Below are 72,089 nucleotides of genomic sequence, written 5' to 3' on the forward strand. Positions count from 1 at the left end.
GCATGTAAGGGTGCCTGAAATGTATAATATTGTAAAACTCTAAGCAAAATGTATCTCTTCTGAGAAGACTCCTGCTTTTTTGTGTCCTTTCTGCTGTGACCTGAAATTCAGTCCTGTCTAGTTACCTTTGAGGTTTGCAAATATGGAATTAGTCTGTGAAGTAGACCTGTGAGACACTGTCCTATTTCTTAACGGAGGAATAAATAAAACTCATACAGTAATTGGTGTGAAGATACTACCCAGCCTACAAATTCAAATGAGTCACAGTACCTAATAAAAAGGTTAAGTTTCTTTTTCTAACTTTCTTGTAACAAAAAATGACTTGTGATGAAATATCTTGCTAATTTTATTGTCAGGCTTAAGAACTTCAAGATGAGATTTAAAAAAAGTATATCAGTGTCACTTGAGATCAGATCTGAATTCACATTAGTTCTGTAACCTGTAGGCACTAAGAACATCATAAACATATATCCAGTGGGACAATATAAGTGTGCAAAAAAGGAAGAAAACTGCTAGTACTCTAAAGATCCCAATTTTTACCTTAAACCATTAATTTTATTATTATTAATGGTAGATTTAAATACAGATGTTATCTTATCTATATTCTTGATCTCAGTCACTATGTATAACAACACATGTCACTGTTCATTTAAATGGTTCGAGGTGTTTCACTTCTTTGATAAAGTTGCAAAGATAAAAATTGAAAGTTCCTTCCTCTTAAAGTGTGTGAACCATGGAGCCTTAGCCAGATTGGGTGCTGTGCAGCCTCTGAGACACAGCAAGACAAGGGACATGGGCATGGGTATCAGAGAGAAGGGAGCAGAATCATTCTTCAAGAAATGCAAGAACTGACAGTCCTGAGCTAGTTTATATTTTATTATTTATTTTAATATATTTCATATATATGTTTAATTACTTATTTTCATATATTTTAGTATTTATCACAGTGTTTAAAACACTTTCATATGTTTTCTTATTTGTTTCTTTTCTAAATGAAAATAAAAAAGCTAGACTTGCTGTAACCACTTTTAAGAAAGTTTTTTACTGCCTTGTCACCCTTCTCAGAGCCACTTCTATTGCACAAACATATGTCTGATGAAAACTTGGTACACAATTACAATGTAAGCAAGGCAGTGCAGCTGATTTCTAATAGCACTATAATACTTCATTTTTTAATACAACCTTTTTTCCTAACAGCCTCACATTGAGCAGAAGTGAGATTTCTGCAGTTTTCCCAGATCCATTTTTAAAAGCGACAGATTTCTAAGGCATAGAAAGCCTCAGTTTCTAAGGCCCTTTGTTTTTTCTCCTGTAGTGGGACATACTTAGAATTCATTCATACTAAATCTCATTGTTATCATGTGTAGATCTCTAAAATTCCCCTGTTTGTCTCTGGTTCCAGACTAATCCAAGCCACGTTCATCTCCCTGCAGGTGTCTCTGCTTCTCTAATCACCTCCTTTTTAAGATTTTTTAATAAATATACAAAAAAGTCCCTTACTGAAGAATATACTAACATACTTCTGGCAAATTTTTGCCTTGATGAAAATCAAACATTAACCCAAGTTTTTGTTTTCTGCCTTCTAGGCAATTTTGCTCTCTGATTTTTGGTATGTTACAGGTATTCAGAGAGATTGCAGTACATTAGAAGGCTAGAAAACTTTTCTGGTATTCTGGACTTTATTGTAAGAGATTTCAAGAAAAATTTTCCCAATAGGTCTGTGAGCAGGCTATATTTTGCCACAGGTATTTAGATGTGGCACTATCGGTGAGCCTCAGTGAGGCCTGGTTTGTCTGGCTTCTCAGGGAGCAGACACCAGCTCCATAATCAGCCACCTTCCACCAGAATGCAGATAAGGACCACTGATGTAGGTCACACACAAAAGGCACTTAATCACCGCTCTTCCTTGGAAATGCAGTTTAGCTCTCAGCAGTGACATTATGGGCACTTAAAACCACCTCTGAAAAGAAATGTCAAACACTTTAATTAGTATTTTCTTCAGCCAGGCTATCACCTCCTTAGTCAGACCTCTGCTCTTTTCCAGCTTTCCTCAGATATTGCATGTCTCTTTTAAGGAAGTTAAGTTGTAATTCGATTAGAACACAGCAACTTTAACCCAAACTTAACAGCAAAGGCCCTTTTCTGTAACTAAAAATTGTGAAAGGTGGGAATGAATATTCAATTAGTGGCTCCTTTGGCAGCTAAGAACCATGAAAGGCCCCTAACAATGTCAAGTAGTAAGCACCAAAAGTTGCTTTAAACACAGACATCTTGCCAAATGATTTTAACTTCAGATTATAATTTCACAGAACAGTTGCTGTGAGAAGGAATAATACGAGTTTAGTCTAGTCAGAACTTTAACTGGTGTACAATTTATAGCCATAGCCCTTCCTACAGAGTGAGCCAAGAAAAAGGGAAACTCAGAAGTGAGGAGTGCTTTATGCAGTCTTTTCTGAGTGCTTTGTACATCTAAGAATAAGTTGTCTGATCTCACCAGCAACCAGACACTGAAATTGAACAGCCTGAATAGAATCACATGCCATTGAAGAATTCCTGTTGTCACGTATAACAGTGAAATGAAACGACAGTTTTCCTGGTGCTTTTTAAAGTAAAGGAACCTGTTCCTTTATTGTCTGTTGGAAGGATCCTGTAGTCATACAGAATATATTTACATTGTCATGTATTCTGCAGCCAATTCTGCATTTCTACTTAGTCCCTCACCCTCCACCCTGCCATCAACACCCTCTACATGCTTGGCCACATTTGGATTTTGCACCAGTGCTTATCAGCTGTCTTCTTGAGTGTGGAAACTTGCATGCAGTGGAGAAATGAATAACACTCCAGTTCTGCACCTACGTGTATAAGTATGTGTAGTATAACCTGTATAAAGGTTGGTAATATGGATATAACACTGCCAGACCCAGCTCTATTTTACTTCCCTGGAATCTTTCAAAGCTGTCTAGCAAACCAGGCACTTTATTCAACAGTTATCTCATGCTAAGTCCTGGTAGTCTACTGTGAAAGGCCATGGCTGGTGATCTGTGAAACAGCCTTTGCATTCTCTGGTTAAATCCACATCCATCATATCAGTTATTTTAGAAGCTCATATATAGCTGCCTATATAGCCAATCTGAGATAGCTCATGTTGTTTTGAACATTTGCAAAGAACATCCAAATTATTATTTAGTATTTGGGAAATTTTCTGTGCATTTACTGTATAGAAAACATAAAGAGTCATTCTAGCAGTGGACTTGCATTGATTCAAATGAAAAGAAAAAAATAAAAAAAAGGTAGATGTTTTATTGCAGGCTTAATATCAGAAATTACCTTTGTCATACTTCAGCGTGCTGCTAGAATCTCTCAAAATTTCATGCTAAGGGTAAGCAAGGCCCCTTAGAGCCCAGACTACACGGTCACTGATCTCCTAGATCGTGCACATTGGCTGTCTCCCTATCGGCTTTGGAGTCACCACTGAGACTTTCTGTCCAGATGCCATCTACAGCATCACCAAATGTCTATAGACTACCAAATGTCTTGCTGGAAGCAGTAAAGAGGAAAACAGAGTGGTCAAAGGTGGTAATATATGTCTTCTAAACACATAAGCCTCTTTAAAACTTACTTTGATTGGTGGATGATCTCTGGCAGGATTCAAGGGTCACGAGAACACAATGCCAAGGTGTAAACAGCATACACCAGAACCACATCTTATCTTGTCCCTCCTTTCAATATAGTTCACCAACCCATCTTCACCAGCTGCCAAACTTCCAACCAGAACACAGAAATGTGCACTTAGTTTAATAAACAGCATTTGTCCAGCCTGGATTTTTTTTTGTACAACACAATTTCAAAGCTTAGGTCACTACTGGAACCATCATAATATTGTAGTACATGACATAATCTTGCTGCACAATAATTTCCATGTGACTTAGAAATCCATAACCTTCCACGGTTGATTCATAATCCTCACTGTTCTGCTATAGTGCTGTTAGCAGGTGGTTCAGCAGTAGCTTCTGCATGTGCTCTGAATTCACATGTGGTATGGACTTTTATGTACAATAGTTTAGGGAGGACTGCATTCATCGTGCTTATGTGGTCCAATCCTGGAAAAAAAAAAAGAAAAGCCTGCTCTTCTTCCTCACAGGAGGAATCCCCTCTGCTGATTCTTATCTTCCTATCCTCAGCCTTCTTAAGCCATAAGTTCACAAAGGCTCATGGCAGCACTGTAGCCACCTATTTTGAGAAAATTCACTTAGCTTTTCTCAGGACATTCTAACAAGTTCTTTGGGTCATAAATCATGCTTGTAATTTGACAGTGGTCACTCTAACTATAGATAAAACAGGAAAAAATGTACTCCCAGCCAGGCACAGAATGATGAGACAAAACATGATTGCTTCTTCATGCAAGGCAGGCTTCAGATACTCACCAAGACACAGAATAATAACATGATGCAGTCTTGCATTTGATCTCTGGCAATAAACTTCTTTGCTTCTCAGACAAACCAGTTCTTTTCTTCTCCTAGGTGCCTTGGTACAGCTCCAGCTCTTGCTCTTGCTTTTCCCTTCACAGCTCCCAGCAGCATGTTCCTTCTTTCAAAATCAACATTATATTTCTGCCAACAAAGATACTGGATGCTATAATTTACCATTACCTTTCCCTATAAGAAGGAAAAATTACCTTGGGAGGACAACTCTGGGACCCAGAGGAGAACTGGAAGAGTGAGGCTTGAGTATATAATTTTTCCTCTGTTATAGGGAGTGAGTTGAAATAATTGGATAATTTGGTTTAGGAGTGTTATTATCATTGAAACTAGATTAATAATTAACTGACCAGAACATCAAGACTAACAGTAAATTCTTGGCTTCATATGTAAGGTGTATCTCTATAGACCACCTGAATCGGATGCGATATTTTCTCTGGACCCCACTCTTGTACACTGACTGTTGGAATATGGATATAACAACTGGTGAAGAATACAGGTAGCCTAGTCTGTGATTTGCAGTGATGCAACTAGATCCTTGCCATCTGCAGATTACCCCAAGTATATCTACACTGTTTAAGACACAGTATATTCTGAAACATCTTCATCATACCCTTGGCAAGATCCTTTTAGGACATCCCACGCTTCATTTATATCCATTGAACTACTTCATTACCTAACACCAAAACCCTCATTAAATTGTTACATTCTTTACTCAGACTGAACTTACTGTAGCAGCAATTGAGACAAAGTGAGTGCTGCAAGTCTGAAAGCAAAGAAGGCAGACTAGACACACTCTGTATCATCAGAAGCGCATATATTGTTTTTGCATTCAGCTTTGAAAACACTGATTTGCAGTAATCCAGCTAAACGCATTCTCCTAGCCCCCAAATAAAGGACAATAAACAATTGCTTTCAAAGGAATTCAAGTTTCAAAACTGAGAAGAGAAAGAGACTGCATCATCTACTAATGATTGTTACAGATTTTACTTCACTCAGACAATTGTCTGATGGATGTCATTATACAGCTCTTACAATTCTAAAGGGATTGCAACAGAGGGCTATTTCTTAGAATAGCAGTTTATTGTGGAGAAAAGGTCCTGAAAATGGAGACAAAAGGGAGCCTTTTAATCAGAGCACTAATGTGGGCTGTCTGTGATGAAGCTCTTATCATTCTGCCACAAGCAGTGTACGGCACTCAAAGACAGATTCTGTGCAGTGGTAATAGAGGCTTTTAAATCATTATTTGCACTTTAAACATAGGGAGATATTTGATTGATTCACAAAACATTACTCAGAAAGGAAAATAACTGGGAAGATGAATTATGACCTTTTTTCCGCCCCCCCCCCCCCCCCCCCCCCAACATAGCAGCCAGTAGCACAGTAGCCTGTGGTTAATTCTTACTAAAAGTAAATCCAGTAGTTCAGACCCAGTTAATTTAAGTTCTGTCTGCAAGAAGCCTTCTAATCGGTGACAATTTCATTATTCCAACGATGTGGATATATCTCTATAATGGAAAATAATAGCATAAAAAGAAAGTGACTGATCTGGTAGGTGGGCAAATCACATAATAGGCTTTGAATGTCAGGATGAAAAAAAATGCAGATAAGCAGGGGTCATTTCAAGGTAAGCATAACAGTCAAGTGATACTCAAAGGTATCAAATGAAAGATACTCAAAGATACAAATGAAAGATACTCAAAAATGAAAATTACTCAAAGGAAGAAATACTTGGCAGCTCTGCCTGGTTCATAGGGCTAGAACGTTTTAACTGAGACATTCTGAATTAGATTCATTAAGAAAGAAACTAGGGTAACTTTAATGTAGAATGAAATAACTTGCAGCTAGTAAAACAAGATGACATAAAATTGCATTTTGCCATATCAAGTACTTTTCAGATGGAGAAAAATCTTCAAGGTTTCACACTATGGAAGCCCTAGCAGCTGGAGTTCACATAACTTCACTGAAATTTCAATGACCTTCACTGAAAGTTGTGTTACAGAGAATAAGTTTTTAAGCTGCTGCTTCAATTTTTTTAGATTCCAAGCTAGTGTGCTGCACACAGAAATTGGATGATGTTGTTTAGTTAGTTTGTTTTAATTTCAGTTGAATAGAACAGAAATGCAATGTTTGTGATTACTTGAAGAATTCTGCTTTTATTTTTCTGATAGGTCTTTAAATATTTTTTGTACAGCTTTGAATAATATGGAATAATACAGAATACAGCTGAATTCCACCGGTGATATTGGTAATTCTGTGCAAAACTGAAACAGAGTCCAATATTTTGCATGTACTAATATGCCAGTCAGTGTGATAAATTAGTAGGGGTTTGTTCATTGTCCTTGAGAATTTAAAGAATCTACTGAGGAGATAAGGTTTCACAACTCACGGCATTGTAACATGGGGACAAAGCAAGACATCCTGTTTTGCCCCCACCTGAACACAAGCACAACGCATGATCACCGGAGGAAGAACAACGACCCCCAACAACAGACTGCGCAATCTCAGGACAGGTCTCAACAAGTCGACAGGTCTCGACAGGTCTCGACAAGTCTTCACAAGCCGGAACTTCAATGCTATAAAACAGCGACACTGGAAAGGGGAAGTTGCGTGCTGTTGCGGAGCGGAGACTCCCCAGCCGCCCAGCGCTGTTTTGCTTGTGTCTGCTTACTTGATTAATAAAATAATTTCAATAGACCAGTAAATTGTGTGGTCTAATTTATAACAATTTGGTGCCGTGACTCGGATGAAGGCAATCTGATTGAAAGACCTTCGGAGGGGGCGCCCCGCTGATTTCAGCGGACTTCGGTAGGACTACTTTCATTCAAACCCTTCACCGACGAACCCAAAATTAGACACAAGCAAATAAAACCGGTAAACCCCAGGCAACCTTTGTGCACGAAGCCCGAACGAAGACCCACGGGGTGGGTAAGTATAGGCCAGTGTTCCGTTCGGTTGGGGTTGGGTATCCCGGAGCACGACATTTGAGACGTCCAAGTGCGGACGAAGCGAGTGCGGACCCCTCGGTAGTGCGGTTCCCACCTCCCGCGAGGGACTGGGCCACGAAAAGGGGGAAGCGTTGTGTGTGTGTGTGTGAAGGTGCTCCGGAAGATGGGACAGAAGAAAAGTAAGCCTTCTGGCCCCATGAGGGAGGGATCCAATGCTGTAGGGATACCCTCTGTTCCTTCTGATAGTCCGTTAGGACAAATGATTAAGAATTGGGATGATTCCCCTTCTAGGCGGGGAAAGAGTAAAGTTAAAATGATTTATTATTGTATAGAAGTGTGGGGCAACAAGCCCATCAAAGGGGACAGCGTTTTCTGGCCCCTGTTCGGCTCCTTTGAGGATTGGGTATGCCAAGCCCTCAATATTTATGTTAACTCTAAGGAGCCCTTTAGTTTGGAAGAAAGTGAATTTGCGCACCTCTGGATAAATTCAGATACGAGGACGCATCTATATCCTCTAAAAGAAAAAGGAGGGCGGGATAAAAAGAGAAAGGACTTAGAAGTCCCAACACCACCTCCGCCCTATATTCCACTGCCCGCACCAACGGCTCCCGTCCTTAATGGACTCCCCGAATTAGCTAATCCAGGAGAATCGGAATCGGATCATGAAACACAGGGGCCGGTAACCAGAAGCAGGGCAAGAAATCAGAAATCTGCTTTAAGGGAGGGATTATATCCTCTACGAGAAATAGCGATGGGGGGACCCCAGCCAGGAATGGAATATGTGGCCATCCCCATTAACTCCGGGGATGTCCGAGATTTTAAGAAAAGGACAGGAGGACGGTAAGCAAGCTTTAATGGCAACTGGCATAGTGTTTGCAGCTGCTGAGGAATAATTCTAACTGGAATAATAACTGTACATTGTATATTGTATATATAAAAGCCCGGGCATTTTTGTTAAAGTATTCTTTTATTCATATGTTAATATGTAAATATGTAAATATAAGAACTGCCATTGAGGTGTATGTCTAAGGGAACAAAATTTGCCCAGGCATATTATCGGCTCATCAGGTTTAAATGTCCTCAGTGTAATTGTCAACAGGCAGTTAATTTACAGTGGTTTGATTTTATTTGTGTATCTATATATTGTGGATTTTGGAGGGATTGGGATTGACTAGTAAAGAGCTTCTAGGAAAACAGTGGAATATTAACCACTGTAGATTACAATAGGAAATGTTCAAAGCAAAGAAACCTCGAGGAAAAGCCCCCTAGGGTGTATACTAACACATTGAAGGGATATAGTGGGGTGAGAGTGTACAGAAAGTAAAAGAACTCTTATCAAATATTGTAATCAATGGTGGCCACTTTATAAACTAGAGGATGGAGCGGAGTGGCCCCTAAATGGAACTATTAATTATAACACCATATTACAGTTAATGTTGTTTTTTGTGGAAAGAAGGAAAATGGGATGAAATATGGTATATTGATTGATATGTTGTTTCAGTATCTTGGAGGGAAAAGGTATGGAATTAAGTTGGACTCTGACTGAGCCTTTGGTGTTGGTATTAGAAAAGTACGGGCTTGAGAAAGATAAAGGAAGTGTTAAAAGGGTTGCTGAAGGTGTTAAAGGTGTGGCATGTAGTATTTAACAGAGCTGTTTGAAATTGAATGAGCAGGGAAAGGTGATGTAGGCATTATCTAAGTAACAGTCTAGAAGTTTTAGTATATTTGCATATTTGCTGTGATGTTTGTTCAGTTTCCCAAGCATCGGGGAGGGGGGGGAACAGCCTGCTCCACCAGGGGCCTCTCCAGCAGCCGCAGGGGGGCTTCAGCTCCAGCGCCTGGAGCGCCTCCTCCCCCTCCTTCTGCACTGACTTTGGTGTCTGCGGGGGGGTTTCTCGCTCTCCCAACTGCTGTTGAGCAGCAGGGTTTTGTTCGTTTGTTTGTCTGTTTGTTTTCGTGGATGTGCTCTCACAGAGGCACGGACTGTGTTGCTATGGCTTGGCTCTGGGCAGCAGTGGGCCCCTTTGGGGCCAGATGAAATTGTCCCTTACCTACCACGGGGAGGTTTCTGGGTTTTTCTCACGGGGGCTGCCACTGCAGTTTCCCACTCCCACCCCCCCCACCCCCCCCGAACCTTGCCAGCAAACCCAATACACTGGGGCAGCTAAGTCATTACTGACTTGTAAAGCTTCAGGGATTAAATTAACTAATGAAACCCTAAATGTGATAGGGGTAGAAGGTACTGGGATAACAGTGCCACTTTTGGGGAATACTAAGCTGAGACCAGGGGATAAAATGATCACTGGGCAATTATTGTATGTATCCAAGGCGGAAACTAACTTGTTGGGAAGGGATTTGATGATTAAATTGGGCATTCAACTAGTAAATTGTTAGACTGGAATAACAGTGTTATTAATGGAGTGCTCTCAGGCCCTGAGAGCAAACGTATATTCACCTCTGACTGGAAAGACTCTGAAATGGGGGTGGAAGCAACAATATAGGTGGACAATTTTACCTCAGGGGTTTACAGGGCCACCTATCTATTTGGGTAAATTCTAAAAAAGGTTTTGGAGCAATTACAACCTCCCAAGGAGGTATTAATGTTACAAATATGTGAATCATTTTAAGGAGAATCGATACTCCCCAATGGGAGAGAAATGCTGAATAAAGTGATAATGAGGCAAATATTAACTGTTTTACATCAGAAGAGTCATTGGGAGGTGCAAGCAATGTGTGATGTTGTTCTAAGAAAGCATGTCTGTGTAGAAATATATACTTTAGGGAAGCACACATGCAGAGGATGTACTATATGTCAAAAGGTAAATAAAAAAGGTCTTCTGTAACCTATCTAGAGGGGGACGGGAGCCAGGGCTTTGACCTTTCCAAAGTATACAGGTAGACTTTACTGAGTTACTTGTTTGTCCTAATTGACCATGTGACTGAATGAGTGTAAAGTTTTACTGCAAGGATTAAAGCAGGCCTTAGAGATTGAGTGGGATTTTCACAGCCCCTGGCACCCCTCCTCTTCTGGAAAGGTAGAGCGAATGAATGGTGAAATTAAGAAACAACTAACAAAACTTATGCTGGAAATTAAGGCTTCTTGGGTAAAATGCTTACCCCTTGCACTGTTAAACATATGGATGCAGCCCAGAACTGATGTAGGAATTTCTCCTTTTGAAATGCTATATGGTATGCCCTATGACTTGGAATTGCCACTTGATCACCCTCAATTCTAATGAAGACTTTGAAAGAGACTCTTTTTAACACCACGATGGGGAAGGCCCCTATGTTGTTTTGCTTACTACAGAAACAGCCCTTTGGACTGCGGAGAAAGGATGGACACATGCCAGCCGTGTTAAAGGACCCATCTGTGACGAGAAGTGGGAGATCGCTCCAGGAAACAAAGACCTGGAGCTCACATTGCGACAAACTCGATAGGTACCGTGGGTTAAGGTAGAGGCTCTCCCCTGAAGAACACTACTGCTGCCGAGAAGAACTAAAACCTCGTAGTTGGCTGCAACCCAACTGACGAGTGAGGCAGAGGAGTGAATAAGTGGGGAAAGAAATGGGCCTCAGCCATTCCTATCGGTATTTGGGGGTTCTCGCACTGATTTCATCCTGCATAGCGACTCAACACCACTCCCACCAACCTTTTAAATGGACTTTAAGTTGATTCGAAGATCAACAGGTTATTGCAACCCAGATAACATCGGGGGGGGGCCAAGCTTTACTTCTACACTATGTCAGCTGATCTCGAGGCCCCGATGCTGGGAATATATGGGATTTTATTTCTGCCCAAGTTCTAACCCGGGAAGGGGGTACTGTAAATGCCTGAACGTGTATTACTGTGCATACCGGGGGTGTGAAACCATTGCTACAGACTGGACACTTGGGTTTGGTCGGGATAAATTCTTATAAGTGGGATATGGGCTGCAAAGTTGTAACCGACAATTGGATCCCCGTTACAGGTGGTGAGGCCATGGTATAGGGTATACAGGAACCTTCCACGGAAATAAAGAAATTTGCAAGGTTCTATATATAAATATAACAAACTCGGACGATACTAGCTGGGTACTAGGAAAAATGTCAGATTTTACGAACACGGAACAGATAGGGGAGGACTCATCCTAATAAAGAAGGGAAAACCCGAGACTTCCAAGGTAGTCGGGCCTAATAAAGAGTTACTAGGGGAAGGTTTGGTTGTCCAGACTGTAAATATACCTGGGACTGCCCAACCTACTACAGTGTTTTCTAATAAGTTGACAGAGTTATCCTTTCCCACACTGCTTCCAAGCATTGTGAAAAAAAGAAAGGGGTTGTACCCAAGGAGATAACCGAAGGGTACTGGCTATGTGTAAGTGTTAAGCCCCCATATTCAAATTCTTCCAAGTGCAATTGGAGTCAGGAAATCGGGATAACTTTGACTCAAGTTACGGGAAAAGGTAGATGTATCGGCACAGTTCCAAGAGATAAAAAAGATCTATGCCATGCCACTGAAAAAAATGGACCAAACACACAAATGGTTAATTCCTGCAAATAATACTAGGTGGGTATGTTCATTGTTGGGAGTCACTCCTTGCCTATCTTTAAAATTGTTTAGCATATCTCATGATTTTTGTGTACAGGTGGTCATTATACCAAGGATTCTATACCACACTGAAGAGTATATGTATACCTATCACACAGTGGCTGAATACCATCTGGTAAAGAGGGAGCCTATTACAGCTGTCACCTTAGCCACTTTAATGGCCCTTGGGGCTGCAGGTGCAGGAACTGGAATTGCTTCCCTGATAAAACAAAGCCAGGAATTTACTTCTCTACGCATTGCCGTAGATGAGGATCTGGCCCGTATAGAGCAATCAATAACAGCTCTGGAAAAATCGGTTAGGTCATTATCCGAAGTGGTACTCCAAAACCGTAGAGGGTTGGATTTGATTTTCTTACAACAAGGAGGACTGTGTGCAGCCCTACGTGAAGAATGTTGTGTATATGCAGATCATACTGGGGTGGTAAGAGATACAATGACTAAATTGCGGGAAGGATTAGAAAAACGCAAAAGGGAAAATGAGGCTCATCAGAATTGGTATGAATCCTGGTTTAATTACTCACCTTGGCTTACTACCCTGCTATCAACCATAGCAGGGCCCCCCTTGTTGTTATTAATATTAGCACTGACTTTTGGACCATGTATATTCAATCGAGTAATCGCGATTGTGAAAAGCCGATTAGAGGCAGCTCATCTTATGCTCGTGCGTGCTGAGTATGAATTTCTTGAGCAGGAGAAGGAAGACACAGAAACTTTAATGCTCAGCAAGCAAATATTGCAAAAATTCAATGAACAAAATACGTTTGAAAAAGAAAAAGGAGGGATTGTGATAAATTAGTAGGGGTTTGTTCATTGTCCTTGAGAATTTAAAGAATCTACTGAGGAGATAAGGTTTCACAACTCACGGCATTGTAACATGGGGACAAAGCAAGACATCCTGTTTTGCCCCCACCTGAACACAAGCACAACGCATGATCACCGGAGGAAGAACAACGACCCCCAACAACAGACTGCGCAATCTCAGGACAGGTCTCAACAAGTCGACAGGTCTCGACAGGTCTCGACAAGTCTTGACAAGCCGGAACTTCAATGCTATAAAACAGCGACACTGGAAAGGGGAAGTTGCGTGCTGTTGCGGAGCGGAGACTCCCCAGCCGCCCAGCGCTGTTTTGCTTGTGTCTGCTTACTTGATTAATAAAATAATTTCAATAGACCAGTAAATTGTGTGGTCTAATTTATAACAGTCAGGACTGTTCTTTCATATGTGTGGAAGTGCACAGGGGTAAAAAAAGTACCATCTAATGCAACATTGTGTAAATAAAGTTAATTATCCACACAAAACATCCCAAGGAACATAGACATAGAGAGTAAAAAGAAAGCAATTTGATAAGCTTTTTTATCTTGCACTAAAAAATTATTACTCCATAATTTAATTTATTCTAAAAATAAAGAAATATGAAAACATTCAGTTACATAACTGCAAGCTTTCTGATTACTTTCAGACAGACTGTATCACTGTGATTTTTGTCTTTGCCAAAAATATTGAAAAAAATATATATAAGAGAAAATTTTGGAATCTAAGTGAAATATTGAAATGAAATATGAAATATTTTCAAAATGGTTATATTTCTGTAAAGAACAATAAAAATCATTGTTTTATATGAAATTGCAAAATAATCAGTTTCTAATGCTGGTATCTTAAAATTTTATTTTACTTTTTTTTTTTTTTTTTTTTTTTTCCAAATAGTCAATACACAAACACATCAAAGTTATTGGAAGTATTCAGAAAAACAAAGCTTGTTGTATACCATTAATTTCCTCTGTATTCACTGTCAGAACAATGAAAAGGAAACCATTTGAAAACATTTGCCACAATATATGAAATATTCAGATGTTTATACAGAATGTTTCCATTTTTCCTAAACTTGTGTTTTATATTCAATAATCAGAGAAAATCATTTTTTGTTATAATGTGAACAGAAGCAATCTCTGTGTGTGTCTAGATTCTCCTTTTTTTTTTTTTGGGGGGGGATTTTCAAGGAGGTAGAAGAGCCTGGGAAATGTTGCCTTTTAACCATGAGGAATAACGAAATCTTTATTTGGTGCATAAGGTAAAGACTGAACACAGGTTGAACGCTCTTACTAATGGTTGCTCATCATTCTGAAAGATGAGTACCCATCTTCCAAGTGCCCTACTTGGAAGTTGCCCTGTACTTCTGTCTTCAGTTCCTACCCCAGATGATTTCTGCATCTTGTCTGACAAACATCCAAAACACACCATTTCCCTTTCACTTCTGTAGCTCATTATTTGGCCCGTTTGCTTACTTTCCATATTCACCTATATTGGCTGTCTTTTCTAAGCACTGCACTCTGCCAGGACTGTGATCAGATTTACCAGCACCCAGCAGCTCTCCTGTCCCATCTCTCCCCACTACCCTGCCACCAACAGGAGGTAAATCTCACTTTGTTTCCCAGCCCTTCTTGTCTTCATACCTTGTTCCCTCTATCACTTGAAATCTCCCCCCCCCTTCATCTTCAGCTTTTTTTTTTTTTTCCCCTATATTCTCAATAGGTGGATTCCTAGTCCCTTAAGTCATTCTTTCTTTTTTTCTTTTATTTATTTATTTATAATTTTTATTATTACCTTCTCACTCTAATTCTACTCTTTTAGTACCTAAGTGTCTAGGCAGTTTCTAGTAATTAAGCTGTTTTTCTTTTAATTCACTGCACTCTCCCCGTTTAGTAAAACCTTTCCTTGGCACCTTTGCTGTTCTCTCCATAAATATTTTGTATCAAATAACACCAAGCTTTTTCTAGTCATGCTTACATTTCTCTGGTCTTTATGAATGACTGAAAAAAAAAAAATTAAATTCCCTTCACACACATTCTTATCCATCTTATAAACCTTAACCTGGCTCCAAAAATGTTTTGAGATATCGGAGCCTTCAGTAAACAGCTCATGTAGTTATCTGACTGATTTACTGATTTTCTGGACTACTACATGGGAAGAGCAGGTCTTTTACTTCCAGTGCATAACTCAACATGTCTCCATACAGGTGCATTATATTTGTTGAAGTTATGTAATAATAATAAAATCAACTTTGTTCTGAGACAATACATGAAAAATTACTGTTAGTGATATATTTTTTTTTCTTTGTATGAAGAATTAGTGGTGTGTAAATGCAAGGAGATATAATGAACTATTTTATCATTTTTAGACTTTGATTAAATAAAGAGGGAAAAAAGGTAATTATGTGAAAAGATACATTTGAGATGGTGGTGGTGAGGATAAAACTAGGAAGTAATGGGATAGCATTAATTCAATTAACAATTAACTCAAACCAAAACAATCCTTAAGAAATATATATTTTTTTACTCTTTGCAAGCAGGTATTGAAAGCTTGTATTCAACAAGTAGTGTTTGTTTTGTACTGGGACAGGATATTACTTAATTAACACAGCAATGTGTGATTGATATGAACTGCAGACATCCCCACTTTCCAAAATAAATATAATAATCATTAATTGGCAAATGTACACTACATAATAGTAACTACTTCACAAATATAGAATAAGGGTAGCATTTTCAAACATAAATTCATTTTCATAAATGCAGATTTAGTAATTTTAAAGTATAAGCAAGGTTTTCCAAAAGCTTCAGCTTTTTATGTGGACTTTCGTCTCCTTAGCTATCTCACCTGAGATAAGTTGTTTAAACCTAGACTGGACAAAGTCACTGTAAACACAGTGATGAAAACTAGCAGGATAAATGTGTATGTTTCTCAACATGTGTAGGAATGTATATATGCCTCTATTCAGATATGTATGACCTTTTATAAGTATTTCCATTCACACACATATATATATATGTCATATTTATAATTCCTATGCTATATCTAAAACTCTTCAAATAGATGAAGTCCCATATTTATTTATTTGTGTGGGATGTCATCATATAATACAATTTAATACAACCCTTCTGGTAGACAGAAAATTATCAAAACTATATGACTTCTGTTTTTTTTAGACATAGTCAGAATCCTTATTACAGAATGTTTCAGAAGAGCTAAATAAAAAATAAAGATAGGAAAATAGCCTGGGATGCATTAAAGAAAAAAAAAAATAATTAAAAGATCTGCAAAGAAGGGAGAATATTTATTATCCTAAATTGTGTTGCTCTTTGTAATGTGTTCCCATTATTTTCATCATCTAGGTCTTAAAATGTATTTTTTTTTTTTTTTTTTTTAAATTGTCATTTATACTGTCTGCAACAGAAGTTTGTTTGTTAGATGCTTACCACATTTTAAATTTCATCCACATGCTCTTGCATATATGTGTCAGATGATTCTGCCATTGGGACTTGTTTAGCTCCATTAAAAAAAAAATAAAAATCAATCAATCAATTAGCTGAGCCATATAATTCAGGGTAACTTTTCTGTCATATCCTCTGACTTGGTGGATCTGGTTTTCAAATGCCTTCTAGCTTGTTGTATGACATCTTGAATGGACTTTTATTCTCTTGTCTCTCAATAAGTATCAACTCAATTTATACCTAATGAGTATGCATACTGGAATTTATACTTTTACCACATCTGGCAGTGCGCTGGACAGCTATCCCATCAATTTTCTTGAGAAACAGACAAATTAAAAAACTTTGGATTGGGGAAACCTCAAGTTGTCATGTGGTTTGAAAGCCTTTACTGTAGTTTTATCATTAGTGTTTCTTCTTTGAAAGAAACTTAAAATAGTTGTTATCTTAAACAATCTTTTCTTCCTCCACACTACTACTTCCTAACATTCTGATGCTCAACCATCTGGATGTGCCATGTTCATCTGTCTTATGTGGTCTAAGCTTATATTTACTGGCATTACTTAAGTCTGCATCACACTTTTCTGGATCTTCTAACATTCAGCTTACAATATTATCTTAAACCATTTGCCTGTATTGCTATCATAGTCAAATCCCCCTGCCTGGTCTTGCTTCTTCACTAACTCCATTTTAACTAAGGAGTTGGCAGAAGCCTTTCTTCATCTTCAATTTTTATTGTACTGCCTAGATGTACCTTCATTCATCCTAACTTTTCAGAAACAATAGTTTACAGATTTGATTGTGTAATGACAAGCTTTCATTGCCTTTATTTACAGTGATTATTGTGATTATTACAAACAGCAACCCATGTTCTATGTCTGTTCCCTAGCACTGAACTTAGAAAAAAATCCAAAATGAGACTAACAGAAGCAAATCAAATACAAATTTTGTGTGTTCCTACTCTTCTCTAGCTCCTGAAGGTCCTTTTCTATTTTCTGACTTTGTCTCTTTGTGTTTCTATTTTTATCCTGTATGGACAGAATGCAGTACCAACAAATTATCATGAAGTACACACATGCTTGGTGAGACACTCTGGTGAGGCTGCACCCTAAGTACTGTGTTGAGTTTTGGGCTTCTCACTACAAGAAGGACATTGAGGTGCTGGAATATGTCCAAAGAAGGGCAACAAATCTGGTGGAGGGTCTAGAGAACAAGTCTTTTGAGGAGCAGCTGAGGAAACTGAGATTGTTTAGCCTAGAGAAAAGGAGGCTCGGAGTGACCTTATTGCTCTCTACAACTACACCAAAGGAGGTTGTAGTGGGGCGGGTGTCAGTCACATCTCCCAAACAACAAGCAATAGGACATTGCTTGTCCTGTTAAGGAAAAGCTCCTATTAAGTGGTTGAGTCACCATCCCTGGAGGCCTTCAAAAGATGTTCAGATGTGGTTCTTAGGGACATGGTTTAGTAGTGGACTTGGCAGTGCTAGGTTAAAGGGTGGACTTAGAGGTCTTAGATGGTCTTAGTGGTCTTTTCCAAGCTAAATGATTCTATGATTCTGTGATGTTCCTTGGGCTTTTTTGAGGGGGATGGGAGGAAAAAACAGAGAAGGACAGATAGCATTAAGATTTTTTTTAGGGAATTTAATATTTTGAATTGATATCCTGAGATAGTCAGTCAGTATGGCAGGGCTGTTAAAAACTTGAAAGCACATATCGTCCTCTATATATTCTTCCAGCTATGATGACATCATAAATTTTGTTATCTGTTTATTGTGGCTTATATTTAGTGACTCTATATCTAACATTCAGTGAAGCTAATGATTGTATTTTATGTAGTGATATTCCCTGCTGAAATGCTCTCCTAATAAAAGGCATGCTGGGTAATAGTTTAACTTTTCTTTGTAGATAATAAAAAGGGCATTTCAGGACAACAACAAAATATTTTCCTATTAACTCTTTTGTCTTTGTTGTACATCTACTTTTCAATCCTGTGGAATGAAATGAAATAAAAAAGAAATTATTATTTTGAAGTTGGGCTTCAGCTTACTATGTTTCTATGTTACTCTGAGTTTCATGAAGAAGGTTGTCATTCATGTTCCCACCTCCTGCTTTACAAACTGATATGACAATCCTTTTACATAACTTACCTATGAAGATTTTATGTTTACCGAACTGTAACAGAGAACTTAACATAGGCATGAAACTACGATGTCTGGACAGAAACAACTGTTTTAGCTGTCTCCAAAGAGTAAAGGCTATTTTCTGCAAATTTGAGAGCTCCTAAGGTGGGTTGGTACTGAATTGAGTCATGCAGAGGCTACCTGAGACCTCTCTAGCAAGGGGAAATTTTCATCTGTCCTGTGTCTGAGACTAAAAAGCCCCAACAAGCCTAGAGATATGTTCGACTGTCCCACTACATCTTTGACTAGGGAAAGGGAAACTGTATTCACCCCAGGAAGAAGAAAGGTAAATGTTTTAGCCATAGTTGTCTTGAACAGAAGGGATAGCTTCTTTATTTGCCCATATTAGAAACCAAGGGACAAAAAAGGGGGGATTCAATCTGAAATCAAGACATGTAAGTAAAAATGTCAACATGTAAACTAGGTGTCTGAACTTCCATTATAGTCAAAAGCTATTACATATAGACTATGTAGAGCATGATTCAGGTAGATAACATAGGTATCTGGTACCATTTGATATACTCTGGGGTTTCCTGTCTGGTATCTATCTCATCTGTGTTCAAGCAGCACACAAAGATATGGAGAAAAGCACAGTTAATATAATCTAGCTCTAATGTTATTCTCAAGTTACATGGAACAAGATAATAGAAAGTCCTAAAAAGGAAAAATAGAGAATAAGAGATCACGATCCTCTCATTGCTTGAAAATGATAGGATCTTTCTACCCTTTTTAACCCCTTTGGTTCAGATTAGACCCACTTCTGCAATTCCCCAAAAGAAATTCTGGACAGATTGATTCAAATATAATACAAAAAAAAAAAAAAAAAAAAAGTATCAGCTTTTATACTATTTAAAATACTATTTAATACTATTTATACTATTTAAAAAACTATATTTTCTGCAGTAAAATACAAAGTCAATATCAAAAAATACAAGAGTAAGAGGCAATTGCTGACATAGTGTTATATATGGCGTAGTAATTTGTGTCCAGAAAATGGTTAATATTAAAAAAGAAGGGGGAGATTTGGGAATGTGGCCACCGGGGTTTGAAAGCCCCTTGGTTGAGGTAACATTAGAGTCTTAACGACGAGGCCATCAGGAATATAAAAGAGTTTAGAGGGAACAAAGTAGGGTGATTCAGGATACTCCATGCAGTCTCCGGTTTCTTGTTCTCCAGATGGGTTGCTTGTTCTCCAGCCATTAAGGCATGGAAGTTTCTGGGTGTTTGCTGTTGTTGTTACATTCAAAGTTGTTTGACCAATGAAAAGTTGTTTTGAAAAGAACTGCTGTGGAGAGAAGGGTATAAGAGGGGAAACTGCCCTCAAGATAAAAGAGGCAACATGATGAAGTTACATCAATAAAGAAGCAGGAAAAAGAAGTGAAGAGGAACAGGCTGGCAGAATGGAGACCAGGACGGGAACAGGCACTTTGATTGCCTCATGAAGATAGGTTCGGCCAAACTCAGCAAACTGCTCAGAGAAGCTCGTACTGAAAGTCACTGGAAACAGGTGCACTGGAGCTGGAGAGAACCTCGAGCTGAGAGAAGCGGACCCATGCACACAACTGCCTCTCGCTGGTAAGCAGTTGCGCGTTATGGGGAATCATACACCCTTAGAAACAAAGACTGTCCTGGTAACCTTACAGCTTATTCTCCTTCTTAACAATCGGACAGTTTATGAGCCTGAAATATGGGACCAAACTGAGGTTTGGTGGGACTCTGCAACTGAAAACGACAAGGTTGCAGTGGGATTGCTCGGCACCTAGCGAGCAGTCTCTGAGGCCTTAAAGAGCCATGTGGAGCCACAATCACAAACGTGTGGCTTGCCAGATAGTGAGGGAGCTGCGGGCTCCTTTACTGATCCGACTGCTACGCCACTGCCATCGGCCCCTCTGCTGCTACAGCCATCGAAAGCTATTGCTGTTCCGCCCCCTGCTGACCTGGACATGCCTCTTGACCCAGGCCTCATTGGCCTTGAAAAGGATATGCTTTTACTTTGATCCGGGAAGAACGGGATACATAAGGCCTGAAGACTGAGTTGCTTGACAACTTAAAGCGAGATATATTGTTCAAACGGAATGGAAAATGGAGACTTGCTTGTAATCAAGAAAAGGAATGGTAAATGGAGACTGTTAAGTCATGGAACTTAAAGGATTGTTTGTTACCTTTCCTGATTGTACGTATGTATAGGCATACTTGCGTTTAGTATGTAAAAGCGATGTTCTATATATTTAGAATGTTTGATGTTTGTGTGTGCATGTTGGTGGAGCGTAGACTCCCCGCACACCCAGCGCTGTTTACTTGCCTTTTATACCTTTTAGAAATATTTGTTTTATAAATATTACAAAATTCAGATTGAGTTGAGACCTCATTTATAACACAGAGGATGTCACAGATTGCTGAGTTGCACTGTGAATCCACTAACCACTGACTAGCATGAACTTCCTTCAAGATATCTTCAGTTCAAAGACCACTGATTGTTTGAAATATAGGCTGAATGGAGCCTATATTGAATGGAGCCTGACTCTTCCTTTGCTCTTGTAGAATGCATATCTTTAAATCATAAAATGTTATTCCATTATCAGTGGTTCCTATCAACATGCTTAGCATTTCTCACATATACAAATAAACCCAGAAATTCAGCTTTTGTTATTTTCATTCTAGAGTTGTATTTGATTTACTTAGAAAACAAACAAATGCAGCAGGTACGGAAGAAAATGATAGAACCCCAGCTGGACTTTAGTCCCAAGGGCTTGGTCTGATGTCTGAATATATTTTGCTCCACTACAAACAAGAACTACTGTGCTAATCCCCCCGGAATGCAGCATTTATTACTTACCTGGCAGGTGTGAAGTGTTGCATGCTAAAGGGATTATCTCCCCCTCCTTCTCTCCACCTCCTGTTTTGTTTTGGCAAAGCAGAAGAGGAGAGGGAGGAGATAATCCTCTTCAAATGGAGCATTTATTACTTTAGTTGGGAGCATGAAGCCCTGCTTTCCAAGAAGAGTGACATGAGAGTCTCCTTATACAAGTATTAAACCCCATTGTAAACAAACTAAATATTAGTATCAATCTGATGGCTGCTTTCTTGAGAAAGTTCAAGACTTTTTACCATTCTTTACAACAGTTAGAATTCCCCATATTCAAACCACATTCTTCTTTTTTGATTATTGGTATAGAGATTTTTGGCCAACAGATACAATCAGTTACAGTGATTGTAAAGCAAAAGCTATTATTATTTTATTTTGCACTTCCTTGCCTTTTTTTTTCCTTTTTATTTTGGACAAAAGCCTCCCAAATAAATAAATAAATAAATAAATAAATAAATAAATAATCTCTTTAAATGTTGTTAGGGGTTTGTGTTGGATGGATTTGCTCATTTCAAAAGCATAAATTCTTTGTTTCACAGACTACTGCCTTTGTGAGCAGTTCAGCCATGCAGCTGCTTGCTACAGATATGCTGGAGGAGCTTCTCTTGTTGGAGGTGAGTGCCTCCTTCTTTCAGTTAAAATCAGCTGAGTCAGTGCTGAGCCATAGCAATCTGAGGCATCCTAAATAAACTTGACTCCTGCATCCAGTCTGGACCTTGCCATGTAGTCTCTGCCTCCCTGCTACAAGCACTAGTTATGCTCATTCTGACACAGTTTGGCTTGAAAAAATTACAAATATAGAAAAAGTGTCACACAGGCTTGAGTACCACCACAACGTACAGAGAACACCCATGTGGCTATAGGGTAAGAGAGGGAAAAGGCACCACAGGGGTTTTAATTTAGCTTGGTTAATGTTGTTGTGGAGCTGCAGTGTGAATGAAAACACTCTTCTGTTTAACTTAGGCCATTTTGCTGTAGTGGGTTACTGAGCAAACAGAAGAGTCTCAAGTCAACAAATTAGGAATTCATGTATTTCCTGCAGGAACAGGGTACTAAAGTAGTGAAGGAAAGTGTTAGTTGATGTAGGCAAGGGGTAGTGGGAGAGAAAGCCTGCCTACTTTCTTGGAGCAGACAGAACAACAATTATGATCACACCAAAGGCTGTGATTTGCAATTATAGTATTTTTTATCTAGACATGTGGAATATAGTGAAAAGTGATTGGTACAAGTAGGAAAGAAATGATTCTAATAAAAATTGTTCCTCGGAGCAAATAAGTTGATAATTCTGTGGAATCTACATTGGGGATATATCTCTGGCTTTTTCTTTGTAGCTTCATGCAATTTCATTGAGTCCTAAAATTTCCTATAAGACATTCAGGGTATCTGTATTGCCAGAAGAATTCTTCAAGGAAAAAAGGTACCATTATGCAAGTTCTCATGCAAATTGATCTGCAGGAGCAGGTTTGCCAATTAGGAAAACTGTGCAGACTCTGATATACCCTTTACCTAGGCTTCCTTACAGAAAGCTTTAAGGACAAAGTCCCAACATGTCTACTCCTATTTTTAACTGTCATTCAGATGTAGAAAATGCAAAGGGCACAGCATGTGTTTCCAAAGTAAGAATAAACAAAGAAAAAGAGAATTGCCACGCGGACATTTCCTTGTACATATGCCAGCTGGCAATGTAGATGTTTGGTTACACTGACATTGATTAAATCACTCCCTTGTGCAGAACCTCTGATATTTTGTACTTTCCACCTTTCTCTTAACTGTGTGAAAACTTTTGCGTGTGATTTGCTTCTGTTATCCTTTCTTTTGAGTGATTTTCTAATTCATTTGCAGCACTACCAGCTTTTCAGGATTCATGTAGAGGTTCAGTAACTATGCTTGCCTTTATTTTCAGCGATTGACAGCATGCTATAGAAGAGGAGAATTGAGGATAAATGACGTGCTTAGTATTAAAGTGCCTAAAACACCCACTTTGTTCCAAGAATGCTGTTGCTCTCTCTCAGTGCAGCTTTTTCAACCAATTCTGAGGGAAAAAAATACCTTCCAAGCTAAATTAATGTTTGCACCTATTTGTTTTACACAATAGAATAATGTTGTCAGGGAAAATATTTTTCCAAAGTGTACTTTGAAGAACCAGAACATTCAAGAAGGTAGCACTGTTAATGCAGAAATAGGTTAGAATATATGTAAACACATTGACAATGGCAATACACATCTGGATTTTCTGTGTAGGGCATTACCCTCTATGTTTTGCTGAATCACAAAATCTCTTTAAATGACAAGGTGATTCAATGAGGAGAGGATAGTGTTTGAGATCTGTTCTTTTTTAAATAAAAAGGGCTACGTATTGTACATACTGTGTGACTAAATACCTAGGGCTCTTTATGCTTTCAGTAGTTATTTTGTGAAACCAGAAATTTCATTAGTATATTATTTGCTATTTTTTCACTTACTGTTCTCCTGCTAATAAATTTGTCAGGCAGTAAAGGAACAGAAATACTGTAAGATCGTTTGAACTGAACAGCCAATGTAAACAATCTGTCATCTCTGTACAACACATACAGAACATTCAGAAAAAGCTTATGAATTCAAAGTATGTTCACAGCCAATCTGCTAGCCTCATAAATGTTTTTCAAATTAATGAAAAACTAGCATTTGTCAATTTTCTCTTTGATTAATATTATTGAGTCTATATTTGTTTCTTCCCCAACCTGTACATTTTATTCTTGCCTGTCAAGACAAAAGGAAATTGCGGTAAGATATGAAACATAACTAAAGACATGTGAAAGATCTTGTTATATAGCTGTATTTAAAAACAGAGTTGGTAGATAATTATGTATGCCTTTGCAAGTGGCACTTGTTGTTCCTATGGGCCAAAATGACTTTTATTTGGTGTACTAATAATTTAGTATGCCAAGAATCTTCTGAAAAGCAAAATGACTTACATGGGTGGTACACAGACTTTAGTGATGCCTAGACACAATATATATGTTTATATATATTAAATAGATAGCAACAAGACAAGTCTCCTCTGAGTATTCCATATGAGATACCAACCCAACTTTAGCACCCTTGATGCTATTACTCCTTCATTACAATCAGCTTATAATATAGTAGGATCCTGCATAGATTGTATGAGATTCTGGTAAACAAAAGTAATAGGCTGACTGTATGATGATAAATATGCTATAGGACACTGATGTGAAATAGGGGTGATGAAAATGCAAAAATTTGAAGAGTCATTTTTTTTTCCCCCTTTCTATCTTTTTTTTTTTTTTTCTGGCTTATTGTTACCTATTTACTTATTTTCAACTTATTGTTGAAAAAGAAAAATATGAAGGACAGAGACTGGAAAATAACCTTGATCTGTTACCAGAATGAAGATAGTTTCCTCCTGTTCAGTTTAAAAGACTAGCTTGTAATTTGTTTGTGTAGGTATACCGCAAACATCATTGTAACTGATTTTTTTTTCCACCAAAAATACATTAAAAAACAAATACCTGACATTATTTTTCAGATTTCTACATAAAAAATAAAATAGTGTTTTAGGAGATCAATGTTTGGCTTAATTTCTCAGCACCTGACACATTTCACATACAAAATATTCAATCAATAATCATTCATCATGAATTATACTCTTTCTGTATAGTTGTTTTTTATTATTATGTCAGTACAGAAGAAGTTCTTTCTGTGTTTCATGGCAGAGGATTTTATTCTGTTTCTAATACATTTATGTATGATGAAAGCTAGCTAAAGGAAAAGCAAATCCTTAGTCATTCTGGTGCCACAGCAGCACCAGCAATGAAAATGAACAGGCTACAGCTGGATTGCTGCAGTGGAAAGTAGTTGAATAGAACTAGACTGTACACTTTATGGAGGCTGGAGATTTCAAATATCCATCCATAAAAGTATCACAGTACAAAATGCACCTAGAGAGATGTAAAATAACAATAACAATAATAACAAAAGTATCTGTTCATGCTCTTACAGATCCATTGGTCAATATGGTTTCTTTACCTCTTTCAGTGTATGAAAACACAGTAATTCTTAGTACAGCCATACTCAGCAATCCATCACATTCATGAAAAGTGTGACAGTTAGTAATTCAACAGCAGCAAAGCAATTTTTTTCCCATAAGAATCAATGTAATATGGGGGGTAAGAGGGTGTTTTTTTTTGTTTTTTGTTTTTTTTTTTTTTTTTATTTTGTAGAGAGAAATATGAGAAATACACCCAATCTAAATGCACAAGAGGAATTTATGTGTTTTAAAGAGGGGAGCGGAGGGGTAGGAACACTGTCATCAGGACTGTCAAACACAGGAGATGTAAGCCTTTTGGCATCTGGCTCTTTGAGACGAGACCACTGTTAAAAGGATCTCAGCTGTTTTGTCTGTAGAAGTCCATGTAAATTTTGTAGCTTAGGCATTTTTGTGGCATCTCTCTGTGTTGTCATCATCTTCCTCAGATAAATCAAGGTTAATCAAATCAACTAGGGTAAAGGAGAGAAAAATGGGGTGAGGATGTTTATCAGAGCTGAGTATTTAAATATTAGCAATGGAACTCAAACATGAAATTGCAAGGGAATGACTATATCAGCTCAACATTCTTAGGTTCGAGGGTTTGGGGTGTGGGGGGAGGAGGGGAGAAGATGGGATTCACATCAGAATACTGAAGGAATTAACAACTGTTGTAGCTGGACCTCTTTCAACAGTTTACCAAAGGTAATAGGAATCTGCAGAGGTTCCTGCTGACTGGAAACTAGCCAATGTTATACCCACCTACAAAAAAGGCATGGGAGAATGCCCCCAGTAATATGCTTAACTTCTGTTTAGCCATGAAGTGGTCAGGCAGTTGAACTAGATGATCTTTGATGATCCCTTCCAACTGAACTACTCTACTATGATGTCAAGAAAAGCAACATATTGCTAAATTGAATTATGTTGTGATCTGAAACTGGTAAAGACAACTGACTGAATTTGACTTAGAATATATCTTGGGAAGAAGTGGCAGATTTTTATACCAAATGCTAAAGAAAGTAACAGCATTTTTTTTTCCCCCTAGCTCTGGAGTAATAGACTTGTGTGCCAGGAGAACTGCATGCAAAATGTGAAGTATATCAAATGTTTCTTATTAAACAAATTGTAGTGTAAGGAGGATGTCCTTCAAACATTTTCAGAAGCAGGATTCATGAAATATCCCTTGGCATTCCTTTATAACAAAGCCTATTTCCAAAATGAGAAGAAGGGAACATCCAATATGAAGAATGATCCAGAGTGTTCCAATTAAAGAGCTAAAAAACTGAAATAAAAGCAGGATGTTCAACTGTATATACCTTTTGACATTTACATGTCAACATTTGACAGATTCATTGTGGCCTATCTCACTTGTTCCCAAAGACTCACTCTTACATCCATGCAAAAGAAACAGCAGGAATAGGAGGCATTTTCCTACAGCACCTGGCATGGCCTGCTATTTTTACTTGTTGTCCAGTGCTATAATCCTTGAGAGTGGTTCTGACCCTGACAGTTAGTTTTTTCTACTAACAACATTGTCCTAGTTTACATCAGAATGACTCTATAAGCACAGACAGGGAAGTGTTTCTAGGAACACTAAATTCACAGAAATCACAATGAAGAAAATATTATAATTACAATACTTTTGATGTATACAGAAAACGGAATCCTTATAATGGCTCCAGCGTTCCCTTTTTTCTTGGTCAGTTCTACCAAAGTGAGAAGTACTAGGATTAGTACTGTTAGATTCCCAAACCAAGATTTACCTGAGGTTTTCTAGAGGAGGAGGAACACAACTACCTGCTATCTGGGTTATATTTTCCTTCTGCTTAGCTTGTTGATCTAATCCTGAGTGCAAAGTCTTTTGAGAAAAGAAAGTACTATGTATTTTGGCTAATATAATGTTATTTACTCTGAGACATACCTCTGGATGTAGTATTTTAATTTTGTAACTGAAAACCGAACACGGCCCATGTGTACAAGTAATGGTGCCAGTGACTTCACCATTTCACCACTAATTTCAGACAGCTAGATCAACTCCTTTTTCAGGAAAGCCACAACCGGTGAAAGCTTGCATAAAAATGAACTCTACTGGACAGACATTTTCTGTCCTTTCTCCAATCCCTAATATATAAACTTCCAGGCTGCTGGCAAGAAAGTGTATACAAAAGTCTTCCTAGGAACACATTAGGTCAGAGAACGTATGGGACAGAGAGAACAAGAGAAATCTGAGAGTTCTGCAGATGCTGATTCACAGTCATACAGATACATCCATATGCATATCCAGAAGGTTCACACAGTTCAGAGAAGGGGTACACTGTGTGCATAATTTTTCTGTGCAAGGAAGAGTTGTAAGAACTAGATACAGAGCGTGGACTCAGACTAGGTGAGTCATAAGCCTCTCACAGAGCCATGGTCCACAAACAGCACTGGTTAGCCATTATTCCAGATGAGACTACCATTTCATGTGCCTTATGTAAGGACTACTTCATCAAGAAATTCATTCAGTTTGCCAGGAGATGTATGTAGAGCTCCATCTGTTCAGACAGCAGTTGCTCTCAAGTCTGCTTAGAGGTCCCTATTACATAGTATTCGTATACAAGATTTTTTTAGAGTCTTGGAGAAGCGACAGAGATAATACTTCATTGACTCTTCTGTGTGTCTACAAATTTTTTTTTTAATGCTATTTTAATTGTGTTTAATTTTGCCTCTCCACACACTGTCTAGCCAGGAAGATAAAACAGTTCTTTGTTATGCAGAAATAAGGAATCTCTTATGCCTGCCTTACCTTTAAGCTGATCATACCTGTTTCAAAAAAGGAACATAAGGACTGAGGATTTAGGCTTTGATGATGACATTTACCTAAACAGCCATACCTGCCTGAGAGGAATCCACAATCAGTATGTGAATTTATAACCTCAAAACTGAAGTGCAAAGTGAACAGCCTTTTTTTTTTTTTTTTTTTTAGTTTTAGATCCTTCTTTTACATTCATTCTGATATCACTGATTTAAGTCAATAACAGTGTCCAGTACAGCACAGAGAAAATACTTCCTACCTGAAGTTTAGTCATAGAATCATAGAATCATTTCAGTTGGAAAAGACCTTCAAGTATATATAGTCCAACCATTAACCTAGCACTACCAAGTCTACAACTAAACCATGTCCCTAAGTGTCACATTCATGCATTTATTAAATACCACCAGGTATTTAAGAAATACCTCCACCACTCCACCACTCCTTTGGAAGGCCCATTCCAGTGCCTAACCACCCTTTCTATGAAGATGTTTCTGATATACAATTTAAACCTCCCCTGGTGCAACTTGAGGCCTTTTCCTGACATCCTATCATTAGTTGCATGAGAAAAGAGATGGATATCTGAGGCTGAGGTCTCCTCTCAGCCTCCTTTACTCCCGAGTAAATAAACCCAGTTCCCTCAGCCAGCTTCTGCCTTTTCTTTTTTTTTTTTCTTTTCTTTTTTCTTTTTTCTTTCTTTTATTGTTTGTTTCTAGAGAATCCGTCTTTCTGTACCTCTGAATTTATCTATTTCTATTTATAAAATATTAAAATGTTTAAGCATTTTATGAAAACACTTGAATAAAGAACTGTAGAGAGGGAGTATTTATCTGACTATGTGAAATTAATATTTTAGATGTTTTCTTACCTATTATTTCCTTGTTTTTCCAAGATCAAGTTTCGATGTAAATCAAGTAATTCTGCAAAAGAAAGCAAGTGCCAAACTACATATCAGTCTAGAATAAAACAGAACTAAACCAGTAAGTTTTATAAATTTATGTAAAATAGCTGAAGATATATATTGCAATTTATAAAATAATATTTAATTAAAAATCATTTAATGATCCACATCTCAGGCTCTATAATAATAAATACATTTAGGTTTGCAATTTTTCTTGTAACAGTTTGTAGAGTTTCAAATAGTTGTCCAAAATGCTTTGGATTGAGACATTATCTAGGTTATAGTAAGAACTGGATTTTTCTGAACTTCTCAGGAAAAAAAAAAAGGCAACAAAAAAAAGAAAAAAAAAAAAAGCTTAAAACTCCCAGATATTATCCCCCTTAAAAAAATAATAATAATTAAAATTGCATACAGAGAGATGTGGTAGGTATTGTTGAAGCAAACATAGGACTTCTAAGAGAAGAGAGGGTAAAAAATTAACTTTACTTTCAGAAAACTGTAGCAAAGGCAAAACCAGGTGTTCCTCAGTTTAGAAGATTCTGACCTTGGGCTGCTCTCCAATGAGAGGCCTCAGGTACTCTTAAGTAGTTGATAGTTTATCTTGCTGACCCACAAGCTGAAGAAATAGCAGAAGAGCAAACAAACTGGAACAGCAAATGTTCTGTAATGATTATGTCTAAGTTTTCATTTACAAATAGCTGATTAAATAAATATGCAAATAGAAATGTTTGTTTTAATGAATTTGGTTGGAAATGACCATAAAAACTAGTAGAAGCTATTAAATGGCATCACTGAACATTATAAATGAATGAAGAGTACCTCTATCACATGAAGTTGCATTTGAGAACTTAACAATGACACTGAAAATCAGTATTACTGATCTTATCAAAAGTTTCATTAGAGCTTAGAATCAATATATCTTGTAAAAGTAATAATGCAAAACAGGGATTAAGTTCATTGTAATGTATCTGATATACACAAGATGAACCTCATGCTAAAAGTATCTATTTTTCCCTCTTGTCTATTAAGGGAGCCTCTGGAGATTTAATGAGCCTGATGCTGTAACATCTCAGTACTGTAGATGTTAAAGCAGGTGAGAAGAATGTTACCCTTACCGTATGATTGCATCCAAGGCATGGCATGGAACCCCAGAGAACAAGTGGGCTGATTTAATCATACGTCAGAAAAAAGAAAGTCACCTATAAAGAGCACTTCCCAGAAACATCTATATGTTCTTTCAAGTAGTGTTATTCAAATATTACCCTGGTCTGACCCTTGACAATTTTTAAAAACTGACATATTTGTTGTAACTTAGAAGAAGCTTCCTTTTTTCCCTATCTTCACAGTATGGAGAAAAAAATCTACAGCTGAAGATTTGTAAAAGTTCTCATCCACAAGACTCACTTTATCAGTTTCTAAAAATTTCCCCCCAAAGAATTATGATTTTCTGTTCTCTTACTTGAAGTAACTATTCTCAGAAATGTCTTTTAGATCCACAATAAAATACTGGATTTTTTTTTTCCTGAAAATAAAGATGCTGAATAAAATTTCAGCTAATGTAATACTCGATGGCACATTTTTAGCATGTTCAGTGAAGTCTTATAGCTGTAGGTCCATATGTGGTGACATAATACAAACTCATTAGGTACTTACTTAGAATATTCGCTTCTTGATTATGAGAGTATTAAAAATTCAGCATGCCAGTGGGTCTTCTGAAGTATCATTGATATTATTATTATATTTTTAATAACTGGAGACTTCTCAGATTTTCTTTAAAAGTTGTAGAGAATCCTGTCAATGTGGAATCTTCAGCTATATCTTCCGTCAAATTTCAGGTGAAACTATTTCTTAAACCAGTATGAAAAAGCTGTGTTGTTTCAAAACAAACGTTCAAAACTCCAGATGAAATTTGGGCCAGAAATGAGGCAATCTTAGGCAGCAAGGCAATTATAGGCAAGCTGTATTTTTACAGTATTATTACACTGCTTATAGAGACTACAAAAACTAATATTCTGTAGCTATTATTTTTCTGTTTTAGTTACAGTTTCTAACTATTTCCTACTGCAAAAAAAACATAGGTGAGAACCACTAACGAGACAGCACAGAAAAGGCTCTAAACCTGCTTAGTCTCCATCTCCCTTTGGCCTCTGTTTTATTGGCAGAATAGGCCAGTGTTTCACTCCCTGAGTAAAAGCAAGTAATTCCATTAGCCACAGTCTCTGAAAATAAATAAATAAATAAATAAATAAAGTCACATGAGGTGTAGTTAATACCCTCTTAAAAACTCATATAGCCTTATTATCAGAGGTATATGAGATATATTGTCAGATCCCAAAACAAATTAACACAACAAGGTAAAGGAAAGTCCCTAAATGATTTCACAGCAGCTGTTTTCTGGTACTTTTGAGGCCAAAAACCACCACCAACAACAACCATTGTCACTAATTTCAACTCTGGTTTGTATTGGTTCAGGTAACTCCTGAAATAAGTGAAAAGTCAAAGACTCCAAGAATAATCTGTTTTTTTCCCTAAATTATTATTAATCCTCTGTATAGTCAGATGACCTGACTTTTAGACATTATGTTTGAAAGAAAACTCTTGATAGTTTGTCACGTCTCTCTCCATATAGACTAACAAATACTTCTATGTTTTATTAGGAACTATGGATTGTTTTTCCTGGTATTCCCATTAAATGTTGCACTTTAAATAGCCCATGCTAAACAAAGGTGTTGTGGAAAATGTGATGTGTAATAGATTCTACACATAGTTGAAAATTAGCAAAATTAACGAATTTTTCTGGAATCCACTGATGGACTCTGCACACTTTTTAGATTTTTACTGAGTGGTAAATTTTCATACTGAGTCTAAATTATTCTTCAATTATCAGTGTCTCTGTATCTCTACACACTGCTGACTTTAACTCATTATTCCTCAGCTGGTTACCTAGTTGTTGTCTAATGCTATAGTGACTGCTGTGAATGTTTTGGTTCACCTCTGTATTCTTGTTCATTGGCAAAATAAATTAAATATTCATATTTTGTTCATCCTTCACATTTTAGATGGTTGCAGCTGCAATTTCTGTAGAGTAGCTTTGTCAATTTTCATACAGCTATAAGAATCTGACTGGCTAAATAAATTTCAACAGGAGTTACTCTCTGATCAGGGAATATGTTATGAAAATACTTGAAAATCTCCTTCTGAGGAAGCAGAATTCAAATATAACCTTCAAAGCTGGGGGAATAAAACAGTCAGGATCAGGAAAACAACAGGCTGAAGATGGAATTTATGAAAACGTAATGAGTATATATATCAAATGATAATGAATACACAAAATAAAGTCAGGGCTGATAATTGATCTAGCAGCTTTAGAACAGTGCTTCATAAATACAAAAATTTTATACATTTTAGAAAAGTTTCAGAAAAATGCAAAAAGAAGTACTTTAAAGCAGCTATATAGTTCACAGCCAGGATTCATACATAAATGTCTATTTGTGTTTAACTTTAATGGGTTTACACAGTGGGGAGCATTGATTAAGTTTATACAAGTTAACCCAGTTTGCATCTTGTGGTACAAACTCCAGGTTATAGACAGCTGTTATCATTTTTATGTGGTTGTGTTCAGTATACAGGGAAATCTACAAGTGTCATATTTACAGAGAGGTTAACTGTGTTATAAGCTTCATATCATTAAATTGGTATAAAAGAATGTCTAAAACACAGGGCAGAATGCTTACATGATGACGTAAAGGTGTGCAAGCACCTGTACTGCTGGATGCTTACCTTAAAGCATTCAGCTTTGGATTGTTTAAATCCAAACTCAAAAGCATTAATTGAACCAATGAAAGAGGTGTTAACACTCATAACTTTTAACTGATACTTTAGCATATAGAAAAATAATTAATAGTGCTCTTTGCACTTCAGAGGGAAGTACACAGTTCACATATGATTCATTTAGACTGTCTTTTGGCACATTAGTCAAAAGACTATATATTATGCCTTACTAGTAATGTAAAATGAAATATTTGCAAATTTTTGAACATTGTTATATTTAGTGTACAGCGATAATCAATTCATGTACTAATAGGATATTACTTGAATTATCTGGGATTCTGGTATTTTCCCTTAGTTATCCAGAATTTTGTTCAAATCCTACCATTTGTACAATTTCCAAAGCCAGGACTTACTCATTTGTTTAGTCTGTCACTAACACTGTTACAGATTCTGAATTGGCTCCAGTGAAATGATTCAGAGCATTTCTACACCTGGTATACCTTTAATCTTCCAAGCTAGGATTAAGATAGAGGTAAACCTTATGAACTATTCTTTAACAATTTTTGCAGGCACTGTGATAGCAAGAACAGCATCATGTTTCTGAAAGATGTTACAGATGCAAATTTTGCTCACTTTTTTTTTTTTTTTTTTTTTTTTTTTGTGATCTATAGGCAAGTTAGATTTTGAATTCTAGTAGGTAATTTACAAAGGGTCCATTTGTCTCTCAGAGTAAGTGATACGTTTCTCTAATTCTGGTGGTACAACATGTTGTTGAAGTTCATTTGTTTAAATTCTGCTTTCATTCTTTGTAAATACTGTTACATTTCTCTAGTATACCTCTCAAATTTTCAAAATTGCTATTTGGTTACTAATAAAAATATAGTTAAAAGTCTAGGAAAACATTTTCTGCAATTTTACAATAAAATCGAATCACATTGCATTTGTTATTCAGTTATCTGAAGGATCTCTAAAGGTCTTCAGGGAAAATTATGTTTTCACAGGGTCTGTTGCTGAGTACTAAGTATAATAGAAATGTATTTGCAGTAATAGATATGCAAGTGAAAACATTGTGTGAGTTTTTTTTTTTTTTCTTTTTTTATTCTTTCCTTTAATATCCCAATGTTATTAAGCTACTCTGCATTGCTGATCCCTCATGGTACCATTATGGTAAACAGAGAGGAGGACAATATTAATTAGGCTGAGTATATGGGAAGGAATACAAAGAGGAAATGTACCCACTGAACTTTCTATAACTTTTTGAGAAAGTAGATGGCTTTCATAACCATCAATGAAACCATTTTATTTCTAGACATTCTGTGCCTTTGCAGAACTGGATTTTTCAATTGATTGAACCATCCTTTCAAAGATGCAACTTTCATGTTTAGACAAAGAGTTGGCATATTGCAACTCAATGAAGCCTACAATCTTGATTGTCATTCTTTTGTAACCATGGAAGCAAGTGAGGAAACTTCACTAGAGTAAAACATTTCATAGGAAAAGGAGATAAATTCTGTGTTTTAAATTAATTGGTAAAAGCAATTTTAAGAAACTGAGAAACAGAACAAAAAAGCAAACAAAAACAAAAAGCCTGAGCAAGCTGGCTTAAAGAATATTTTTAATCTATATTTAATTCAATCATACCATAATCACCTGATATTCCTGCCCCTAGTGCGGATAGGAATATTCTACCCATTAGTATTTCTACTGAAGTCTTCTTCTAAAATGATTGTATTGAAGTCAACTAGGAGTTGACTAGAAGCCAGATGGGAGTCATGAAACATCCAATTGGAATGGCAAGATCTAGGCAGCACAAGTTTTTGTTCTGACATCTAATTTGCCTGAGGTGTAATAACAAATCCATAACCTTCTTCAAGGATGAAAAAATTGTTTTTGCAATAAATGACCTTCCTTTATTTATTAAATCCCATTTCTTATATATTTTTCATTTGAATTTTTCCTGTAAGTAATGCAGGGAGTGCTTATGCAATGTCACAAATTTGGGTTGGATTGATTCTTTTTTACTATTATTATATATCAGATAGATGTATATAATGCTCTGCTTAAAGTTAGCATGCCACTGAACAAGCATGCCACTGAACAAACACAGAGGTAGACAGTCCTTATCATTTAGGTAAACAAGAAGCCTCTAAATAAAATGAAGATTGTGAGGAGTGTTATATACAATGAAATATAAACAGATGCTTCATTTCCTTATGATTATTTTCTTTTTTTAGACATACAAACATTGCTGGAGAAGGTACAAAACCAGGTACGCCCATAGAGGTAATGGAGTCTCCCTTCCCTTCCCTTCCCTTCCCTTCCCTTCCCTTCCCTTCCCTTCCCTTCCCTTCCCTTCCCTTCCCTTCCCTTCCCTTCCCTTCCCTTCCCTTCCCTTCCCTTCCCTTCCCTTCCCTTCCCTTCCCTTCCCTTCCCTTCCCTTCCCTTCCCTTCCCTTCCCTTCCCTTCCCTTCCCTTCCCTTCCCTTCCCTTCCCTTCCCTTCCCTTCCCTTCCCTTCCCTTCCCTTCCCTTCCCTTCCCTTCCCTTCCCTTCCCTTCCCTTCCCTTCCCTTCCCTTCCCTTCCCTTCCCTTCCCTTCCCTTCCCTTCCCTTCCCTCCTTTTTTTTTTTTTTTTTATGGAAACATTGCGTTGTTTTGGTTGTTTTCATATTACAAGCATTTTTATGCACATTTCTGTACTACTTTGCTCATGCAAAGGACATGGAAATTTTCAAAGTAGCTGCTTTCTGTAATTTCTGCCTTTAGCTCCAGCATGGAAAGCACTAAAATCTGGGCCTATCTAGCATTACCAAGGTACTAAGTATCTGTATTCAAAAATTGAATCAAACAGGAAATTAAGCCATCCTTTTACTAATAACCTAGATATTCAATGACTGTAATATACATTTAATGGTTGTAAGTATTTAATTAACATGACCTTCCAGATAAAGCATACATCTTGCTTCAGAAATATTACATTTTCATTTTTGATTATGACAGGTCCTAGGACAGGTAGCATTAACGTTTGGGATTGCCATCTTATAAGTCTGCAATCAACTTCACAAAATAGCCATGCAAAAACTAGAAATTTGGGCTCTGTTTTTCAGTGATTATAAATGTATTCTTAAATACATCAAGTTTGCTATAGGCTTACGAGAGTGTTCTGTGATTTACTTTTCTAAAGAAATTATTCAATAGGTTAGCAAATCTTTAAAAGAAATATTAATCTATAGAACCTGTGAAATTCAAAGATTAAGAATGTGACTTCATCTTAAAATAAATTTTGTATTCACCTATGCCTTATCTCTGTAGCCAGAAGACCTCTGTACCACAATGTACCAAGGAACATTTTCACTCAAGAAATTACATGTTTTGAGTAGTTCTGAAACTTACATAGTAGCTGGAAAAAACATTTCAGATTAGACTTTTATGGCCTACACACCAAATTTATATCTGGAGATTATACAAAATGTTATGTAAATTCTAATTTGGTTATTGGCATGTGTAAAATATGTGTATCATTATTTTAAAACAGAAGAAAACATGATCTTCAAAAGGCCATTAAAAATGGATGTAACATGATTTCATATTTATATGTATGCTTTGAAAAATAATGCATTTCTATTTTAGAAAATAATACTATATATTTTCAGAAAGAATGTGAAAAATGTATGAATTAAAGATGTCTTTAAAAAGTCTAAATTCTCCATTTTTTAAAAGAATTTAGTCTTTTAATGAGATTTGGAGTACATTTTTATCTTTATATTCTGTAGTTCATAACAAACACATATGCTAATTGACAGTTTTTTATTAAGGAAGACTGTGCTAAACAAACAGATACATTTTTCAGTCAATAAGTGTTGTGTAAAACACCATCCCTGGACTGGTTACGGTAGTTACGTTTACATTCCTGTATTCTTACTTAAAAATAAGTAATTTGCAGAATCCATGTAGCTTCTGTTTCTATCAGAGGTCCACACAATGAAAGAAGTGTCAAAAAACAAAACCAAAACCAAAACCAAAAACTTACATTTGAAAAAAGTTGAAAGCTTCCTCTGTGGTATCTCTAGTGTATCATGGGAGAAAATGTAAAATTGTTTTCCAGGCAATCTGGTTCTTTCTTTATCAGGACTATTTTTCCTGGGCCCAAATTTCTGCATCATGTATAACAGCAACATAACAGAGACTCCACATACAGAGCCCAGCTTTTCCTGTTGTGACTCAGAGATTTAAAATGGAGCACTCAAACTGCAGGTAGACAATGCAGTGGAGCACAGGCCCGTCTCTGGATTAAAGCAGAGGATGCTCCGTGACTCCTCATCTATGCACCTCCAGTACTGACACTGTAACACTAAGTAAAGGTGAAAAATGTGTGAATCTGCACAACTTGTAACACCTTTCTCACACTACATTATGTCCCTCTAGGACCAGTGTCCCACTGGTATAGTGGTTTTACCTTGCTAGGCAGCTGAATTCCACCACAACCACTCCCTCACTCTCCCTCCTCAGAAGAGGAAGGAAAGAAGAAAAGGAAAAAAACTCACATGTTGAGATAAGGATGATTTAAGTAAAGAAAAAATAATTATTAAGATAAAATTATTATTAATTAATTTAACTAAAGGGAAAAGGAAGGGGGGCAGGGGAAGGAGAAATCAAAGACCGTGTGGAATCACAGAGAGAGAGGAAAGAAATTACTCTCTACTGCCCATCAATGAGTGATGCTTGACCACGTCCTTGAAGCAGGACCTTAGTACGCATGGCCATTGTTTGAGAGGACAGATGTTTTCACAATGAGAGCCCACCCCTCCCCTTTCCTTCCTTTTTTCCATCTTCTGTTGCTGAGTATGACATCATATGATATGGAATATCCCTCTGTCTTAGTGATGTTCCTTCCTTACCTCTTGCCCACCCTCAGCCTGCTGGCTCTGGGGAGTTAGAGGGAGTCCTGATGCTGTGCCAGTATTACTCAGCAGAACACTGGTGTGATACCAGTGCTGTTCTAGCTACGTGTGCAGAGAATAGTACTGTATGGGCTGCTGCGGGGAAAGTGAACTCCATGCCAGCCAGACGTGGTATACCTGGGCAGACCCGTCTTCCCTAGAAGAGTTAACTTTGTGTTCTCTGGCAGCTGACATGCAAGGATCTGGACTTTGGGGAAAAAAAAAAAAAAAAAAAAAAAAAAAAAAGAGAGAGAGAGAGAAAGAGAGAGAGATTTTCAGCTCAGCTGTGTTTTAAGGCCATATTGGCCATATTTCTGCCCTTAGACATCTAATCTTCATCTATTCTCTAATAGTGCAAAAATGATTCAAAAGGCAGAGTAAATGCAATTGCAATTCTATATCTCTAAGCAGCAAACACTATTGGATAAACAGCTAGTAGTGGCCCTCTATTTCTGAAGTCATTCAAAGCAGCCAGTGTATTCATGGCGTTATATTTACTAAAATTAAGAAAAAGACAGAATTTAGATACTCTTTCCTCAGACAGGTTCAGCTGTGTGCTTAGATATACCACATCTGGAGCAAGGTGTTCCTTATAGCTGCTGTTCAGGAACTGTAATTTATTGGTAATGTGTTGTGATCCACAAATTGAATTTAACAAGGATGAAATGTTTGTCTTGAGATACAACCAGGAAAGTATTTACAAACTTCTTGCTTTTAACCAGTTCTCTGGGGCTTCCTATGAATGTTTTTGACATGTACGATATTGAGCCTGCAGTGATACAATTTTGTCAATAAATGCATAATGTTTTGGACCACAAAAACTTTTTTTTTCTTTTCATTCTCTATCCATCATACAAAGATAATTCTTATTTAGTAACCCTCAACTCATTATGTTCAAATCAAAATAACACTGAAAAAATATTCTGTTGAATTGATATATTGCCATGCTCGGGTATTTAAAGCTCAGTAACAAGTTAGAACATTCAGTAACACAAAAACAAGTACTGACAAGTGAAACAAATGCTTTCCGTGCTGCCACCATTTCAGTACTCTAAAATGCCCACAGGACTTTCTTTGTCCCCTGTTTATTCAAGGACTCACATGTTTCTATATCTTACTGTAAATACCATGGTAAAAGAGAAACACTGAAGGTCAGAAAGAACTTAGTTCTAGGTCTAAGCCTTGCTAATACAATCATGTAGATCTGACTGACATTTTTCAGGAACCACTATTGTCAAGGATGTCACCATTATCCAGGAAAAAAAATGTCAACACACTTTTTCTGTGATACATTTCATACATTAGGTGGTGGTTTGGACAGACCTCACACACACACACACTTTTTTTTTTTTTTTTTTTTTTTGACATTATCTTGTTATATGCAGAGCTTTTGGTTTTCGGATAGATATCCCATAATACCACAAATATCTTTCCAGGACCACGACATCCGTTTTACTTGATCTCCATTTTCTTGTCTGACATGTTGTGTCATTGCCAAGACTATAGCTATCCTACTTTATTTCCGCTTTTACAGTGCTTAGACCTAAACCTTATCAGTAGAGTTCTTATCTGATTATCAAGGCTTGAGGTTTTTTTGAATTTATCTCACTGCAGACAGAGCTTCCAAACCGTGAACCTTCTTATAAATTTGAGTTTTACTGAATTAAGTTATCTTAAGTTTTCCTGAGTGTTAAACTGAAAAAATATTTAGTATGCTTGAGAGAAAATAGACCCTTTCCTTCAGGATGTTAACCTAGTTCCCATTATTTTTATCACTAATTAAACTTGCCATATAAATATTATGATATTATAGTCTCCATAGTGTAATTGCATAAAGGAACTAGGAGGCATTTTACATGATTTTCAAGAACGTGTTTTTTTCCACCAATTCTTTTGGCCAGTTCAAGAACATATTTATATCATGCATCTTTTTTCTTTCTTTCCCTAATGTCATATCAACTTTTACCTGCTGTCATCTACCTGCTACTCATCTGTTCTAATGAGCTGTTTTTTCACTTAATATACGTTTTTTTTTCAAATATGAAAGTAATGTTTAAAAATGTATTAAAAATTGTTTTTGGAGTAGTAGGGCTAACAGCGCAAGCGTGGGAAAACACTTAATGAAAACACATGAACAGAAACATTTGACAAAGAAAATATCCTCTGTAGAAATAGATGAGTGAAAATAATAATAAAATACTGCAGAATATGTTGAAGAACTTGATTTAAATATGTTTTACACCTCATTTTCTTTGATAGTACAAAAAAAAAAAACACAGCAATAGTAACATTTGTACTATACTACATTTATATCACTTACAGAATGTCAAGCTCTTTTTACACTTGATTTTATTTATTTAAAGGTTGTTCTGCATGAAAGTGGAGGTGAGATGGTACAGTGGAGAGTGGAGGCAGGTGATGGTACAGTTTTTGTTTTTGTTTATGTTTTTATTTTTTTCCTGGATCTCAATACAAAAGGCCTGGAAAAAAAAATGGCTTAATGAAAGACTTGTTTTAATAAGATAAAGTAAAAAGTGGAAAATTCATGATAGGTACATCGCTTCAGATAGTGGGGTCCCTATCTGAATGTCGATTTCATGCAACATTTGATGGGCTCCAAGTGGATTTTCCTACACCAATCCCCTTCTCACTTCAATACCATAGAGGAAATCTCCTCCATTTTGACCACTGTAGTTGTTACATGATTTTACCCTGGATCAGGGTCACTGCATTCACCCCTTGATCTACATACAGCTTGCCTTTACCTTTCTGTTACATTTGACTATTTTTAAGTCAACTGATTTCATCTTCCAGGGTCTGGGAAAGTCTGAAGATGTCAGAAGAAAAGCAAATGCAGACCAAACGCAATTGTAACTCTATGACTACATATATGCCTGTAAACTAATGAATGGCAAGGCCCATCCTTTTATCCTAACACCAAGCAGCACAGTCTTGTCTAATCTATCCAGTTAATTTTCCTTATTCCCTGTAGAGGTTGGCCTCATGAAAATGACCCATGGGGAATAATCACTCGTTCATACAAAGACCCATACAAAGCCGAAACATTTTGGGAGTAAAATGGTACTTGGCCCATGCCAAAAACAGGCCACAGTACTTAATACACAATACAACAAGATAGCTGGTGGAGTTGCAGTGCATGGGCCTGGGCCCCCACCCTCTTTAACTTACTTGTATGAATGTAGCTTATATCCTTAATCATGAAATATTCTGCAAAATACATTTTACCATGCTTGAACCTTTATTTAGCTTGTGGCTAGTTTTCATTTTAGAATAATTACTTTAATTTCTGTCTTGCTAAAATGTTCTTGAAAAGCTGCCTCATATCTGGAATTAGCCACAGAAGAACAAAATATTGGCCAAATTACTTGTTTCTGCTTCTCCAGTATGTTCTAACACAGTATGGAATGAGTTGATCTATCTCCATGCTTCTGGAATATTTCTTTTCATGCATGTATGACATGTCTGACACCCTAAAACCCAAACTCACCTCTAATTTCTTTGTTGAAATAAGTTAAGAAAACAGAAAATGATTTATGAAAAGCTAGGGGATCCATGACATTAACTGTGAAGAACAGCTGCAGCAAACCTCTAGTAGAAAAGGAGTGAGGATGGCTAAGTGGCTTAAGAATTGAAACATGGATAATATGTGTAATATTTTAGGAAAGGCACTAGAAGATAAATCATTAAAAAGCAGATAATTGATTGCATACTTGTTTCTTATCTGTAACCTGAAAATGCTTTTTCTAGAAAACCTCTATTCTCTTGGATTTTTTTATTGGTTTTAAAGTCACCAACAAAAATATATTCAGATTTCATAAATAAATAGTTATCTATATCAGAAACAGACCTGGAACAAAAGGTCACTAAGGTCCAGCACACAGCTTTCATCAAGATTGCTTTTACTCTTGATGCATTTTGATATTTATCTTTGGATACTGACCTGGCTTTTTGTTTAACTGAGAACACATCACTAAAATCAAAATCACCTAAATACTTAGTTTCACATATTCTAGAAACTACTAATAATATAGAAGGCCACAATAAGCCATTATTGCACATGTAATGTTATGCTTGATGCACCCCAGTGTAGGATTGGACCTTTTGGCTTTCAGGGAACACTGTTGACTCATATTCAAGTTGACATTGACAAAACACCCCAGATTCCTTTCCATGGGGCTGTTCTCCAGTTTCTCATCCCCTAGCCTCTATGTAAAGGTACATCTCAGGTGCAGAATCGCTGGTACTTGCTCTTGTTAAACTTCATACTGTTAACGATTGCCTAGCCCACTAAATTGTCAAGATCTCTTTTCAAGGTCTCTCTGCCACTGAGGGAGTCTACAGCTCCTTCTACTTTACTGTTGTCTTCAAACTTAGTATATATATGAGTCCTGCATCCAAGCCATTTATGAAAACATTAAGTGAAGTGGCCTAAAATGGAGCCCTGTAGAAGCCCACTGATGGTTAGTCACCAGCCTGAGGTAACCCTATTTACTATAACTTTTGAACCTGACTTGCCAGCCAATTGTTCACACATTCTACTATGTATTTATCCAGTTGTATCCTGAACATTTTGTACAGGAGGATACTGTTAGAAACAATATCAAAAGCTTTGCTGAAATACAAAAAGATTACATCAACTGGCTTCCCTTGGTCAACTGGGTGGAAGTAATTTAAGTTCATTAAACAGGACTTTCTCCTCATGAACCTGTGTTGGCTGTGACCAACGAGACCTTTGTCTTTCAGGTGTTTTTCAATAATTTCTAGAACAATCTTCACCATAATTTTACCAGGCACTGAAGTGAAATAGATAGGCATGTAATTGCCAGAGTCTTCTTTCTTGTCTTTCTTAAAAATTGGGACAATATTTGCCAGATTCCCAAGGCCATTGAAAACTAATTGAGAGAGGTCTCATGATGACATTAGCCAGTTCTTTGAGTACCCTGAAATGAAACTCATTGGGCCCCAATGACTTATATTCATCCAGCTGGTGCAGCTGGGGTTTTAACATTCCTGCAGTCACAGTCCTCCAGCTCAGGGCTGTGGGGTCCCCATCCATGTTGAAGACAGAGGTGAACAAGGCATTAAACATCTCTGTTTTATCTACGTCATGGTTTATGAGGTGAACATCCCCATTACGTAACAGACGAATGTTTTCTGGTCTTCCTTTGCTGTTAACATATTCTTAAAAGTCCTCTTTGTTGTGCCCCTCACCCCCCCCTTTCCCCCAGTTGGTCAGCTTCAAATCTAATTGAGCTTTGGATGAATGAATTTTTTCCATATCATGGTGAACAGCATCTCTGTAGTCACCCAACCTTGCTTCTGGTGGCCATACACTAACACAATATGACATGATTATGTGATGTACCAATCCAAATTTCTTTCCTATATGTATGTTACAATTCAGAAATTTTCATGCCTATGCTTTAATGAAAAATAATATCTGATTTTTACAAACTAAGCACTTCAAAATGGCATTGTGACCTTTCCTACTATGCAATCTCTGTAAAACAATCACATTTTAAAACACCTTGTTATTGAATCCTTAGAGAAAGCAACTCCATCAAAATAGTAGTAAAGGTATAGCATATTTTCTTTGCCAAGATATTCGATATATAGGAATAATGATAATTTCATTGTAGAGGGGGAAAACATTCAGTTAAAGCGCTGCTAAATAAATGAGAGGAAAAACAAGTAGGAGTTATTAGATGTTTTTCAAGGTTATAAATTACAGAGGATTTCTATCAAAACTGATATTGGATTCAGTGTATACTTCACACTGTGCTAAGGATTTTAACATATTTTTAACCACAATGACATTAATAATTTCTACAAGAGACTGAAAAAGATAGAGAAATGGGCTGTTATAACAAAAATTAAAAATGACATTTATCAACATCTTTGTACTAAATTCAAATTACTTGAAATACTTATTCAGTGAATTGAAACACTTATTCAATGAATATGTAAATTTAAATAAAAAATATTAATCCTTTTCAGACTTGAGCTTTTGTGGTATCACAAAATGCTGTGTTGTTGTTATCTATAAACTTTCCTGCCTAGCCTGAATCTTCATCAATTATTTAACCATCTGAATGTTAATCTTAGATGAACAATGTATCTGCAAAGTTTCATATTTTTTTCTCTTCATCTTCTGAACATGAGTCAGAAGTGTGCCCACGTGACCAAGAAGGCCAATGGCATCTTGGCCTTCATCGAAATATACTGTAGCCAGAAGAACTAGGGAAGTGACTGTCCTCCTGCACACAGCACTGGTGAGACTACATACACATCATGTACTGTGTTTAGTTTTGGGCCCCTCACTACAAGAAGGCTACTGAGTTGCTCAAGCATGTTCAGAGAAGAACAATAAAGCTGGTGAAAGGACTGACAAACAAGACATATGAGTATGACTGAAGGAATTGTATTTATTTTGTCTGGAGAAAACGAGGTTGAAGGTAGACCTCATCACTCTGTACAACTACCTGAAAGTAGGTTGTGGTGAGGAGGGTGTCAGTCTCTTTTCCCAAGTGACAGGTGTTAGGATGCAGGGAAATTGCTTCAAGTTGCCCGAGGGGGAGGTTTAGATTGGACATTAGAAAGAATTTTTCTATAAAGGTTGTCAAACATTGGAATGAGTTGCACTAGGGAAGTGATGTAGTCACCATCCCTGGAGGTATTTGAAGGATGTCTAGATGTGATACTAAGAGATATAGTTTAGTGATGGGACTTGGTAGGTCAGTTTGACAGTTGGACGTGATGATCATAGAATCATAGAATGGTTTGGGTTGGAAGGGACCTTAAAGATCATCTTTTAGCTCTTCAGTTTCATCAGGTGGTCTTGAACCTGCTCTTTGCTTACAGTGGGAGGGACTTTGCTCCCCCATTTATGGGTTCAAGGAAACGAAAGACTTGTGAAGCCTGACTGGTAGTGAAGGCTGAGGCAAAGAAGTTGTTGAATACGTCAGTCTTATCCATGTCTGTTACCAGTTCACCTGCTCATCCATCAGAGGGGGTAGACTCTCCTTGGTCTTTCTTTTATGACCTGTAGAATCCTTTCCTGTTATTTTTTGCTTTCCTTGCCAAGCTGAGTCCCATCTGTGCCTTGACTTTCCTGATCTCATTCCTACACATCCAGATGGCACCCCTGTACTCTTCCCAGGCCATATGGCCCTGCTTCCACTGCCTGTGTGTTTTTTTCTTACACCTGAGTTTGACCAGCAGGTCCTTGCTCAGCCATGTCGGTTTCCTGCCATCCCTGCTCACTTTGTTACACATTGATGGAGAGCTCTTACACTCTCAGAAAAGCATCCTTAAAGAGTTACCAGCTCTGATCTGCTCTTCTGTTCCTAAGGACAGTGTCCCAGTGTATTTTATCCACTAATTCTTTAAGAAGCTGGAAGCTTACTCTTCAGAATTTCAGGGTCCTGACTTTGCTCTTTGCCAGGACCATATTCCTCCAGATCACAAACTCAGCCAGGGCATGATCGCTGCAGCCCAGACTGCCTCCACTCATTCTTTAATGAGTTCATCTGCATTGATGAGTACCAAGTCCAGTAGTGTTTTTCCTCCGGTTAGTTGGTCTAATACCTGGACCAGGAAGTTATCCTTGATTCACTCTGGGAGTCTCCTGGATTGCTTACAGCCTGCTGTGTAGCTTTCCCAGCAGATATTAGGGTGGTTGAAATCCCCCACCAGGATGAGAGCCTGCAAGTGAGATGATTCTTGTAGCTGAAGCAAGAAGGCCTCATCAACAAGTTCCTCTTGATCTGGCGGCCTGTAGTAGACACCAATCACAAGGTGTCCTTTGTTGGCCCTGTCCTTAACTCTTACTCACAAGCTCTCGACCTGTCCATGGCTTTTCTCAGAGGCAGCTTTTTGCAATCTATCCATTTCTTAACATAGAGGGCAACACCCCCACTCTTTCTTCCTTACTTCTCTCTTTGTAGTCCTTTTGATATTTCAGAGTGTACTTGTTGCAAACTTATTTGACCCTACATGAAAGAGTAGGAATGGGTGGTAGTCCTGTGACTTTAACAAACTTGGTATTCTTTTTGAGATATCAGAAATGAAGGCCCCTGAAAGACAGCAAGCCTCTTTAGAAAGGTTGTCTGGATGGCAAATGGGTGATTCAGTGCCTCACAGTGAGGAATCTCAAATACTAACATCCTTTGTGCTTTTTTGGTGGCATCAGTTCTAATACAGGTGGTAGGTTGGACCAACCTTGTATGGTTGTCCTTTCCTGGGTCTTGACCATTACTAAGCATTGTATCTGTTGTGTAGGGGCACGTTGGAGTCTAGGGGGAGATTCCTCCTTCTGCTCTGAGCAGAGAGGAAGGTCCAGTCTCCCTTGTCTTGTGAGTCAGTCAAGTCCATCAGCTCAGGGTTAGAAGCTAGCTTACCTTCCCCTTGCAAGGACTTAAGGCAGGTCTCCTGTTCAGTCCATGTCAGCACACAATACCATGCATTAATCTCTTGCTCAGATTCCTGGATACCTGCTGGAACCTGGATACCTCCTGAAACACACCAGCTTGCTTGAAAAGTTCATCCAACTGGGCACAGTTGCACCCACAGCACCCACCTCTGCCTTCAGGCCCTGAGGGACTTCCAGATTCTGGAGTTCCCTGCAACTGAAGGCCTGTGCACCTCTTTCAGGCCTCAAGAGGTCTGTTTGGGTGTAGGAGTCTGTCTGGGGAGGTTGTGGCCTCTCTGTCTGGGCTTCAGCCTCAGCCTGGTAGTTGTGGTGAGTGGGTACGATTTTTCTTTCAGTAGAAGGCTGCTTCTCATTGCTTCCAGAATAGAAGAAAGAAGCCCACCTTCTGCAAAGTGCCACACCACATCCTGCTCGCTGTGCTCCCTGGGGCTGCCTATGTATGTGTGTGGGCTGCTGCTGCTTCTCCTGGCCCTGCCCAATCCCATTTCTTAGGGCTGCCAGCTCCTGGTGGCTCCCTCTCCTCCCTGGGATTGCCTTAATGCAGGAACTCTCCTGCACACTGCAAACCCCAGCTCTGCTGCAGAGCATGCCTGCCCAGAGCTGATCACCTTGGGGAGTCCTTCTGCATTCTGTCCAGTTCTTCTATGGTAAGTATGATTTTTCCAGTATGTTTCTGCACAAGGGAAGCTGTCTTTCATTTCCCTATTTAGTGATTTGTATTGCTGTTAATACAGCTAAGAACATAATTCAGCACCATGTATCTGTGCCCATGACTGAATACAAGAAATGCACACAATGGGATCACTCTTTACCCTTTGCTCTGTGCCTCCTGACAAGCAAACTTATAAGGGTTATTCTTTGGGACATCGTTCATCTCCACAAGGTTTCTTGGTAATATTCTGCTTGCAAATTCACCCTTCCATTCTGACACCTTTACCTTGACTGATTCATTAAGATCTGAAGGAAGCTAGACATATACTGGGTCAAATAAAGGAAAAAAGTGAAATTTTCTATTATGGCATAACAATAGCTACTGCTGGGCCTGAGACCAGAGCACACTGGTTTCCTTCTAAAGTCTGTGTAAGATTAAAGGATGCTACATATTTCTTACAGTGCTACCCATTTTAAATACTGGGAATCATCCTGCAGAATAGCCAAAGCTGTCATAGAAAGCCTTTAAAAAAAATGATCAGACACAGTACATGTTTCAGGCCTGAAAGAAGGTATATCAGCATTTGTTATAACCCTTCCTCATCGAAATTAACAGATTAGTTAGAACTGGTTTTAACCCTAGTGATCTCATTTATTTCCTTGTTATTTATATCAAGATTTCCCTCTTTTGTGGATGGGAAGGGAAGCAATACACTGTATTCATTGCATTCACCTTGAACCTAATTCAGCAACACTTCTCCCTCACAATCCTTACTCCAGAAAGTTGGATTGCATTTTCAGACTGCTGTATGCCTCTTCCTAGGTAGATAAAGATCTTTTAAACTCATTTGGGACACTGTTCATTTTGATACAGTGCAGTAGGAATAACTTTCCTGAAAATTCACTTCCTCAGTGTTGCAACTTTTCATGGAGCATATAAAACTGCAGAAGTACAATGCTCCCTTTAGAGTATCAATACAAAAAAAGGTCTCTGAAGATACAGCGTATGTAGCCCTGTGGCGTCTCCTTAGCCACAGAGTAAGAGAAGGGTGCAGGGAGAGACGTGATCTCTACTACTGCAATGGGCAATATGTTAACTCTGACAAAAATATGTACCAGATGTCTCTCTTAGGTCCTTTTGCCTTTGGCACAAAGACAAAAAGCACAACACAGCTTCTAGGTACTGCTGGGCAGAAATAATATGCATTCGAGAAAGGATTGCTTTAGTAATAAGATGTGGAAGACTCTGGATTTCAGAATTTCTTAACTTGCTTTGTGTATGTGTGTGTGTGAGTGTGTGTGTGTGTGTGTGCACATACGTGCACACTACATTGTTATCTGTACACAATTTTTGGTGTAAATAATGAAATTATTGGAAAGTAACCCATTGGATTCTGGGAAATAATATTTACATCCTAAAGAACCTATTGCCAGAGCACTTTATTACATTGTTCTTCAAAAAGGGAGACAAGAATTGCATTGAAGAAGCCCTGGATAGCTAATAAAGGAGGTAGCTTGATAATTCCTGTCACAGTATATAGAGTTAGTAGAGGTCTAGCCTTTCCCTACAGCTTCTTAGGTGTAATGATATAATGACATACCTATGATATGACATCTCTATGATGAATATTTTCCTACTTTTTTAAGAACTGGGTACCTGTGTTCAACCTGCTAAGAATTCTATGTTTCAGAATTTTTGTCATTGTATTTTTGAAATTTTAGATAGCTTTGGTTCATGTACTTTGAAGAAATCTTACTCTGAAGTGTTTTAACATGTAGTTTATATAGTAAGGTAGTTCTGCCCTACTTACATAGCTGTTATGTTTTCATAAAGGAAAATATTGCTCTGTGATTGCATAAAATATGAATTTCAGTGTATAACTTATCACTTATGTCAATCCAGAAAATATATACTGTCTTCCATGTTAGCAAAGACAATTTTTATTCATTGTAGTTAAGTGGTTTCTAGCCCCAATCCAATACTGAGTCTGTTGTTCATGTTTAAATCCCATTCAGTGAGTGATTTGGTTGCAGTTATGTACATACTAGTCCTAGCTGAGTTCACATAACATCTAGGGCTGTTTCAAAGGCAACTGTATGTAACAGACAATGAAGCTGTGGGAAACAGCACAGAAGTTCTGAGTTGAATTCAATGAGTAACATTAATTCTCAGAACTTGGATTGTTCAGCCTAGAGTACAAGTAACTGAGCATTATAATTTACATTTCTATTTATGGAAAGCCAAGTTAAAGAATGGCTTGTCTGAAGGCCTGGAATTGAGATGAGGTTATGTGAATCATCTTGGGAATTAACTGATTTTGAAAGTTTGCTGGCAGAATGAAATGGATTACCTTCAATTTAAGGGAGACTAGGTATAAATATAAGGTGCATAATTACTTAACATTTTTATATCTTTCCCCTTCCCAAAGTTCTATTTTGAACATAAATATTACTTTTATCCTGAAGGTTTTCTAGGAGCTAAAAAAGATTACAAGCTTTCTACATTTCCTTAGGAATAAAATTTCTCAGACAATGATGAACTTGTTAAGGGAGTATGTCCCTCTCTGAGTTAAAGACTCAACAGAAAGTGAGGATCCTCAGTGGACCACCCATCCACAAATCTGGAGAGATCTGACTAGAAAGGGAATGGACCTATTAGCAGATAGCTGTTTGGTTCAATCCCAGTGAGAAACTGCAAAACCTAGGGGTTTATCTCATGTCTTTGGTATTCCTTTTATCTACTTGGACCTTACTTCCCAAATACATCCTAAAATCTGTAAATCAGGATTCTTGACATTTATTTTCTTGTTATGATTTCCTATTTGAATTGTTCCCTTTTTAACATGTCTGATTTGCATATTTTGTTTTCACTGTCTAAAAATATCTTCTACTTAGGATAGATTGATTTGCATTATTTGACTTCACTTGATTTTATTTCTATAATGTTCCATATGGAAATGATCCAAGCCAAAGCTTATTGATTATTACACCTTGTTTATCTTGAGTAAAGGGTGATAATACTTAACCCTTCACATACCAGAGCGAGAATAACTTCAGTGGATTTCAATGATGCTATACCCAATTACAAGATCTGAGGGTTTGAACTCTTCTTCAGACTGTTCTTGCTGACAGTAGGCAATTTGTGACCCAGAGTATTGATCCTAGCACAACCAGGAAAGAACTCTGGTCTATGATACCAGAAATATGACAGTTTCCATGCAGCCATATAGAAGCACCTATATGTTGATATTGTCTCTAATGTATCATGTTCTCACTTATGCTTTGTTTGCACAGACTTTGAGGAAGCCTAGGAGCTCACCAACACATCAGGAAAAATGAATACAAGGTTTTCTAAACAAATGAGAAGAAGGAGAGTCTTTCTACAAAACAAAATAGAAATTTGTGTAGAGAAAGTTTTAAGTGAAGAAACACTACCACCTGGAAGTAGCAAAAAAACACTTTTTGCACTGTTCTGACTTTGCTTATTGTTGTGGGTGAAAAATAAATAAATAAATAAAAATGTACATTTCACTTGGAAGAGAGAAGTAGCAATATGATTAATCAATAGCAAAGCTTATGTGACTTGACCAAGATTCAGTGAAGGCAAAGTACACCTGATTATAACTGGAAAATACACTTAATTACACACTATATACATGTAAAAGATGTTATGTACTACTCAAATACACTGAAAGAAAGACATTGTATACTACATAAAGAATACATTAAAAGCTGGGTTAGGTGACATAACATCAAGGAAGTTCTCTTGTTGACTTGTCAGGTTCAGAGTAGACTCCGTTGCTTTCTAAACCCCTTAAACTGAGGAGATAAGGAGCCCAGGTGCAGCCAAATCCACTCCCGGTCCAAGATTTGGTCAGTGGTTTATGCCTAAAGGATTATATGCATGACATGAATCCTTTATGCTACTGATGATGACTGACTTATGGTCACGTGGTCACATTTGCAGTTTATTTGAAATTTGGCTGAAATTGGTCTTTCTTCCAAATTTGGCCATCACTGTGTTTGCATGGGGTGGGATGGGGAGAGCGTGAATGGGATGGGGTGCATTGCTTAAATTACCCCTTAGCTGTTTGTCTTCTGTCTCCCCTGAATGCAGGATACTGCCATCACAACCAGACACATTCTTCCTGACTGCCGCTGATCGTTATCTGCTTAGTCTGGATGTTCTGCTTAAGCAGGAAAGTTTGGGAGAGGAGTAAACAGTCACACTTACTTATCCTGCTTGTTTTCAAGCTCAGTAAATACTGTAGCTACCTCATTTCAGAGCAGCTATAGTCAAAACTAGCTGCAGTATAGCTGTGTGGCTTTGCATTATACCAGAGCTCAAAAGCTTACAAATGTACTTCTCCATAACATTGATATTTGTGAATGAAGCAAGTAATGTAATATGAGGGAAATTAAAATACACTCTCAAACCTCATCTGACCTCACTAGGAAAATTAGAGCTTAGAAAGATTCAGCTGCTGTGATTTTCTAAATGAGAGTACTGCTGTGAATTAGAAATAAAGTATTGTAACAAGATGCTGTGATTTTGGTGGCTTTCTTTTCACAAATCAGGGAATGAGGCAATAGGGGTAGTTAAGGCTGGAGAGAGAGCATTTGCTGCTATACTCACATATATTTAGTGATACCTTTTATACAGTTTCTTGGTTATTATCCCAGATAGAATGATGTTATTTCTCCATAAGCCCAATTTCTCCATCCCTTTTCATATTGTTCTTTGAAATGTTGGTACATAGCCCTTTGTACGCAGTATTCTCAGTGTTACTGTAATTACTTTCCATGTTGTCAGAAAGATGAGCAGATCAGAGACAATATTTCACCTTACTGTCTTCCCCACTTTGGACACTTCTGTTGCTTTTTGGACTCAGGTGGAAAACATTCTGCACCCAATGTAGAGCTGCTATGAGAAAATTACTTTTCTTTTGACTTCATTGGTATTTTTCTGCCTTAGAAATTTGGGAGCAAAAAAAGAATTGTGATTCTGAGCTGTATTTTTCTCCTCCTTTGATAATACTCATTAATCAAAGCTTTGGCTAAATGCCAGTTTATAGCCCACAGTACACTAAAATATTTGATAGGTTTCCCTTAAGACATATACATATATATATGTTTAATCAAGCAACATTTCTGTCCTCTTCTGATCTACTATCAGCTACTGTAGCTGTATCAATAAGTCACCTTTTCCTTTCTCTATATTGTCTTGGTAAAAAATAATAAAAATAATGCTTTTCATCTTTATTGTGATTGTGAAAAGAATAAAATTGATCCTATTTCCTTGCTTTTGGAAGAATATTGATTTAATTTTGTTACTTAGTGTAATTTACTGGCCAGGGATATTGAAACAAACTACCTAACTAAACAATCCCAAGCAGACTGGCTTCAAAAGAATATTTAAAGGAATAAAGATGAAAGGGTGATATTGAATATAGATATATTAAAAGGAAAAACAAGCCTGTCTCCCTGTTTCTGAAAAATGAATTAAACAAACACACAAAGCCCTAAACCAATCCTCATTTCTTATTATGTAGAATGTTTTACAAGTACTACTACTTCAAAAGACCCCCCTCAGAATTTCTTATTTTTTTTTTCAGTCTGCAGAGATGACACAGGAAAAGATGACTGTCAAAAGGTTCACAAGTCAATAGGTTAATTGTGTCCTGTGCATAATAGAAAACTGCAAAAACTTTTCATCACTCCAAACATTGTTTCACTAAGGCTCAGAAAACAAAAACAGCAAATGTATAACGAGTAAACCAGATAGACAAGATGAAAGGGATTTTTGCAATACAAAAGGTTAACATAATCTGCAGGTCCAAAATTTATTTCTCAGCTCAAGAAAATTCAGCTTAGAATTCTACTTGTGTTCTAAGTGTTAAACTAAAGAATTAAAACTGGTGTTCACCTTGAACTTCTGCATTAAAATTTCATATCATAAAATAGATGCAAACAGAATATGTAGAATTTCAGATCTGTGTGGCTGTAAGTCTTTCCTTCCCAGGTACATTTCCAGAACTTTATAATAATTTGTTTTCTTCTTCTGTCCTGTCTGGACTTGCAAATAGATAAGTGAATAAGTAATTTGAGAGAAGACGCAAATAGGCACACTAGCTATGAAAAGATCTTAGAACTTTGCAAGGAAAATTAGAAAAAAAAAAAAAATAAGACAGACAATGTACTGTTGAATAAGCTATTTAGAAAAAAAAAAAAAAAAAAAAAAAAAAAGCAAAAATCTAGCAAGTATAGATTTTAGTATAGAGGTTAGCAAATATAAAAAAATCTAGCAAGTATAGAGGTTAGTACACGTGGCTTCAAATTTGAAGATAATCTTCAGACATTATTAATGAATCTTGGCTTTTTTTTTTTTTTTTCAAGCTTAAACACTGGAACAATATTTCATTTCTAAAAATATTGTTGTAATATTGTGATCTGTTATGAACTGCTTACTTGTTTTTATGTCTTCCAGTGTGCTAAATCCTAGAAAACAGGAAAAGCTCAGTGTTGCTTTCCTTATTATTCATTTTAATCAGAGAAACTTTTGGTAAGACAAGGTCCAAGTAAATTTGAACAAAAGCCCTTACCTACAATATCAGTATTATATTGATCTCTGGCACACTGTTACTATTTTTGCTTTTCTCTATTTTTATTTATTGTTTGGTAGCAAGATATTATGTTTTTGAAGATGGAACAGAATTTCAAAGGTCATATGTACTCCTACATTTTACCAAACTACAGAAATACTTGAAAAGAGTATTTGAATTCCTGAGCTCTCTCTTAAAATAATCCAATATTATCTATGTTTAAAAAAAAAGATTTTTCTGTATTATTCTATCTTTGCACATCTTAAAATGCCACCAACCATATTAAATTTCAGTGGATATTAAAAGCTGATTAACAGTTACAAATGAAAAGCAGACCATATTCCTGACAGAAAAAACACAAATTTTCCCTGAGTCTTTGTATGTGGGATAACAAACATTTTTGTTGCTTTTATAGGTCATCAATGATTGTCATTCCCATTTAAAGACTCGAAATGAAAGGTGGGAATCAATAAAGCCATTGTGTGTGTGGCTATAGTGTGCTAAGATTTTGTACTCTCTGTGGCTTTCCTTACAAATAAACGACATGGTCAGTTGCTTCCTAAATAATGCAGGTCTCATCTTGACACACACTCACACAAAATCATAAAATGTATGCTTCACTTCATAGATTTAAATGGAGAGTATAATCTACATTAACTAATAAAATATTTCCACTGGATTAATTTGAATTAACAGCAGCCAAATACAATTCTGACATTTTATTTTAAGCTACATGTGCAGGTCTTTTCTATAGCCACCAAAAAGAGATGTGATTCTTAAGGCAGATGCCACATGGAGCTGTTCTTCCAGTAACCATGGAATGTATCGTTTAGATTATACATCTGATGTTTAGAAAAATAGATTAGATGAGACAAATGCTAACCATCAAATATCTCATTTAACAGATATCCTAGCTTTATATTTAACTACACATAAAAAGATTTAATTAAACGAGATACAAAGTGCAGGGGAAAAAAAAAAAAAAAAAAAAAAAGAGCACTGTAATCCAGGAGAATGACATCATCTCTGTACTTGCATTATTCACAATTTGTTTGGCACAGCACTTAACTGAGTTTCCTATTAATATCTGAACCACTTTGGTATCCGTGTGAGGACTGAGAAGTGTATAAGACTTGTGAAAGGGGATAATGAGAAACCTCAAAAGCACGAATGACATGTACTTATTTCATTAGCTGCCATCCAATTACCTCCATTTCTTTACCATTATTTCTATAACACCTTTACTGACACTGGAAACAAGCATAAAAAAATCTTTCATACAAACAAAACATACAAAATGCATACATACATACATACAAACATACTTAAAAAATTTCATACTGAAATGGTTAAAAAAATAAAACAGTCACTTTTTAGATTTTTTAATAAGAATAAAACATAGTCCTGGGAGCAGAAAAATACATGAAGATATTTCTTCTGTTTTTGCAACTTGTGATTTGATTTTTTCTAATAAATTAAAACATCAGACTAATGCCCTGTATGCTGGTAACTTCCATGTGTTTTATCTAAAGATAAATGGACATACCCTGAACTTTTCCAGCCAGCATAATGGATAATTACTCTTTATTTTTATCAGGTCATTTATTTTCACAAGTGAATATATTATCAAGCAGCTTCATTGGGATAGAAATCCTATGGCAAAGTGTGGATAAAACTGCCAATGTATTTGATAAAAATGGATTGAAATAGTTAAATGGACTCCATTTAACAATGAAATCATGTTAAAAGTACTTTGGGTGTATCAAGACTTATTGTACAGAGCTAGTGAAGTTAATGTAGACATTCACTATGTCTGATTATTGATATTAGAGATAACTGCCTAAAAATCCAAAGAAAATTAACACAGTTTTATACAACATCAAGGTGGGAAAATAAAGTAGGAAAACAAAACAAAACAAAATTTTACAAACCTTTATATATTAAGTGTGGATAAGTCTCCCTCATAGATCAGGTGCAGAAAAGAGGGTCAATGCAGCTGCAACTGCAACTGCTGCTTAGGTATTTCATCTAAGTCACAGAATCCACTGCATTGTTTCAGCTCTTTTATGTCCTCTGACCCCATTAAATCCATTTGCTCATACTGTCCATCCAGCTGCATGAATGTTATTGTGGAGCAGACCTGAAAGAACATTGCAATGAAAATTGGTTCACTCAGAAGTCACATTTGCAGTACAGATACTGTAATGAGGTAAAGAAATATCTAACCTAGGATGCAGTAGTCCTTGAAAATGTTCCAGAACATTTACTGGCCTTATTGCACCCAATGACTGACAAGGAAGCTGCAGCCAAAAAGCAAATAAACAAACAAGCAAACAAACAAAAACAATCGATCAAACAACTACAAAACAACAACAACAACAACACAGCAAAACCAACTCCACCCCCCATGAACAAACAAGCAAGCAAACCACCCAATAAAATTAATAATAGAAAATACATGAGAGTCAAAAGACTAACACAAATTATTAGAAGATGTTAGAGAAACCCTTATACCTTGACAAATTCCTAAACTTGATGATAAATTATATTTTAATGTATTGTTTCTCAAGTGAGTCTTTAATTAAAACTTCATCACTTTTTCTGAGCATTGAAAAATGTGCTTGTTAGAAAAGAGGCTAAAAGTAGATTCATCATCAGAAGCATGAGTTTTTTATTTTTATTTTTATTTTTATTTTTATTTTTATTTTTATTTCACATGGGGTGCAATTTTAGGCTTATGATTTGCACTATCACAAACTAGTTTAATCTTGTCATCTCATGGTCTAATTATGCTGTTTTCTCTTAAGTAGTTAGCTATGTATTACTCTTACTGTAGATGTCCTGCCAGTAAACATTACTTTGTAAGCATTTATTTTAAATTAGTACAAAGCAGAATCCAAATAATTCCTCTTTAGGAAGATAATTGTACAGTAAGAGAAGTAGAGGAGGAAAAGGAGGACAAATAAAATGGCATGGTCTGATCTTTGTTTATGAGAGCATTTTTCCATCAACTGTCTGTGGAAACATAATTTCCATTTTGCCTTAAAAATCAGTCAGACAACATTGCTTAACACATATTCTTCCTTTTCAAGCATTTCACTGAGGCTTCCTCCTGTAGACAGCTTAATAAAAGGTATTTCGCCCATAGCATGTTGCTGAAGTTGTGTGTCATTTTCTTTCCATTTGAGATGACATTTGTCAGGAAGAGGACCCAGATACTGTATAAGCAGCATCACTATCAGGATTGTTAACTCCTTTCTTGCTGCCTACAGCACATACAAAAAGATGCTTGTACACACTGTTTACTTTTCTGATAATTATTGATGATACTGGCTTAACAGCTGTTTTTTAAAAGAGGTGAAGGCTGCACATTTTTCTCTCCCCTCTGAAGGTAGCTCAGTGGTCCCCAGGTCTCCAGTACACAGGAAGGACTTATTAATAACAGTTGTCATGTTCCTTTACATAGTTTTTTTTCAACTACTTTGTATAAAGCAAAGTGTATACGCATAGTCAGCGATCTCTTAAAACTAATTATAAGGGAATTTGAAATGTGAAAGGTCTGTTTCCTTAACGTAATCCATTTCTTCACTGCAAAGGGGATAATAAATAGAGGAAACAAACAAACAAACAAACAAGCAAAAACAAACAAGAGAAGCAAACAATAAAACAGCAAGTGTGTGTGGGTGTGAACCTATAGTTTCAGGTGTGTACCTCCACTAGCGACCTTCAGTCCTGACCAGATAAACAGGAGAAAAGATATTTGGCTACAAATAATGCTATGGTCTTTATCTTTAAAGACTAAATATATGTTTATATAAAACTCCTGGGCATTTTTTATTATTTGGATTACTCCATAGTTAATTAGGAAGGTATATAGCAGGCCTCTATACATCAGCAACCCTCAGCAAATATTTCAAAAATCTCAGATATTTTAGGAAATATGAGCTACTACTACCATCTGTATTGTCTTTCTTTTTGCCCTTTCTCTTGCCTCTGAGATTCTTAAAATAATTGTGTAAAATTATTTCTGGCAATACAGCTCCATTAGCTATGTGGAGGAGAGATCCACGCGTGCTTTAAAGACTACGGCAAAACTCTGGAAGCAAACCAAATCCCTACTTATGAATGATGATGAAAAAATTTACTGAAAAAGAATTTCTAATGATTTCCTCCCTTCAGGCTCTGACTACAAATGAGCATATGTTGGACCAATAACAATATCATAATAATAGCAATGTAGTTCTCTGTCTTTCAATCAACAAAAACAGGAGGGCTTAGAAAGTTGAAAGAAGATGAGAATTGTTACTTCCCTGTATGATAAATAACTAGAGAACAGTTTTCTTGATAAAATATTCCTTATAACTATTACTTACAACAAAAATATACTTTTATCTATAAATTGATGGTCATAACATAATTGTTAATAGAAGTTCCCATTAGCTGGATCTGATTTAAATGTAAAGTAAATTATTCTCTGTAATATGTATATTTTATATTAAATTTATAGGGAATTATTCAGATCCATAAAATAGCTAGAACAAGTCAGTAATGACTAGAACATAAACTGAAAAAAATAGGATGCAGTGTACACAATGAGAGAAGCAATAGGTTTGATTTACAAGATTAAAAAAAAAAAAAAAAAAAAAAAAAAAGCTAGGAAAACACCATGAAAAAATATACAGTGACATTGATAAAATCCCTCTTTTTTTTTTTTTTTTTTTTTTTTGCTACAAGTTACGTTTAAGAACCTTTGAAATCTAAGGGTTTAAAAAAATATTGTCTCTATCCCACTCCTATGACAAAAGCCTCATAGATGTTGACAAAGCAGAATCAGAACATGGAGGTGCAATTCTTTCTTTCTCCTCCTCCTCCTCCTCCTTCTCCTCCTCCTCCTCTTCCTCCTCCTCCTCTTCCTGCCAGATTTCATGCCAGTCTCTTTACAATTTAGTAACTTACAATAAAAGGACAAGATTCAAAACATATTTAAGATACAGTTTTTGCATATTTGGTCATGGTATTTGTATTGTTACCTGCTTGATTTAGTTTAATTAGTGTCACTTTCCATTTGAAAATTTTACTAAATTCCCTACAGCATCCTTTGAAAAACAAAAATGAAAATGATAAAAAAAAAAAAAAGTTAATGATGGGAACAATGAGGCAGTTTTTGAGGAAATGCTCAGCCAAAGTTATATTTTCATCGATATTATTTATTTACATTTCTGTAGTGGTCAGAGGTCTCAACTAATATCAAAATCCACCATTGCCAAGGCTACAAGGCTAGTGCCAATCTCACAAGAAGTTAAACTTCAAATAGTCAAAAAAAAAAAAAAAAAAAAAAAAAAAAAAAAAAGCAGGATAAGGAGAGTAGATTTATTCAGAAAGGTTCAGATAAAAGTGAAAAGGAAGTTTATGAAAATGTAGGATTTTGGATGACTTTTACATCTCTAAACATAATCCCTTAACCACACACTTTTCCATTGAATGCGTCCTAGACCTCAGGCCAGGTAATGTAGTGTGGCTTGGGCACATACTGCTTGGAGCTACCTTTCTCTCAAGCAGACTGATGTATTAACAATACAGGGCACCTGTCTCAAGTTTTCTGTGGCTCCCACATGGTATTCTGTGGCACATACACAAAATAACTATTATTTTGGACACAGACAAAATTACTATTATTGTGTGCTTTTTCTAGTTCAAAGTGCTGTAATAAAACATTATTAATTTGTTAAACTGAACTTACAGAATAGGCTGCCTCAATTCCAACCACTCTGCTACATGTAGAATCTTGTTATGGCCAAAAGGAGCAAATACATATAAAATAGGAATTTATTACTAGTCTAATTAAAGTCTTAATAGTGTAATCACATAATCATTATTAGGCCATTTAGAATTATGCTAGCTCTTCTAATTCTGATTTCATACAGGTAAAGTGATGTATCTGCTCAAGATTTCTGGAATCCATCCTTCTAGGCACCCAGGTATCATGCTCATCCTTCCACTGCCCTCTGGCACTTACGATCAACAGTTTCAGTCAGGGAGGTCTGTAGTGAATTTTTAATGTTCTTCACAATAAGGATAATGTTATACAGATGGTTTCTTCCTCCCCACTCTAGGATTTTCTCTGTGTCATTTTTACTACCATACTTGTGCTTTACTTACTTGGTTGCAATCTAGGGTACTTCCAAATTCACATCCATATTATACATATAATTTACATATTTTATATACTTGTTCTGTGTTCTCTGTTACTTCTAAACCTGCTTTTACTGAGCTCCTGATGTTTTCATGACTGGTAGCTGGTTATTGGTGAGTACCCCAGGAACCTCTGGTATCAACCTGTATTCCAAAAACTCTTTCTGTCATCTAGTGTCTTTATTCTTCTATGCTGTATTTCATTTTAGGTTCAAATTTAGTTCATTCTACACAGAATAATGATTTTACTATCAGTTACAAAGCATGAATAATGGCTAGTGCTATACCAGAAAACTGTACAAGGCAAGGCAAAATTTAAATAAAGTGGGTAATATTCAACTGATCATTAGTAGGTAGTTGCTGTTACAAGCTTTAAGAAATTTCTGGAGAAGCCAAGAGAAGTCCAGACAAATCTCTGTGTTGCTAGCTTAGCACAAAGTGTGGTTTGTAACAAGCCTTGACCTTTACAAGCCTTGACCTTTCCAGCTGATAGTCTACAAATGTGACTGTTATGATACTTCTTTTTTTTTTCTTTCTCCAAAAGTGACATTTCTGTAACCTGAAATTTGAGAATGTGTGGTGCAGTAATTAGGTTCTAAAGATTAAAAATAAAATATTAGAAGATTGTATGGGGTAAAAAATTGAAACTGTCCTGCAACACATGCTGCTTTTCAAACCTGAACCTGAAGTTGGGAGCTGTTTGATAGGCAGACCCTGATGTTGGTGTCTAAGTTAGGAGCTCTGGCTCCCTGTAAAGTAGATATAGACTCCCTGTGTAGCAGAGGAAAAATTCCTAAATTCCATGTCCTGAAACATCCATGTCCTGAAACATCCTCTGTAGGATACAGTGGATTTCCAGGTATCCAAAGTATAAGAAACAGCAGAAACAAGTTGTTAAAGTTGTCAAGAGGAAGACAAAAGAGCCTGAAAGATAGAAAGGCTAGAATGTGTTGACAGCAATGTTGTCAGGGCAAGAAATGATCCAGGGATGCAATTGGACTGAGATTAAAAGGAAAAATATTGCTTTTAGTAGGATGGCTGATATAACCAAGCAAAACAAAAAAATAAACAAACAAAAAAGCAGGCAAACTTCCTGGCACAGTTTTCAGCAGTTTGTTTGTAGTTAGTAATGAATGAACTTCATTGCAGATCTATTCTGCATATAAAATGTAGCACCTCTATATGACAGTCAAAATTTTTTTGTTGCCCCAAATGTATTTACCTCATGCCAGTGGAACTACATAGGGTTATTTCTGTTCCTATATTTATTTTACCTATTTGGTTGTGTTACATTTTTTCTCCATTGACAGCCTACTTAAAAAAAAAAAAAAAAAAAAAAAAAAAAAAGCTTATCAGATAATGTAGAAGTGTACAGAACAAGATTTAAATGACTTAACTCATTTCCTGTTCAAAAGCCTTGATTTTTCAGTAATGCCCATCTCAAAATTAAAAGTGGTCAATGGCAGCTCTCAGTTGCCTTCAAGCTCTATTAACTCATCAGAGTGACCTATTTCGGCAGATGTGTTCATCCAGAAAATAGATAACATAAAATTCAATGACTTTTTCGTACAGCATCAGACAAATTTAAGCTACTCATAACATCAATTTATAGAGAATCACAGAATCATTTAGGTTGGAAGAGACCTCCAAGATCACCTAGTCCAACATCTGACCTAACACTAACAAGTCCTCCACTAAACCATATCACTGAGCTCTACATCTAAACGTCTTTTAAAGACCTCCAGGGATGGTGACTCAACCACTTCCCTGGACAACATATTCCAACACCTAACAACCCTTTCGGTAAAGAAGTTCTTCTTGACATCCAACCTAAACCTCCCCTGGTGCAACTTTAGCCCATTCCCCTCATCCTGTCACCAGGCACACGGGAGAATAGACCAACCTCCACCTCGCTACAGCTTCCTTTAAGGTATCTATAGAGTGATAAAGTTGCCCCTGAGCTATCCAGGCTGAACAATCCCAGCTCCTTCAGCCGCTCCTTGTAAGACTTGTTCTCCAGATCCCTCACCAGCTTTGTTGCCTTTCTCTGGGCAACAAAGGTGCTCAAGTACCTTGATGTCCTTCTTGTAGCTAGGGGCCCAAAACTGAACCCAGTACTCGAGGTGCAGCCTCACTAGTACTGAGTACAAACACTTCCCTAGCCCTGCTGGCCACGCTGTTTCTTATACAAGCCAGGATGCTGTTGGCCTTCTTGGCCACCTGAGCACACTGCTGGCTCATATTGAGCCAACTATCAGTCAATACTCCCAGGTCCTTCTCTGCCAGGCAGCTTTCTAACCACTCATCTCCTTATAAATTACTTTTGCTTTATAGGTAACATGAAAAAACATATGATAGAATGTATTTGGAAAGGTGTTTATGAATCCTGAAAAAATCCTATGATAAAGTTTTAAACTGTTTATTCTGGGATACTTCATCAATGCTGGTTGGTGTTCCTAACTCTTGGCTCTGCTTTCAAACACCGTTCACTAGTATCAACAGATTTCTCAGCTTTATGTATATTTTTATGCAGTCTTAAATTTTTGTTTAGCTGATTTTTTTTTTTAATAATAAAGTTTAAATGACTGTATTATTAGATTATTATCTGCAACAAAACTTAAAAAAAAATAAAATCCTACTCTTAAACATTTTTAATTCTTAAACATTTTGATATGGTCTCCCACAGAATTTTCTTGGAGGAGCTGGCAGCCCATGGCTTGGACTGGTACACTCTTTGCTGGATTAAAACCCGGCTGTATGGTCAGGCCTAGAGAGTGGTGGTGAATGGAGTGAAATCCAGCTGGTGACCGGTCACCAGTGGTGTTTCCCAGGGGTCAGTGTTGGGGCCCATCCTCTTGATCATTGATGATTTGGATGAGGGAATTGAGTAACTCTCCTTCAGTAAGTTTGCAGATAACACCAAACTGGGGAGAAGTGTCAATCTGCTGGAGGGTAGGAAGGCCCTGCAGAGGGACCTGGACAAGACGGGTTGATGGGCAGAGGCCATTGGGATGAGGTTCAATAACGCTAAGTTCCAGGTCCTGCACTTTGGTCACAAAAGCCCCATGCAGCACAACACGCTTGGGACAGAGTGGCTTGAAAGATGTGCAGAGCAAAATGATCTGTGGGTGTTTGATGCTTGCCTGAACATGAGCCAGCAGTGTGCCCAGGTGGCCAAGAAGGTCAACGGCATCCTGGATTGTATCAGGAATAGCGTAGCCAGCAGGACCAGGGAAGTGATCATCCCCTCGTACTCTGCTTTGGTGAGGCTGTACCTCGAGTACTGTGTTCAGCTTTAGGCCCCTCACTACAAGAAGGACATCTAGACCCTGAAATCTGTCCAGAGGAGGGCTATGAAGCTGGTGAAGGACACTCCTGTGAGAAGTAGCTGAGAAAACTGGGCTTGTTTAGTCTGGAGAAGAGAAGGTTCAGGAGAGACCTTATTTATTGCTCTCTCCAACTACCTGAAAGGAAGTTGTGGGGAGCTGGAGGTTGGTGTCTTCTCACAGATAACTAGTGATAGGACCAGAGGGAATAGCCTCAAGTGGCAGCAGGGGAGGTTTAGTTTGGAAATTAGGAGAAAATTCTTCTCAGAAAGAGCAGTTACGCATTTGAATAGGTTGCCCAGGGAAGTAGTAGAGTCAGTATCCTTGGAGGTGTTTAAGGAAAGGTCAGATGTGGTACTTAGGGACATGGTTTAGTAGGTGATATTGGTGGTAAGGTGATGGTTGGACCAGATGATCTTGGTGGTCTTTTCCAACCTTAATGATTCTATGACCCTATGATCCATGAATTGGCTATGTAAGCCTTAATAAATAATAAATAATGAAAAATAAATAAATAAATAAATAGTAAATGATAGCTTTAGTTTAGTGACAGGTATTTACCTCTAACTAGTAGTGTAGGAGCCTGTTGCCCTATTATGCAAGCATGGCACAGGTCCTCAGTTTGCAGAGCTACTTCTCACTCTTCACTGTTCAAATTTCAGCCACATTTAGGAACATAACTAATTCCTAAGTGCCTGTTCCAGTTACAATTAGTATATTGCAGACTTCCTTAATATTTCATTTGCGTCTTTTTTTTTTTTTTTTTTTTTGATCCTCTTACCTAGATATAAGTATGAATAATAGTACATTTCCAGATGCTAATTCCTAAAGGGATTGTTTGATAATTTATCCAGGTACTGTATAAAAAACAAGTGAGAAAGTTTTGGTGATAATTCCTTCACTGAAGCCCATAACTGCTATAGAGCTGTAGAATATTTTTGTGAATGACTTGCCCATGATACCTGTTGAAAATATGCTGCACAGCTAGATATACTAATATAATATAACCTCCACTGATTAAGATATGCATTTCATTTTAAATATCTTTCATATCTCTGGATGTTTGTTTCTGTCCTTGAAGTGCTATTTGGATTGATACAAGACTTTGTGGGGATGCACTGTAACTTACTGAAGCAACCTGGTTTCTTTGGAATTAGTTCACTACTGGTATGTAGAGATTCTATTTCATTTATTTCAGAATTAGTTAGCTGAACTTTCCATTACATGGTTTATCTATGAAAAATCCGAATATTTCCTTACATCTCATTTTGAATTGTGAGTCTAGATAATGTTCAAAATAGTTGATGCGACAAAAGAATTCTTCCATTACACAAATTCAAAAATAAAACCATGTACAACAACAACCACTATTTAAACAAAAGCCAATGAACACAAGTGAAGCCTTTCCAATATTCTTTCATTTTTTAGCAGTATTTCAGTCATAATTTTGACATCATAATACACTCCACAGTACTGTATATTACAATAACAATTGTTTCCAAAGAACTTTGCAAAAATATACTTTAACAATATGACATTTCAGTACAGATCAAAAAGTAAAGACAGAAGTGACTTCTCTCATGATAGGAACATGAGAACATCAATAAGGAAATGAGAACAAGAATCTGTCTGCCTGATATTCTGTCTGTGCTGTAAGCAAACATCAGAAGTATGTGGATGAGGTCAAGGTGCTTGTCCTAATGCTCATCCAGGTTCCTCTATATTTGCCATAGGATTCCTGAGGTAGATATGGTTTGTGTAATGTACATTTCATGTTTTAAAGAAGCAATGACTTCTTTTTGAACTTCATAGAATTAGTTTAAGTATTAGGCCAGACCACAATTGCTGTTGCGTGAATGGATAAAAGTTGCTTTCAAAAATCTCAACTTCTGATTTTTAATTTCTTCTTCAATTTTAAGTTGAAAATCATTTCCAAACAAGACATTTTATATAAACATTTTCTGCCAGAGTCTTCTCTGATAAAAACACTAAATGTTTACTGAACTATTAACAATCCTTTTATTTTTTAAGCCTACAAAGATTTGTCTGTGTTTTGTGAATAGGAATGGTGAAGTCAGCATTGCAGAGTAAAAATTCACCACTTTATTCATTTGGTACTCTCTAAAAATCCTAAGGGGTATTTTATACTGTACAGTAGAGTAAATGAGAAAATCAATTTAGGTTCTGTTGAAATACTTAATTAGCTCACCAGTATCCTTTTGGCCTGTCTTTGATAAATCCCTTCCTAACTGCTTTTGTCCCTTCTTTCTCAGAATCTTTGTCAAAGTCTTAGGCTCTATAAGAACTTTTCTCTAACAGAATACTAAGTTATTACACCATATTCCTTCATCTTTTTTTTTTTTTCTTCTTTCTTTCTTTCTTTCTTTTTTTAAAAAATTTCATTTATGCTTCCAGAATCCCATACAAAGGCCTTTTGCTTTAGCATTTTCAGTGCTTCAGTATATCAGAGGTGGAAGTAGATAGAAAAAATAAATCTGCAATTATGCAGGCATGAAAAAAAAAAAAAAAAGAAAAAGAAAAAAAAAAAAAAAAAAAAGAAAACAAATAGAGTATCTGAGTTCTGTGTAGAAATTCCTGGAAAGACTGGAGGTAAAATATATGCATGACAATGTGGGCAGCCTGAGGATCTCTCTGGGTCAAAGAGATCAATGCTGGACAGCCATCTGTTCAATCTAACAGCTCAAAATGACTGTGTTAGAGGCTAGGGCCTCATCTATTTTTTCTCATGCAGTTCCATAGACTGACCTCTACTCAGTCTGACCTCGCTTACTCAATTCTACCTTACTAGTTTACCAGAAACTGGCAGAAAATGCCAACTATCTATGGCCTTTGTGATGGCAGTACTCCTAAGGGGGACCAGTTTGTCTGTTCTCTGAAGAGTCCTATCGTAAAGAATACTCAGGTAGAGATTCCAGACTGCAGTATCTTTAGCAAGACATGTGAAGCAGAATAAAAATTGTAAGACATCTTTAAATAAAACCTTTTTCACCTTTAGGAATAAAACACAGATATGAAAGTAAAGATGAATAATTTAAAGTGGATGCATCTTCAAGATGGAAAGTCTTGCCTTAAAAGCCTCTTTGAGATGTTGCAGCTGGAAGCCTCATCAAGCATCAAAATGAAGACTGAGGCTGTAAAAGTAAGTATCCAAATTCTAGAAAAGAAAATATATGCTTTTCAGCGGAGGCATGCATTTTCTTTACAGTATGGGAAAGAAAACAAACAAACAAAAAAGAAGCAAACAAATAAACAAAAACATGAAAGAAACTGCTTGTTTCAGCTACCTCTGTTGCCCACTTTTTTGTTGCTACCTTTTGCACACTCCCTCTTTTTACTTTGGTCAACAAAAGGATGCATTGCTTCAGTGATGCTTCAGTGATGCATTGGAGGAGTGCAACACAGTCAAAATTGCTTTCATAACTTGAAACTCAAACCTATGAAAAAAGGCCGTGTAGCACATATCATTAAATACTAAACACAACTATATTTGCTATACAGCATCAATTTTTTGAAGAAGTTTAGGGAAACATAAAGTTTAACTTTGTTTAAATATTAGTGCTAGTTAGATAAAAAAATAAATAAATAAAATAAAATTGAAAGACAGCAAAGGAAACAATATTTACAGTACTCAGTTTCAAGTATTTGTTATATATATATATTATCTTTGTAACTGTACTGTAGAAATAAAGTTGTGCATTGGAGACAGAAAATTAATATCTTCATTATAGTTCAGAAAAATAAATAAAATGTAGAATGTTACTGTTTATCATCTTTATTTCTTTTTTATCTTTGGAAAAGTCAGCCTTCAGTGACATTAAAATAGTAAAATAAAAGTCTCTTAATAACATAAAAGGAAAAGAATATAATTCTTTCTAAAGAATGAAAGCTTTTGGTGGCACTTGTGGATTGTAATTGTGTTGTTTAATTTTTTAAAATTTATAGCAATTTCGAAGGGAAGGGAAGGGAAGGGAAGGGAAGGGAAGGGAAGGGAAGGGAAGGGAAGGGAAGGGAAGGGAAGGGAAGGGAAGGGAAGGGAAGGGAAGGGAAGGGAAGGGAAGGGAAGGGAAGGGAAGGGAAGGGAAGGGAAGGGAAGGGAAGGGAAGGGAAGGGAAGGGAAGGGAAGGGAAGGGAAGGGAAGGGAAGGGAAGGGAAGGGAAGGGAAGGGAAGGGAAGGGAAGAGATGTTTCTTCTTTTCATGAAAACAAATGTGATAATTTTTTTTATTTATCACTGATAAATAAAAAAATGTAAAATTTCCTGGCATGTGTTTTATCAGACAGAGAAAACCTGAAATATGCCCACAACTCTCTTGTACGTGAGAAGTACTGCTACTAATTAAATTCCTTAAAAAATACTTATATTTAACATGGTATAAAATTCATTAACATTATGAGACAAGAACAGACACATATCCGTACAGGTCTCACAGCCACTAAAGTTTAATTAGTTGTTTATTAGATAATCCATCTTTTATGGGATGTTCCCCATATTTAGACTTGACAGGTTATTATTCTAATGGTTAGTAGATTACTTTGGCTATTAAGTTGTTTTAGCATAAAATTCAGGATCTATCACTAATGAGCTTATATGACAAGGGGGGCAAGATAAGCATGTTTAAAGACTAACACTAGAAAGAAAGGCTTCTCGTTCCTTGTAGTAGACTTTGGATCAGAACTTAAAAAACAAACAAACACACAAACAAACAAACAAAAAAGAGCCAAACCAAACCAAGTTTACATTGGTTTCTATAACCATGTGATAAAATAGAAAATCAAGTATGTTGTGTTTAACATTTCTGAGAATATCAGAATTCATTTCAGTCTCACTATGTAATGTATTTCTCTATTGATGGAATTAGCATCACTTACCATGAAAAAAAAAAAAAAAAAAAAAAAAAAAAGAAAGGAAGGAAGGCATTTAGACAAGATTTCAAGGTATGTCACATCTACATACTAGTTTCCTGCTCTTCCCATTACATTCCTGTGCATTTTGTTGTGTATTACTGTAACCGGTGTTAATTTTCAATACACTTACCAGTAGAGATGAGAATAGCTATATTAAATATTCCTGTCATATGATTCAACATCTAACAATATGCCCAAGCATGATCTAAGTAATAGAAAAATAACCTATGTTATGGAAGGGGAGAAAATGCCTGTGTAGCCCACTGGATGAACAGAATGAAAATATGTCATTTTCTGTTATTAATGGAAAACAAATGAGTGTTTTGGGCTAATACTTCTGGTCACCTCTGATTCCCATGCAAGTCATGAAAAACTACGTAAATCAATGACAGACATAAGGTGGTTACAACATGATCTAATTCAGAATACTTAGGTCAGATCATCTGCTAGAAAAGATTTTTGATGAATGTGTTACTGCTCATGTTGCAATAAATAAGTTAAATAACAAGAACATCTAATTTAAAACAAAAATGTTTTAAAAAATATCTTTGACTCTTCAATACACACGTAAACAAAGAAACTACATTTTAATTCAAGAACAGCTAAAACAAAATATCTTTTCTGCCGATTCCTGAAACAAGTATCCTTCTGTTTCCTGAGTCTGTCACTCATGATTTTTTTGCAACTTGTGTTTTCCTAAGCTGAAGGAAAGTCACAATAACTCAATTAGCTATTAACAAGAGCAGTATTCTAAGTGACTGCCTTTTATAGTTAACTAATTATGACAAAGTTAAGCATCACAAACAAAAGAGCACACTAACATTGTCCTTGGAAATAGGAAAAAAGGCAAAATTGGAATTCATTATCTTTCTCCTGGGGCAAACAATGGTAACATATCTGTCAATCATTTTAAAACTATGACCACTGTAGAATCTCCCTAGGTGAACTTTTAATTTCTATGCAATTTTATTACAGATGTACTTTCCATATCTTACATAAATAAGTTGCTAATATCTCTCAAGATTTTTAACAAATTGCAGAAAGACTCTTTTATTAATAATTCCATTATAATTTAGTGGTTCTGTTTGTCATCAGGTCATAGTTTTTGCTGTATTCCCTTAGGGAGGCAATGCTGTACAAATTCTAAGTAAATTAGTTTAAATGAAAACAAATTAATAGTGAATCATGCAAACTGACCTTTACTTATTAATTGCACTGCAAGATTGTTAGCTCTAAGACAGTAAATACTGTAGGATAAATGATTAATTTAAGCTTTTCTCACATGAATGTGAAGGAAATTTTAATTCAGTAAAATACCCTGAGTGTTTTTCCTTGTATAAATATTATGAGTAGAAAGGAGACATATGAAAGTCAAGGCTTGGAGGAGGAGTTAGTCTAAAAAGGATAGAAGACATTAAGGTAGAGCAAAACTGTTGTATCAAAGTTCTAACAAGAAAGTGATCTTTAGGACATAAATGCACTCAAGTGTAAAACCCTTGTTCATAGGCTGTCAGTGATTCTGTTAAAATACTAACACATCAGATTATCTAGCCACTAAGTAAGGCACTTTGTGACTACTCTGTCAAAGCAGGCATACCCTAAAAATCAGATGCATTTTGACTTTGAAATATACTCCTAGAAGCTGCAGGTCCTAGATTAATAAACAGACAATGTGACCAAGTGCTGATTTGGTTAACTGCCATCCAGAGAACTGTGACTCTGGCTGACAATAACAGTCATCAGTGTTACATGAAAAATGCATGAAGTTTTTAAATATGGGATTTATGTCTTTTTGAAAAGAAAATAACCATGTTGGGTTATGTTGGGTGGAGATTGTGAGCATGTTTATAACAGATATATGGAAAAGTGAGACTTTTAAATTATAAATAAATAAATAAATAAATAAGCAAGCCATGGTCACAAGATCCTATAAACTCTATGTCAATGAAGTTATGAGTTTCCTGGCATGGAGTTTGGACTGCAAACATGAGTTTGGACTGCAGTGAATGGAGTGAGTTTGGGTTTGCCATGGAAAGTGGAGATGAAACTCAGCAGTTTTGGATGGTAGATTTTGGAGCAGCTAAGTGGGACCATCTTGTCTTGTCTCACAGTGCAAAGTGGACAAGAGCTTCTCTTATTCAAGAGTTGGAAAGTTGGATAAGTTCTGTGGAATACTGGCTTTTGATGTTTTGTGCTTTACAAGTCAGAGATCTGATATCAAAGAAGGTCTACATGTGCCTTAATAAATAATAAACAAACAGTAACAGCAGAAAGAATAATGTTAATATAGTATCAAAAAGGCATTTTCTTATAGGGTTTAGGAGAGAGTGTAACATCATATCTGTCAGTAGAGAAGACAAACTCAGACTTTTATAACAAATTACGCTGTCCAGATTACCTTTGTGCTAGGTAAATTTTCTTCTATGCTGCTATATGTGGTATTACAATCTATTAGGTTGGCTATTCTGAGTAAATTTATGATGTTCCTGAAAAAACTGATTTGTTATTCAAACACAATTAGGAATTCCTTTTCTGTGATTTTGGGGATTACAAGGTATTCCAAAAAAATGTGGTAGGACATAGTTCTTCCAAAATAAAGCAAAGAGAAAAGATATTTGTTTTGTTCTTTCTAATCAATTACATTCCTTCTGACAGTGTAGATGGGATAAGATTTTTTTCTTAGTCTAAATGTCCACTGTACTGATTTTATTTTTTTTATGATGTTTTTATTCCCCCTAGTCACTTCTATGACATTTTTTAACTTCACCTGATGATGACTATTCTATTATTCATCTGATACTGCATTTTTTACATTTTGTTCATACTTGTATTATCCACAGAGCTCTTAAGTAAATCCTCCTTCTCATTACTAAATATAGCTTTCAACAAAGCATACATCATTGTGTTAAAACATTGTCCTTAAAAATTTGGGCTGATTAACCTGGTCATATTTGCATGTTTAACTTGCTCTCAGTGTGTGATTCTAGTTATAGCTTTTCACAGTCACTGATAGAACCTGAGTTTCTTTTCATCTTCTCTACTTAGCATATCAGATTCAAGGTCCAAGCAGATTAGACCAAAGAGTGGCTATTTAAATCATCTCCTGCTTAACAGCTGCAAAATTTTGAGTTAATCACATCCCAAGACATGAACATTTTTCCCTATGTGCTCTATTACTCAATAGCAATGTATGTTCATTTTAACTTCAGAAGCTTCAGGAATATCATGTAAATATCCAAAGCATTTAACCATGGTTATGCAACCTTTTCAGTTATTCTTCTTTAGACAAAGAATTATTCTATATATTCTTTACACGAATTCACCCCCACACATATGCACATGACATCTAAACAGTGTACACAAAAAAAAAAAAAAATATTACAAAAAACCTTGGCATAGACCTTGGTATGTCTGAATGGCAGGCATTTACTTATGATAAGATTGAGAGATGATATCTCCAACAGAGCAAGAACCTAAGCATTTTTTGTCCATTATGAAGTTTGTGAAGATCATAAATTGGATAATCTGATAGTTGCCCATTCTTAGTCTTTCTAGAATTCTTTTTAGAGATGGTCTTTGTGGTGGAAAATACAGGTTCAGGAATTTGCTGATTGCCAAGTCAGCGGTCAACACTACACATTATTGACCACACCCATTATTAGGTTTCAGCTGCTACAATGAAAAAGCAGAGACATTAAGGTTTGTTTCTACTCCTACTTCATTTAGTTTTATAAAGTCACAGAAATAAAAAACTGAAAGTTTACTGGGTGATAGTCTTTATATATATATCTCACGTGTTTAGAAAACATCATTTTGTAGCTCTTGAGACTCTGAGAAAACCACACACATAGATTCCCCCAAATACCCAAATATTTTCATATTAGGCAGATAGGTCATCACATGATTTTACATCAGCTGAAGACATTGCATAGAGATATTCTCCAAGAGAATTTAGAAAACTCTGAGGGAGAACATCTACCTTGTCCTCTTCTTACTGCTGTCCACAAGATACTTTCATAAGATGTACTGTACATTTTTTTTTTTTTGCTTTTTATTTCTTCTCCATCCTCAGCACTACTGCTCCTGAATCGTCTAAAGTCAAACAAATTTAAAAAAATAAAAACACATCCCTAGGAATTATCCTTTACCAAAATTTTAGAGCTGGTCAATGCTAGTTAATGGTAAATGACA

General features: G+C 36.7%; 1 long non-coding RNA gene across 1 annotated transcript; it reads left to right on the top strand.

The window, feature by feature from the left end:
- Positions 1 to 19,675: 19,675 nt before the first annotated feature.
- Positions 19,676 to 51,393, top strand: LOC311430261. The gene is made up of 4 exons (XR_014688646.1): positions 19,676 to 20,512; positions 21,866 to 21,940; positions 35,048 to 35,082; positions 50,148 to 51,393. It is a non-coding gene; the product is annotated as an uncharacterized lncRNA (long non-coding RNA).
- The last annotated feature ends 20,696 nt before the right edge of the window (positions 51,394 to 72,089 follow it).

This window comes from Aythya ferina, assembly GCF_964211825.1.
Source record: "Aythya ferina genome assembly, chromosome: 1".
NCBI classification, from domain to species: domain Eukaryota; kingdom Metazoa; phylum Chordata; class Aves; order Anseriformes; family Anatidae; genus Aythya; species Aythya ferina.